This window comes from Capricornis sumatraensis, chromosome 20 (genome assembly GCF_032405125.1).
Source record: "Capricornis sumatraensis isolate serow.1 chromosome 20, serow.2, whole genome shotgun sequence".
NCBI classification, from domain to species: Eukaryota; Metazoa; Chordata; class Mammalia; order Artiodactyla; family Bovidae; genus Capricornis; species Capricornis sumatraensis.
This window is the reverse complement of record NC_091088.1, coordinates 64,151,366-64,223,454: the sequence shown is the minus strand read 5'-3', so window position 1 is coordinate 64,223,454 and position 72,089 is coordinate 64,151,366. Positions and strand designations below refer to the sequence as shown.

Sequence of the window (72,089 nt, the reverse complement as noted above, 5' to 3'; positions counted from 1 at the left end):
TTTCTTCTTGTTGAGTCAATGATTGCCACCAGGCCTCCATATCCTTAGGCACCTGGGAATATATTAATCAATGTATTTGGACTATAGAAAAGGAAATATAGTAGTTTTTAAGGTTAGCAATACTAGACTTTTTGAGTTAATGGATTTTCTCTTTTGTAATAGATCACTGTACTTTGTTATAAATCACTGTGTCCTTGTTATGCAAAAACGTAACTTTATCACTATCTTAAGACTAAATAGATCTTAACGGGAACATTGGTGAAAGGATTTTCATTTGTTGGGCTGATGTTTGCTGTTAAATCTCCATGTTCCCTACCCTTATAATGAATATAACTAGCATATAGGAGAAATAAGTATTAACCTTTAAGCATATAGGAGAAATAAGTATTAACCTTTAAGATTAATCCTGTTAACCTTGGGTTAAATAAATTCCTTTCTTGATTGTAACTCACTACACCCTCACCCTATAGGAATGTAACTTTATTTGGAGGGTAGTGCCTGGTTTAAGAAAAAACACCCTTGGAAGAAATAAGTTTTTTGGTTATCAGAAAGAAAGGATCATAAAATGTCAGCAGGTCTCACTCATGGCCAGAAGATGATGTACCTTTTTTACATTTAAAAGGTCAGGACTGCTGACTCCCGCGTGACTCTGAATTCATCCCTATGTGTAACAAAAGGTATATAAGCAAACCCAAAAATAAAGAAATCGGATCAGTTTCTGGAAAGACTGATTCCCCCGTGTCGCTTCTTTCTTGCTCTCGTTTTTCTGGCTGAATTCCCACCTGGAGCATGGGTGCCCTCCAAGTCTACTTATTTGCCCCGGTTTTCAAGCCCACGTGAGAAGGAGACCAAGGAGGGGCACCTTCCGATATTCAAGTGGCACCGGTGGCCCAACGTAGATGGTGCAAATTCCTTGTCTTGGAATTTTATTGGTATCCCACATAAACCAAGTTATTCAGCCCCTTTTTCTCTCCTAATATTTTCTGGCCGAATTCCCATCTGGTGCATGGGTACCCACCAAGCCTGTAATTTTGCCTGGGCTTCTAAGATCGGGGGGGGGGGGCCCTCAGTGCCTCCTCTCCTTTGGGAGAAGGGGAAGACGCCTGCGGCCTGCGTAGGTGGTGATTGGTATCCCATGTGAACCAAGTTATTCAGCCTCTTTTTCTCTGCTAATCTTCTAATCCCTTTCTGTCTGTAATTAAGTAAGTCATTTCCAAAGACGCCACGCCGTCCCCACCTTCGAATTCCCTGGATCCACTGGGGCTGGACCCCGGCATGGATATCATTGGTATCTCAATATGCCCGACCACATATAAATATCAAAATTAATGGTTCAAGACTTTCTGGTCTCCTCAACACTGGATCTGATATTACTATTATTTCCAAACACTTATGGCCCCAAACCTGGCCTATACAAAACATCTCTTGCCAAACTGCAGGAATTTCTCAAACCAAAGTACAAGAAATTTATCAAAATATTCAAATCTACCCATAAGAAGGACCAAAAGGCCAGCCTGCAACATTAAGACCTTATGTGATAGATGCACCCCTTAATCTAATAGGAAGGGACTTACTTATGCAATGGCAAACTCAGATATACATTCCACATTTTTCCTAGGGGCCACTGCTCATTTAACAAAGCAATTCTTAAAATAACTTGGAAGAATGACCAGCCTATTTGGACAGAGCAGTGGCCCCTTACAAAGGAAAAATTACAGGCTACTAAAGAACTTATAGACACACAATTAGAATTAAAATATATTGAGGAATCTTACTCTCCTTGGAACTCTCCTATTTTTGTAATAAAAAAGAAATCTGGCAAATGACATCTCTTAACAGACCTTAGAAAAGTTAATGCATCTATGAAACCCATGGGTGCACGACAACCAGAGATCCCATCCCCTACCACTGTTCCTCAAAACTGGCACATTATTATTATTTATTTACAAGATTGCTTTTCAAATATACCTTTACACCCTTTAGACTGAGAGAGATTCACTTTCTCTCTCCCTTTTCCTAATCACATCAGGCCTCATAAAAGATTTCAATAGACTGTGTTAACTCAAGATATACTTAACAGTCCTATTTGTCAAAATTTTGTAGCCAAGGCTTTACATCCAATGTGACAGCAATTCCCTCATGCATATATCATTAACTGTAACTACTGTAACTACAAAAAGGAGAAGTGGTATTTTTGACACTGAATGGCCATGATATTCATTCTTTAGACTCCAGAGAAAACTGATTAAAATAAAATCTTTTTTGAAATTGCAAAACTGGTTCTTCTTACATGTGCAGTTAGGAAAAGGTTAACTTGTTAAAATACTTTTTTGGAGCTCCAATTCTGCCCGGGAAACAAAAAGAGGCCTAAGAAAAAACCTAAAGTTAACTCTTATCATGTACTTTGGATACACAGCCCACTCTATCTGGGACTCCAGCCATAAAAAATTGGTGGAACACAGGGAAAAAAAAAAAAATATATATATATATATATATATATATATATATCAAAAAAAGATTTTAAATTTCAAGCAGAAAACTATATCTATCTAAAATTATCTATGTCTCAATGTATGTCTTTTTTTGATAATATAAAATTAATGAGCTTTATTTAAATTCAAGTTCACATGAACTGAAAAATATTCAATATTAAATATGTTTATTTAAATATAAATATAATTAAAATATAATTGGTTGCTAATCTAATTAAGACATGTCTCAAATCAACATTATATAATACTTTTATTGTGTCTAGATTTAAGGTAAACTAAATTTCTCAACAAAAAAGTAACTCTTTATATATATATAAATATATAAATGAGATGACAACCTTTAGATAAACTCTATTAAAAATAATTATATTTTTAAAATGTCTATCAAATAATCTCTTAGGGTTGGGGTAACTTAAATTCATAAAATTGTACTAAACTAAATAATAAAAGTTTATTAAATAGCTAGGTCATTTCCAAATAAAGTAAGATTTTAGAACATTAATTACTGAACACTAACTTCCTCTTACAAAACGTTTTTCTTACATAAAAACTAAAGAGATTTTAGACTATTAATAAGTACATATAAATGTATGTATAATAAATATAATATATAATAAATATATTCACCAATCTATAAAATGCTAATATACAAGACACTTCATAGTTGCTAAAGAAAAGATGTGTGCTTTTAACAAAAAGATATAAGAAATAGCTAATAAAATGATGAATACAAACATATAAAAAAGGTTTACGACAAATGAAAGAGAATTTTATGCCAAACGGATGTAACTCATGGCCCTGAACTTTCTTCCTCTTCCTTCTTACATGTCTTGATTGATACAAATTCTTCTTTTATATGGGCCACACTTCTCCAAGGTGAAACTACACAACATGTTACAACCCACCTGTTAGCTTACTTTGCAATAATGACAACACCTAAATCTATAAAAACAGACAATGGCCCTGCCTATATTTCTAAGCAGTTCAAACAATTTTTACATTCATTCTCTATTAAACAGATTACAGACATTCCTTATAATCCACAAACACAAGACATAGTTAAACAAACACATTACACACTGAAACTACAAATAAAAAATTAAATAAGGGGGAATACACAGGAACACTTTTATCTTCCTTACCCAGAGCAGACTTTACTAGATTCCAATGCAATATATTCTTTAAGCCTATAACTATTGTTAATATAGCTTTATTTGTTTTAAATTTTTTAAACTTACTGCAAGGAGATATCTTGACAAGGGCAGAAAAACATTTCCAGGAATTGAAGGACTCTTCTTCTCTGCCCATTTGGTACCAAGACAGGTTGAATAAACAATGGAAATCTGGGAAATTAATCTTACAGGGAAAGGGGTATGCTTGTATTTCCTGAGATGAATCCAACAAACTCACATGGCTTCCTCTTCAGATCTGACCCAACAGGGCCTCCGGCCTTCAAGATAGAGGCGAGACAACAAAAACCCCAGGAGGAAGAAATTCCAATACAGGCCATGGTGGCTCTAAAGATCTCCAGAAAGCACCGCCCTCAGCAGCATCAACCTTATGACCTCCCCTCTTGGGGACAAATAAAAACCCTTACAATAATCAAGCTGAAAATCTGGTTTCTCAACAGAGCATGCCTCGGAGTCCTGAAAATATTTTTGTTGCCCTGCTTGCTTTGCTTGCTTCCGCCTCCCCGCCCGCTAAAGCTGAACTAATCACACTTGCTGGGCTTACATACCCAATCCCCCTTTACTTCAGGTTGTAGAATAGACAGGGAAAGGACCAATCGTATTAACTAATGACTCCATATATATGCCTTCTCCCTGGAGCCTTAAAGGGCCCTCACACCCTGAAGAAGAAGGGAAACTAATTAATATCTCTCTAGGTTATGAAGCAGAAAAGGCAATGGCACCCCACTCCAGTACTCTTGCCTGGAAAATCCCATGGATGGAGGAGCCTGGAAAGCTGCAGCCCATGGGGTCGCTGAGGGTCGGACACGACTGAGTGACTTCACTTTCACTTTTCACTTTCATGCATTTCGTGTTCTTGCCTGGAGAATCCCAGGGACAGGGGAGCCTGGTGGGCTGCCGTCTATGGGGTTGCAGAGTCGGACACGACTGAAGTGACTTAGCAGCAGCACCAGCAGGTTATGAAGTCCTTCCTTTGTGTATGGGCCCAGCAAAATTATGCATAAACGTTAGCTGACAAACTTGGGCTTTTGCCCTGCGTAGCTTAGATTATTTACTGCCCTTTCTTTGTCCGTGAACCATGTTTATACTACTGAAACGTTAGGGAAAGAACAAAGAACGCTATGCAAAGGGTTTACTTAATAAGAACTTTAAATACACTCTGGTTCGTTGGGACAAATGTCAGGGCAAATCAGGAAAATTAATGTTTGTAGCTAATCATACAATTGTCGATTTGGGACCCCATGGTATGTGATTATCTAACTGCTCAGATGATATTAACAGTACTGTGTGTGATTATGCTACTCAAGTAGCATAGGAGGTTACTAACACTACAATGGAACATTACCATGACAAAGGACTTCTTGGGTGGTTGACGGTGGAATGGCACCCCCTCATCCTGAAATCGTCCTTAATAAACAGATTGGGCCTGAACAATGGGACATCTGGAAACTTGCTGCATCCACCCAAGAACTTGGGATTTGAACTGGACATTTCACAGGGACCAACTGTAGTCATAGAAACTATTTCTTTCATTATAATCAGTCATATTTCATACAAGCTTGTGTTCCCCTTCCTTCTGTTCTAGCTATAGGAAGTTCACAATTCAATAAGACTTTACGTTCTGTAACTTGTATAAATTGCAAATTATATACTTAAATCTTCTGTTTCCTTAAGAAATGAATCCCTTTTGATTCTACGATCTCGATGTAGTCTGTGGTTACCAATAAATCTCCAGCGTCCCTGGGAAGAAGGCCCCATGGCTGGACTTGCTTCCTGGTTACTTACTAAACTGCTCTGGCGATCTAAACGATTCATTGGATGGCTGATTCTTCGCATTTTGGGATTAATAGCTATTTGCACCACTGCTGCCGTCACTGGCATTGCTTTACAAACCGCAATTCAAACACATAATTTTATCCAAAATTGGACTAAAGATGGTCATATTATGTTGGCCACTTAGGATCAGATAGATGAAGATATTCAAGATGAAATACAGGAACTAAAAACTGCCATCAAATGGGTTGGAGACCAATTAATAGATGTACAAAAACAGGTGATGCTAAAATGTGATTGGAATTCTACTCAATTTTGTGTTACACCTGTTCAATTCAATAATAGTACCTGCAACTGGGAACAAATCAAATTTCATTTACAAAACATACATAATGCTTCTCTGAATGTACCATTATTACAAAAAGAAATCTTTGAAACCTTTTCTAAAAATCTGCCCTCTTCCACTAATTTGGAAACTTTAGCTGAACAACTAGCTGATCAATTATCTGGGCTAGACCCATGCAGATGGTTTCAAAGCATTACTTATAGCATCGGGTCTGGAACTGTAACTTTTGTGATTGCCCGGACAATTATATTTGTCCTTTACTGTTGCCTTCATGCAAAAATTGTTAAAACTAAACAAACTCAAGTGGTCAGAGCCCTTTTTACAATTATTATAAATAAATAAGAATTGTCAGGGAATGTCTAACAGGAGGATTCCTACATGCTGTTTCTCATAAATCCTTTGTTCCTTATCAGTTTCTGTTGTCAGAAACCAGTGGAATGGCACACCGCTCCCAGGACTGAGGTCATAGGATGAGACAGGCTTGAATCTCCTTCAGTAAACATTCTCCTTATGACAAAGCTGCTTAGTCTCGATCCTCTTTCTTGAGATATGGATTGTCTCCTGACCTTGTGACCATTATTAATTCCTTGTTCCCTTGGTAACAGTTGCTGTACGTTTGGTTTTCTGATCTTTATCATTATCGAAAGAAATTTCTTGTGCAACAGCCTATATATACACTCACAGAAAGATCATTAAAGCACCTTTGCTCCACCAGAGCTTCGGTCCCTGTGTCTTTCTTTCTTTCTCTCTCTCTGTTTCTCTTTTTTATCATCAACAGACCACCAGGTTCCGGTCCATTAAGTGACCCCAACAGATTCCAACACAATATATTCTTTAATCCTGTAACTACTGCTAATACAGCTTTATTTGTTTAAAATTTTTTTTAACTTACTGCAAGGGGATATTTTGACAAAAGCAGAGAAACATTTTGAGGCATTAAAGGATACCTCCCTTCCTCTGCCCATTTGATATAAAGACAGGTTGACTAAACAATGGAAATTGGAAAATTAATATTACAGGGAAAAGGGTATGGTTCTATTTCTCTAGATGGACCCAACGAAATCAGTTGTCTTCCTTTTTGGAAGATCCGCCCCAGGGGAACCACCAGCATTCAAGACAGAGAAGAAACGGTGAATGCCGGGAGCCAGCACGGGATATCCCACCCATGACAAGGTCATGTGGAGGAGACCTGACGAGCGAGGCTGATCAGGACTCGAGGGACCCCCCGGACCTGTGCCGGGAGCCAGTGTGAGGAATCCCGCCCATGACAAGGTCATGAGGAAGGAAGCTAACATACGCAAGGCGTGCTCAGACTTCAGGGGCCCCTCTGGAAATTCCTAAGCATGTACCCCAACAAAAATCTGCTGCTTTTTGTGCTCTGTTTTTCCACTCTTCTGATATTCTCTGGAAAAAGTCAATTCAGGGCTTTAGTCTTCTGCATTTGAAAGAGTGTTTCAATCCAAAAACCCCTCTGATGGCTTTCTAGCCTGCCTGCAGGACTCGTACAGCTGCACATGTGATTGTTTGAGGCCTCCTGACCGCAGAAGGCACAGGAAGCTTAAAACATCCTAGGAATGTAGGGGCTTCCGAAGAATCAAAATCTTTAGAATAGGACTGATTAAAGGTTTCATTTGTTGAGCCAATGCTTGCTGCCAAATTTTCATATCCTTTATTTTTAGATATAGTTGGTATATAGAAAAACAAGTAGTAGACCTGGTATTAGCAACATTAGATCTTTGAGTTAAGTACCCTCTTTGTTATAACCCACTGCGCCTTTGTTCTATAGAGATGTAACTTTAGCGCTTTAAGGAGATGTAGATGAAAGAAAAACACTTCAGGGGAAACAAAATTAACATTCATTAAGGAAGAGAGCCAAAAAGTGTTAACAAGCCTCTTAGCCAGAAGATAATGTAAATCACCTGAGACCTTTTGTATACAAAAAGATATACAGAAAGAGTCTGGGCTGCGAATGCTACATAATTTTGTATTACCCATTGATCTCTATGTATAATCAAAAGTATAAACGACCTTGAAGGACAATAGGAGAGCCAGTCGCTGGACTGGTTCCCCCCTCCCACCCCCTCCCCCCCCGTCTCTCTCCCTCTTTCCCTCCCTCTGCTCTTTAATTTCAGGCTGAATTTCCACCTGGGGCGTGGAGGCCCGCCAGGTCTACTTACTTGCCCTGGCTGTTAAGACCCGCGTGAAAGGGAGCCTAAGGCGAGGCACCCTTAGATATTCAAGCGAGCGCTGGTGGCCCAACACAGATGGTGCAAATTCCTTGTCTGGAATTTTATTGGCCTTCCGCGTAACCCAAGCTATTCAGCCCTCTTTCTCCACTTAATCTCCCTACTACACTATTTCTTCCTAATCTAATCTTATATTAATAAACAAGTATTTCTCACGCCAACGCCATCCACCCTTCGAATTCCTTGGATCCACCGGGGCTGGACCCCGGCAGACCTGCTTGAGCATCTACCCCAAAACCAGAAACTGTCTATTTTATGCCTTTCATCAACTCTTCTGACATTAACAGGGGACTATCCCCAACCACCTTTCTCTGGAGAAAGTCAACTTAGGGCTTTAGCTAATAAGTCTCCTGGCCATGATAGCAGTGTTTCAATTCAAACCCCTCTGATGGCTTTCTAGCTTGCCTGACAGGTTTATCCAGACTCTTGCAGCTACACATGTGATTGTTCACAGCCTCCCAATCGTGAGAGGCACGAGAAGCCTAAAACATTCTAAAAATATGGAGCCTTTCAAAGAGTTAAAAATTAGTAGAACAGTGCTGGTGTAGGATTTCATTGTTGAGCCAATGCTTGCTGCCAACTTCCCATATCCCTTATCCACTGTGCACCTGCAATAGTTAATGTAGTTGGAATGTAAGAAAAACAAGTAGTAGCCTTGGAATTAACCACATCAGACCTTTGAGCTAATTGGTTCTTTCTTTGTTGTAACTCATTGCACCTTTGCTCCGTGAGAAATGTAACTCTGTTTAGCACTTTTTGAGGCTGACATAGATTAGAAATATAAAGAAAAACCACTTCAAGGGAAAGTAAGTTTTCTGGTTGAGCAGCCTTTATCAAAAGAGGGTCATAAAATGCCCATAGGCCTCCAAGGCCAGAAGATAATGTACACAACATTGTTTATGGGAAAGGTATGCAGAAAAAATCCTGGTTTCAATAAGGGCAAAACTGCTGGAATGTTTGGGCTAACTCTGCATGACTTTGCATTTTTCATTTCCCTCCATGTACAAGTCACAGTATAAAAGTTCCTTTTGAAAATAAAGTTTTGGGCCTTGCTCACCAAAGCTTGGTCTCCCCGTGTCATTCTTTCTTTCTCTTTCCCTTTCTCCCTCTCTCTCCCTTTTTCAGGCTGATCCCTTGGAGCACAGGGGCTCTCTGAGTTCACTTTCCTGCCTGGGCTTCTAAGACCCAATCAAGAAGGCGCTCTGCGTCTTCACTCTGGCGAGAGGGTGCCTGCGGCCTCCGTGAACAGAGCAAGTCCCTTGTCTGGGGCTTTATTGGCTTTCTTTGTAAACCAAGGAATATCAGCCTTTATTCTTTCTTCTCTCTCTCCCCTCCCCCCTCGCCGACGCCGTTCATCCTGAGGATATCCCTGGATCCTGCTGGGGCTGGACCCCGGTAGGTGAAATCCCCAGGAGGAGGAGTTTCCAGTACAAGCCATGGCAACTTTAAAAATTTCTAAGAAATGCCACACTCAAGGTCCTCGACCTTATGATCTCCCCACTCGGAGACAGATAAAAACCCTTACTAATCAAGCTGAAAATCTAGTTTCTCAACAGGGAATGCCATAAATCCAGAAAATATTTTTTTTGCTATGCTTGCTTTTCCTTCCCCAGCTCAGGCTGACTTGATTAATCACACTTATTTGGCTTATATACCTAACCCCACTTTATTGCAGGTTGTAGAATGGACAGATATAGAACTGGTCGTATCCACTACTGACTCAGTACATATGCCTCCTCCTTGGAGCTTGGAGGGGCCCTCTCATCCTGAGGAAGAAGGAAGATTAACATTCCTCTAGGCTATAAAATCCTTCCTTTATGCACGCGCCCAGCAGAATTATGTATTAATGTTAGTCGACAAACGTGCGCTTTCATCCTGCCTCCAAAAAAGAACTTCCACACATCGTTTAGACTGTTTACTGCCCTGTCCCTTTATGAGAACCATGTCAATACTACCAGGACTCAAGGAAAAGGACAAAAGTTGGAATGCAAGGGGTCTATTTATAAGGACTTTAAATATACTCCTGTTTATTGAGGTAGATGTCAAGCTAAATCATGGAAATTAATGTCTGTGGCTAATTACACCATTGTTAATTGGGGACCCTATGGTATGTGGTTATCTAACTGCTCAGATGATATTAACAGTCCTATGTGTGATTATGTTACTCAAGTAACATGGAAGATTACCAACAGTTCAATGGAACACTTCCATGACAAAGGACTCCTTGCCTGGCTTGACGGCGGAATGGCACCTCTTCACCCTCAAATAAATGAATTGGGCCTGAACAATGGGACACCTGGAAATTTGCTCCAAATACTGAAAAACTTGGAAGTTGGACTGGATATTTCACAGGGACCATAGTAACTATCCTTTCCATTATAATCATTCATATTTTATACAAGTTTGTGTTCCCCTTCCTTTCGTTATAGCCATAGGAAACTTACAATTTAAAAACACTTTACATTCTGTGAGTTGTATATTTGCAAACTGTATACTTAATTCCTCTATTTTTCTAAAAGAAAGAATCCCTTTTTGATTCTTCGATCTTGACATAGTCTGTGGTTGCCAGATCTCCAATAACCCTGGAAAGAGGATCCCATGGCAAGACTTGCCTACCAGTTGCTCTCTAAATTACTCTGGTGATCTAAGCGATTCATCAGATGGTTGATTCTTGGCATTTTGGGGTTAATAGCCATTTGCACCACTGCCGCTGTCACAGACATTGGTTTACAAACTTCAAACACAAAACTTTATTCAAAATTGGACTAAAGACGCTCATACTATTATATGGGTCACTCAGGTTCAGATAGATGAAAAAGTTCAAAATTCAGGAATTAAAAACAGCCATCCAATGGGTTGGAGATGAATTAATAGATTCACAAAAACAAGTATTATTATATTGTGATTGGAATTGCACTCAATTTTTTATCACTTCTCTTCGGTTCAACCATAGTGCTTACAATTGGGAACAAATCAAATTTCATTTGCAAGATATGGATAATAATGCTTCCTTATATGTACAATTGTTGCAAAAGGAAATCCTTGAAACCTTCTCTAAGAGTCTATCCTCTTCCAACATTTGGAAACCTTAGCTGAACATCTAGCTGATCAATTATATGGGCTAGACCCTCAAAGATGGTTTCAAGGCATTACACATAGTATTGGATCTGGAACTATAATTATCCTGGTGATTATATTTGTAATATACTGATGCCTTTCAACTAAAATTGTTCAAACTAAACAAACTCAATTGGTCAGGGCCTTTTTCACAAAAGTATCTACAGTCATCTCCAATTATGAAAAAATAAAAAGGGGGAACTGTCATGGGACGTTCAACTTTAAGGGATCCAATATGTTAGTTTCTTCTTTTGTGTGCCATTTCTCAAGGACTCTCTATTCCTTACCAGTTCTTGGAAAACAGGAACCAGCAGAGGTGCAGGCAGTTCTCAGGACTGAGGTCATGAGAAAGGGCACCTGCTTGGATTTCTTTCAGTGACTCCCTTCCATGACTTTTTACTTAAAGGTAATCTATTCAGTTATGCCCCTCTTTCTCAGGATATGGAATGCTTTCTGGCCCTTTGAAGATTGCTATTTGCTTGGCTTTGTTTTTGCTCAATACTTTTTACTGCCTAAAGCTGCCTTGTATGAAGATATAATAAACATGTGTTTCTTCAAATAAAGCACCCGGTTTCACTCGAGACTTGGGTCCCCTGCATCCTTCTTCTCATCGATTCCAGTCCCCAGGTCCTGGTCTACAAAGACCGTGACAGCTCTGTCTTCAATTTCCACAAATGAGAGTAACTCTTCTTTAATCATACATACAACAGTTATTTCTATCCAATGGAGCACACGACCCTTTTCCTATGCATCATTCCTAGCACACCATCAGTCCCTGGTAACTGTCCCTCTCCTCCTAAGAAAAGCCCAGGCCTTTTAACATCTTGCCTACTCTGTTCAAGGCCAGTTGGTAGAACATTATGTTTTATAACAGGCTGGACTATGTACGGAAGGGCTTCCTGACCCTACTGACCATGAGTCATGTCCTAGTTTTACGTTATTTTCCGCCCTCCCTGTTGCTAATTCACACTCACTATTGCATTTTGTAATTCAGGCTGTGTGTTTTTCCAGGAAACACGGATGTGAATGAATCGTATCTAATGAAGTCGGCCCCTTCATCTCACTGATTCCTTCCCAGAGACCATCATGAAACACATGTAGCAAATGCATTTGATCAATGTATTACCAAAGTCAAGCTCTTAGAGCTCACCACACAACAGCCCAATAAACTGAGAGACTACTTGTTGGGCAAGGAATAGTGATTTATTCAGAAAGCGAGGAGACCAAAAAGATGGCAGACTACTATCCCTCATCTTTGCTGAGGTAGAATTCGGGTTTCTTTTACATGAAAAGAACTCTATAGCTTCTCTTCAAATATGGACGTACTGCAGTTGCTGAGTACCTGAATTAAGTCATCAGAGAATACATACAGTGAAAAAGGTAAAGGATTTGCCACAACCACTGAGTCTGGCTCCACTATGTTCCTATTTTGGGTAAGATCCTGGCCACACACATTACATTGCTGTGTGTTTTCTCCAGGATACTCTGATAGTAATGGCGAGATGTGAGCTGTGAGGATAGAGTTTTTTTTTTTTTTCTTTTTTACACTCGTGAAATTGGTGAGGAATCTTTCTAGAATGAATTCATGTTCTATAGACCTAATAACTACATATATATCTGGCTTCTATCCAGTATGAATTTTCTCATGAGGCCTAAGATGTTGCCACACTCATGATATTTGTATGGTTTCTCAGTAAGATGAATTCTCTGACCAACAGTAGGGCGTGAATTTTGAACTTTGAAGACTTCTACCATATACCACATTCACATACGTTTCTCTCATGTATGGATTTTCTCATGTTTAGTGAGTGCTGAGACCTGAGTAAAGGATTTTCCACACTTGAAACATTTGAAAGCTTTCTCTATGTGTATTCTGCGATAACTTGTAAGGTGTGACTTTCGACTGAAGAACTTGCCACACTCATCACATCTGAAAGGTCTCTCTCCAGTATGAATTCTCTAATGAAGTCAAAGATGTGTTTTTTGACCAAAGACTCTTCCACACTCAGCACATTTGTAAGGTTTCTCTCCAGTATGAACTGTCTGATGAGTTAAAAGGATTGACTTAACATGAAAGGCCTTGACACACTCATCACATTGGTAAGGTTTCTCTCCAGTATGAACCCTCTGATGACCAGCAAGGTGTGCATTTCGGCTGAAGACTTTGTCACATACAACACATTTAAATAATTTCTTTTCTGTATGAATTTTCTGATGTTTCCTGAGGTTTCAGCTGTCAGTAAAGGCTGCAGGCGACAGAATGAAACACCAACACTGCAGAGTGGTTTGAATCTTTTTACTTTACAACTGCTGCTTCTTGCAGCTGCTTTACATCTTTTGCACAACAATCTACAGGGCAAGTTGCCAAACACCATAATCCAGCGACTATACAGTGCACAGGCATGGGGCGAGATAACCTTTACCTTAACTTATTTACTGCAGCTAAGACTTTTTCGGGAACTTCCTTATCAACTTAGAATCCATTTTGTCCCTGGGTCTGTTCCTTTTGAGGAATCAGAAACATCCTTGTGTGTAAGAAATGTTCTTTTCCCAAGGGAACAGAGGATTCTTGACTGAACATCTCATTTGCAAGAATGTTTAGCCCTGGTTGAGAGTCTCATTTGCAAGCACTTCTCAACCTTCCTTATACTTTGTTCCCTACACTGGGCAGAACATCTTGTTTGCAAGAATGTTCAGCCCTGGTTGAGAGTCTCGTTTGCAAGCACTTCTCAACCTACCTTATACCTTGTTCCCTACATCTCCCCCTTTCTTTTCTTGAAGGTGCTGAATAAGAACTTGAATACTCAAAGCTGCTTCTTTCAATTGTTAGCAACAATTAACAAAGTATTCACAAAGGATGTTGTTAACAATGTAGATACATGCCCTAAAGGACTGAGGTTATCTAATCCTTCTTGAAGACTCTTCAGTATATCAGAACCAAGAATATCAGGCAGCGTCTTACTAAAAGTTGACAATATAGTTTGTTCCAATTCCATAATTTTAGCAGTTAAATTCTGGTGTCCCACTAAAGATCTTTTCACTTTTTCCCAACTCTCACTCATATTAAAGGGAACAGGGGTTACACATAGGTGGGATGAGTTCCAATCACATTTTAACACATTTTTTGTAGCTAACACAGTCACTTGATCTCCTAACCAGGAAACAGTGTGTTGTAAATTCAATACATCAGTAGCCAATTGAGAGTCCAAATCATGCTGTTGTTGCTACAATAAATGAGCATCTTTATGCCCCTCCCTGACAAAATCAGCAGTCTGTATGCCCTGATGCAAAGCAAGACCTGCTACAGTTGCTGTTGCTGTTACTGAAGCCACAGTGAGAACTGATGCGATGACGATGCCAAGCATTCTTCGGGATCGATGGAGAAGAGTTTGTACAGCATTCACAAGATGAGTGACAGCAAACGAGTCCGACCAAGGTCGAGTAAGATTAACAGGTAACCAGAGTTCAGTCCGTGCTTTCACAATAATCAAAGAGTAATTACTGGAATGGACCATCTTGTTTTCAACATTTTCCCACCAGGAATGGTTTATACGTTGAGTTAAGTTACAATCAGAACATGATATAACTCCTAAAATTTCATTCCAAATCCATTGTCCATACAGTAAAGAATAAGAAAATTTTACACATGCTATAGCAGAGTAAGATTTATTAATAGGCAAATGAACTTGAAACAGCCCTCTAGGATCATTAATATTCAAAGTAAAGTTTCCTGTCCAAATAGTAAGGTTAACTGACACTGCCCATGATTATACACTGGAATAGTAAAAGCAAATTTATTTCTATCTTTTATTTGCAAAGGAATAGTAAAAAAGCAATCCTTCAAATCTAAAACCATCAAAAACCAATTCTGTGGAATCAAAGCAGGAGAAGGGAGACCTAATTGCAAAGCTCCAATAGGTTCTATACATTTGTTAACTTCCCTTAAATCAGTCAACATTCTCCATTTACCAGATTTTTTCTTAATGACAAAAACAGGAGAATTCCAAGCAGACGTGGAAGGTTCCATATGGCCAGATTGAAGCTGTTCTTCTACTAATTGTTCTAAAGCCTCAAGCTTCACTTTTGGAAGTGGCCACTGCTCAACCCATTTAGGGACATCAGTTAACCATTTCAATGGGAGAGCTCAAGGAATCTGAGCAGTGGCTGCAAGTTTTCCGACGAGATGGTGAGTGTTGTTCCTAAAGAAAGTAAAAGATCTCTTCCCCAGATATTAATAGGTGTATTAACAATGTAAAAAGAAATAACTACTTTTTTTCCATTAGACAATTGGCATGACAAAGGTTGAGCGCTTCTCCACACATCTGCTATAGATCCTAAGCCTGTTAAAACAAGAGGACTTTTTTCTTTTTTCCAGTCATTAGGCCACTGCTGGAGAGAAATAACCGAAACATCTGCTCCTGTATCCACTAATCCTTCAAACTGTCTATCTTCAATAATCAGTGACATTAAAGGACGAGAGTCATTAATAAGCATTTCCCAAAATATACTTTGTCCTGTACTTCCAAAACCACTGACTCTCTCTCCCTACCTCAGCCTTGTCGACAGCTACTGGAAATAGGGATGCATAAGGTGGTGCAGAAGGGTTAACAGCCTTGGAAGTTTGTTTTCTATTTAATAAAACCTTCCAAAAGGCAGTGGTCATTGCCTCTATAGAATCTGAATCCTCCCCCAAACTCACATCTCTGTCTGTCTCTGTGAATGAATCTGTACTGTCATCCGGAGGTTTGGGCGGAGGCCAAGGTGAAGCCCCCTCCTCACATTTGCCTTCCTTCTCCTCACCTACAGGCACATACTCATACAGGGAATCATCCTTAAGAGAACATGAGACAGCCTCACCATCAGCAGCCATTAATTTTAAAGCTTGCATTATGGCGCTACATAGAGTCCACAGCCTTAAAGGAATCACATTTCCTTTTTGATGTTGCTTTCTCAAGTTCTTCTATAGCACTTTCCATTCCTTCAAATTCAGCTGTACTTTTGTTTGATATTGAAACCAATAGCAATGCTGCTCTATGAGGCAGAACAACTTATTCAAACGGCGAGTAGACGTTGTAATTCCTATAGAATGCAGGAGCCCCTTAACCAGCTCCATATATTGTGATTTTAAAGACGGGGAATTCCCCATGGTTTTTTCTTTTTCTTTTCTCTTTTTTCTGTTCTTTTTCTCTTATTTTCTTTTTCCCAAAAGTCCCCCTTTCAGCATCTCGCCCTGGGGTGCTTACCCTTTCGGTTCTTTTCTTTTTTTCTTTTTGCCGAAAGTCCCCCTTTCAGCGTTTTGCCCTGGGGTGCTTACCCTTTCGGTTTGGTTGTGCCCCACGCTGGGCGCCAGATGCTGGCGACGGAATGAAACACCAACACTGCAGAGTGGTTTGAATCTTTTTACTTTACAACTGCTGCTTCTTGCAGCTGCTTTACTTTGTATCTTTTGCACAACAATCTACAGGGCAAGTTGCCAAAAACCATAATTCAGCGACTACATAGTGCCCAGGCACAGGGTGAGATAACCTTTACCTTAACTTATTTACTGCAGCTAAGACTTTTTCGGGAACTTCCTTATCAACTTAGAATCCGTTTTGTCCCAGGGTCTGTTCCTTTTGAGGAATCAAAGAAACATCCTTGTGTGCAATAAATGTTCTTTCCCCACGGGAACAGAGGATTCTTGACTGAACATCTCGTTTGCAAGAATGTTCAGCCCTTGTTGAGAGTCTCCTCAACCTTCCTTATACCTTGTTCCCTACATCAGGCCTTGCCACACTCCTCACATTTGTAACGTTTCTCTCCAGTATGAACTGTCTGATGACTTGAAAGGATTGACTTTACACGAAAGCTGTTGCCACACTCATCACATTTGTCCTTGCTTCTCTCCAGTATGAACTGTCTGATGACTTAAAAGCATTGACTTTACATGAAAGGTCTTGCCACACTCATCGCATTTGTAAGGTTTCTCTCCAGTATGAACTGTCTGATGCCTAAAAATGGTTGACTTTAGACGAAAGGTCTTGCCACACTCATCACATTTGTAGGGTTTCTCACCAGTATGAACTGTCTGATGACTTATAAGGAAGGTTTTAAGACGAAAGGCCTTGCCACACTCATCACATTTGTAAGGTTTCTCTCCAGTATGAATTGTCTGATGCCTTAAAAGGACTGACTTTACACAAAAGGCTTTGCCACACTCATCACATTTGTAATGTTTCTCTCTAGTATGAACCCTCTGATGACCAGCAAGGTGTACATTTCGTCTAAAGATTGTGTCACATATATCACATTTAAATAATTTCTTTCTTGTATGCATTTTCTTATGGCTCCTAAGGTATGAGCTGTGAGTAAAGGCCTTGCCACACTCATCACATTTGTAAGGTTTCTCTGCAGTATGAACTGTCTGATGCCTAAAAATGGTTGACTTTAGACGAAAGGCCTCGCCACACTCATCACATTTGTAAGGTTTCTCACCAGTATGAACTGTCTGATGACTTATAAGGAAGGTTTTAACACGAAAGCCCTTGCCACACTCATCACATTTGTAAGGTTTCTCTCCAGTATGAAGTCTCTTATGACTTATTAACTGTGAAGAGTAACTATACTGCTTGCCACATTCATTACATTTGTAAGGTTTCTCTCCAGTATGAACCCTCTGATGAACAGCAAGGTCTGCATTTCGGCTGCAGACTTTGTCACATATATCACATTTAAATAATTTCATTCCTATATGAATTTTCTGATGTCTCCTGAGGGTTGATCTGTGAGAAAAGACTTTGCCACACTCATCACATTTGTAAGGTTTCTCTCCAGTATGAACCCTCTGATGACCAGCAAGGTTTTCATTTCGGCTGAAGACTTTGTCACATGTATCACATTTAAATTTCTGTCCTGCATGAATTTTCTGATGTCTCCTGAGGTTTGAGCTGTGAGTAAAGGCCTTGCCACACTTATCACATTTGTAAGGTTTGTCTCCAGTATGAACTGTCTGATGACTTAAAAGGACTGACTTTACACGAAAGGCCTTGCCACACTCATCACATTTGTAAGGTTTTTCCCTGTGTGCTTTGAGGTCTTGCAATACTACTGAAGGATTCATAAAATCATTCCCATATATATTAGAAACACTGGTTTGGACACAAGGAGGAATTCTTTGAAGTGCTGAAAATGAGAAACTGTTGTCGACAGACCTCTCAACGCTATTATATTCAGAAATTATCCTGCCAGTTTGAAGTATCTGCAGTTTCTCCTGAGACTTAAATCCAAGCCTGTTTCCAAAGGGCTTGATTCCTGCATCCTTTCCATCATATGAATCTCTTCCATCAGTCACACTTCCATTAAGGCTTACAGGTGTGCCTTTGTAATTTCTTTTGTCATCTCTCCCCTGACACTCAAAGTCACACATATTTTCCTGACTTTCCCAAAGATGAACATGTTTGATTTTACAGCTTTTAGGTCTTCCCAGCATCAATGTTTGGAATGTTTCTCGTTTATCACTGTTCACTTTGGGTTGGAAATCCTTGATCACATGTGTAGGAGAGATATCTACAAGATAAAAAGAACCACAGGTATCCTGCTCACAATAATTCAAAAATAAATCTTTCATGGTGAATATAGATTACACTAAAAGTAATACTTAACACCAAGTTATGAAACACCACAATGATGACCTTAAGTTTTTAGAAACACTAAAGGAATAGAATTCTTAACTTAAGAAAGCATGATAACATAAATTCACTGTTAAGGTAGCTTAGTTTTAAAAACCATATGCCAAACACACTCACATTGGACAATCTTATGCCAACTCTCAGAAACAGGAGTATTTTTCTACCAGGACCCCTAGGAACCTATCAATCAACAGTTGTCTCAAATTGAAAAGAAAAACATTACACTATCATTGTATTTTGTATACTTACTGTACATAAATAAATTCTAAACAATATATTACATATTGTGATAGTAAATAATCCAAAAGCAAGCTTACGCAAGTAACTATACATAATTGGTTGTTTACAATTGAAAACAAATGAGAAAATGAAGAATATGACTAAAACAATTTTTTGGAAACAACATAGTTTTCTAAATCTGCTATAGAACTACATACCCAAAAAGAAAAGGCATTTTACAATGTTAACAAGTAGTATGTGTCAGCTGTATTGCAGAATATATGCTAAAAGACCATCATCTGTAAATGACACATAAATTAAGATGTAAAATAGTCACCAGTTTTCTAACAGCCAATAATCAAAGCAATGCATACCTATATTGTTGTTTAGTCGCTCAGTCATGTCTGACTCTTTGCGACCCCATGGACTGTAGCCCACCGGACTCCTCTGTCCATGGGATTTCCCAGGCAAGAATAATGGAGTGGGTTGCCATTTCCTTCTCCATGGGATCTTCTTGACTCAGGGATCAAACCTGCATCTTCTGCATTAGCAGGTGAATTCTTTACCACTGAGCCACCAAGGAAGGCTTCTCTCTAGCCATGCACTATTCTTAATTACCTGGTTTAATGGCACCAAAATATAATAAATAAAAAGTGAGTGCTTTGGGTATTTATTGACTAGGGTCAGACACAATATTGCTGAAAAATGTTGCAAGTGAAAAGCATACAAGATATAATGTAGTTGAGGTCTGACAGACAACAAAATTCTGTAAAGCAATTATACTTCAATTATAAAATTAATAAAATTTTAAAAAGATATAATGTAGATAACATCATATCATAAAGAACATGAGAGAATATAGATATTACATTTTTTAAACAAAAGTAAATTTTGAGTATTTACTATAAAACATGCACTACTGTAAGCCAACCAACAGCACTAATTTGCTTTGAAAGGCTTGAGGTAAATTAACATGTTTTTCTCTAATCAGAGCAGGAGACACACCCAATTGGTGCACAAAGTGGTAATAGAAACAGGATATGAATCTGAACATACAGACTGAGAAAACTTATTTGTAAACATGACCACCCACTGAATAAATAGATTACAAAATATTAAAAAAAAATACAAGGAACTTGGAAAGAAAATATCAAGGAAGATACAATACAGAAGTAGTCTGTTTAACTATTATTCAACCATCCCATCTAGAAATGGGTTGTGAGTCATCATGGATGCACAGAGTGATTTAGGTCATGTCCTGAGAAACTTGTTCAATAAATGACCAGAGATTATCTTTACAGTGAGAGTATGTAAAAGGTGGAGGGATGTGGTAGGTAAGAACGATGTTTCCGTCCATATCAAAGTACTATGTGAGGAATGGTCAGGACGAAGAAAGGGTCTGCGTGGAGCATAGGGTACACAGGTTTATGTCAGATATCAGCTTGTGACTGCCATGTCTTTGTGAAAATAACTGAGAGCGCAAACTAACATACTGACCTTAAAAGAAAAGAACTGGTTCAGCAAGTTCATGGGCATTATACTATGGGCATGGGACAGAAACAAGAGAGATTTTAAAAGTGACTGTGATATATGGAGAAAGCAGGATAATACCTGTTATACTATTTACAACGCAATGTATCCAACTGTGAATTTTTTAAGTTACAATGGAATGCTTATATTCAAGAAAAGCATATACAATATTCCAGGATATTGTGTAAGAATCTTATTAGCAGAAATCAGAAGGAAAATCCAGGAAAAGGCTATCTAAACCTGGGTTCCTCTGCCAAGCATGATTAACCTCTCTATTGGACATTTACTTCGTTTCTTCTTCCACACATGTTCATCTCAAGATCGAGGAGCATCAAAGGAGGGACTGAAACTGACTCTGGAGGACCTTCCCAGTTACAAAAGCCTTTCTGAGGCATCCAACACCTTTTTGTAGAAAAAGGTTTTATTCTCCTAGACCTCCCCTGAGTCCAAAAGAGCAGATTCAAACAGTTACTAACACATTAAAGGACATAAAAGGATCATACCATGAGCAAGTGGGATTTATTGCAGGGATGCAAGATTTCTCAATATCCACAAGTTAATCACTATGATACACCACAGTAACAGCTGAAGACTAAAAACCATATGATCATCAATAGATGCAGAAAAGTTTCTCACAAAATTCAAGTGCCATTTATGATAAAAACCCTTCAGAAAGTCAGCACAGATGGTCCCTACCTCAGCATGATTAAGACTGTATATGTCCAACACACAGCTAACATCATACTCAACAAGGAAAAACTGAAAGCATTCCCCTTAACAACATGAATAAGACAAGAATGTTCACTATTGCCACTTTTACTGGACAAATTTTTCGAAGTCCTAGCCACAACAGTCAGAAAAGAAAAATAAATAAAAGGAATTCAAGTAAAAAAAAAAAAGAAGAAGAAGAAAGAAGTAAAACTGTCACTATGATGCTATACACAGAAAATCCCGAAGAAGCCACCAGATGACTACTAGACCTTATCAATGAACAGAGTAAACTTGCTGGATACAAAATATATAGAAAACTGCTGCATGTCTATACACTAATAATGATACATGAGAAAGTAAAATTAATGAAACAATCCCATTCACCATCTCAGAGAAAAGAATAAAATTCTAAGGAATAAACCTACCTAAAAAGTCAAAAGAACTGTATTCATGAAACTATAAGATGCTGATGACTGATAGCAAAGATGACACAAACAGATGGAAACATATACTGTGTTCTTGGATTGAAAGAAATAACAGTCAAAATGACCATACTATCCAAGGCAATCTACATATTCAATGCAACTCTTATCAAATTAACAACGACATATTTCATAAAACAAAGAAAAACTTAATTTGTACCAAAATACAAAAGACTCTGATATCTAAATCAATCTTGAGAAGGAAGAACAGAGCTGGAGGAATCATGTTCCCTGAGTTCAGACCATACTACAAACTTATAGTCATCAGAGTAAAAGTGAAGTCGCTCAGTCATGTCTGACTCTTTGCGACCCCATGGACTGTAGCCTACCCAGTTCCTCTGTCCATGGGATTTTCCAGGCAAGAATACTGAAGTGAGTTGCCATTTCCTTCTCCAGAGATCTTCTGGACTTAGGGATTGCACCTGGGTCTCCTGCATTGTAGGCAGACACTTTACCGTCTGAGCCACCAGGGAAGTGGTATGATGATGGCACAAAACAGAAACACAGATCAGTAGAACAGGACAGAAAACCCAGAAATAAACCAATTTACTTAGAGTCAATTATTCTATATAACAAGGAAGAAAGAATATAGAATGAAGAAGTCTCTTTAATAAGTGACGCTGGGATAAATGGATAGTTACATGAAAAAGAATGAAATTACAACATTCTCTAACACTACATACAAAAATAAACTCAAAATGTGTTAAACATCTAAATGCAAGACCAGATACTATGAAATTCATAGTGGAAAACAAATGCAAAACACTGACATAAATGTCAGCAAAATTTTTTTGAATCTATCTCTTGGAGTCATGGTAATAAAAGCAAAATCAAACAAATGAGACCTAATTAAATTTAAAACCTTTTTGCAAAGCGAAGGAAACCAAAAAAAAGAACAAAAATACAACTTTTGGACTACGAGACTATATAGGCAAATGATGCTCCCTATCAGGGATTTATTTCCAAAATATGCAAACAGTTCATACAGCTTAATATAAAACAAACAAACAAACAACCCAATCAAAAACTGGGCAGAAGATCAAAACAGGTATTTCTCCAAAGGAGACAAACAGATGACCAACAGTCACCTGAAAAGATGTTTGATGTCTCTACTTAGGAGAGAAATGCAAATCAAAACCACAAAATAGTATCACCTCACACTGGTCAGAATGACCACCACCAAAAAGTCTACAAACAATAAATGCTTGAGAGGGTGTGGAGAAAAGAGAACCCTCCTACACTGTTGGAAGGAACATAAATTGGTACTGCCACTTTGGAGGATAGCATGGAGGTTCCATAAAGAACTAACTATAGAGCTATCACATGAATCAGCAATTCCAACCCTGGGCATATATCCAGAAAGGATGAAAACGAATTCAAAATGACACATGCACCCCAATGTTTTAGTAGCACTATTTACATGAGGCAAAACATGGCAGCAACCTAAATGTTCACTGACAGACAAAGGGATAAAGAATATGTGGTACCTACATGGGAAATATTGTGAAGTGAAAGTAGCTCAGCCACGTCCAACTCTTTAAGATCCCATGGCCTGCAGCCTGCAAACTGCCCTGTTTATGAAATTCTCCAGGCAAGAACACTGGAGTGGGTTGCCACCTCCACAGCATAAAACACAATGAAGTAATGCCTTTTGCAGCAATATAGACAGACTTAGGGAGTATTCTAAGTGAAATCAGACAGAGAAAGACAAATATCATGGGATATTATATGTTGAACTGAAACAAATGACACAAATGAACTTATTCACAAAATAAACTCACCAGCATAAGAAACAAACTTACGGTTACCAAAGGGGATAGTGCAGGATGGTGGCTGGGGCAGGAAACGGAGAGATAAATTAGGAGTCCGAAGATATACAAACTAATATATATTCTGCAAGCCAGGCTTCGGCAATACGTGAACCGTGAACTTCCTGATGTTCAAGCTGGTTTTAGAAAAGGCATAGGAACCAGAGATCAAATTGCCAACATCCGCTGGATCATCAAGAAAGCAAGAGCGTTCCAGAAAAACATCTATTTCTGCTTTATTGACTATGCCAAAGCCTTCGACTGTGTGGATCACATGAAACTGTGGAAAATTCTGAAAGAGATGGGAATACCAGACCACCTGACCTGCCTCTTAAGAAATCTGTATGCAGGTCAGGAAGCAACAGGTAGAACTGGACATGGAACAACAGACTGGTTCCAAATAGGAAAACGAGTACGTCAAGGCTGTATATTGTCACCACGCTTATTTAACTTATGTGCAGAGTACATCGTGAGAAACGCTGGACTGGAAGAGGCACAAGCTGGAATCAAGATTGCCGGGAGAAATATCAATAACCTCAGATATGCAGATGACACCACCCTTATGGCAGAAAGTGAAGAGGAGCTAAAAAGCCTCTTGATGAAAGTGAAAGAGGAGAGCGAAAATGTTGGCTTAAAGCTCAACATTCAGCAAACGAAGATCATGGCATCCGGTCCCATCACTTTATGGGAAATAGATGGGGAAACAGTGGAAAACAGTGTCAGACTTTGTTTTTTGGGGCTCCAAAATCACTGCGGATGGTGACTGCAGCCATGAAATTGAAAGACACTTACTCCTTGGAAGAAAAGTTATGACCAACCTAGATACCATATTCAAAAGCAGAGACATAACTTTGCCGACTGAGGTCCGTCTAATCAAGGCTATGGTTTTTCCTGTGGTCATGTATGGATGTGAGAATTGGACTGTGAAGAAGGCTGAGTGTCGAAGACTTGATGCTTTTGAACTGTGGTGTTGGAGAAGACTCTTGAGAGTCCATTGGACTGCAAGGAGATCCAACCAGTCCATTCTGAAGGAGATCAAACCTTGGATTTCTTTGGAAGGAATGATGCTAAAGCTGAAACTCCAGTTTTGGCCATGTCATGAGAAGAGCTGACTCACTGGAAAAGACGCTGATGCTGGGAGGGATTGGGGGCGGGAGGAGAAGGGGACGACAGAGGATGAGATGGCTGGATGGCATCACGGACTCAATGGATGTGGGTTTGGGTGAATTCCAGAGGATGGTGCTGAACAGGGAGGCCTGGTGTGCTGCAATTCATGGGGTCGCAGAGTCGGACATGACTGAGTGACTGAACTGAACTGAATATATATATAAAATAGATAAACAACAAGAACCTACGATATAGCTCAGGGAACTATATTAAGTATCTTGTGAATTGCTGTATACCTGAAACACAACATTGTAAGTTAACTATACCTAACAAGGGGAGAAGGAAATGGCAACCCACTCCATCATTCTTGCTTGGAGAATCCCAGGGACAGAGGAGACTGGTGGGCTGCTGTGTATGGTGTTGCACATGCATTGGAGAAGAAAATGGAAACCCACTCCAGAGTTCTTTCCTGGAGAATCCCAGGGACAGAGGAGCCTGGTGGGCTGCCGTCTGTGGGGTTGCACAAAGTCGGACATGACTGACGCGATTTAGCAGCAGCATACCTAAAAAGAATGGTTAAAACAAAAACAAAAACACCTCTTCCGGAGATATTCAAACAATGTTTCACAAGGGTATAAAAACGACTAAATGCTGGAAGCAGTCTATGAAATAAGACATGTTGACAAAACTGAATACCCACCAGCAAAAGAATTTACTTGAAACATTATCTTACACTATAGACAAAAACAAACTCAAAATGGTTCAAAGACCTAAACCTAAGTCCCAAATGTATAAAACTCCTAGAAGTAAACACGCAGGAAATGTTTCTGGAAATTGGACCCACAAATGATTTACCAGATGTACAGGCCACAAAATAATACCAGATATTAATAACTTGAACTATATCAAAATTATAAACTACAGCCATGAAATTAAAAGACGCTTACTCCTTGGAAGGAAAGTTGTGACCAACCTAGATAGCATATTCAAAAGCAGGGGCATTAACATTACTTCCCCAACAAACGTCCATCGAGTCAAGGCTATGGTTTTTCCAGTGCTCAGGTATGGATGTCAGAGTTGGACTGTGAAGAAAGCTGAGTGCCAAAGAATTGATGCCTTTGAACTGTGGTGTTGGAGAAGACTCTTGAGAGTCCCTTGGACTGCAAGGAGATCAAACTAGTCATCCTAAACAAGATCAGTCCTGGGTGTTCATTGGAAGGACTGATGCTGAAGCTGAAACTCCAATACTTTGGCCACCTCAGGGGAAGATTTGACTCATTGGAAAAGACCCTGATGTGGGGAGGGATTGGGGGCAGGAACAGAAAGGGATGACAGAGGCTGAGATGGCTAGATGGCATCACCAACTCGATGCACGAGTTTGAGTAAACTCTAGGGGTTGGTGATGAACAGGGAAGCCTGGTGTGCTGCGATTCATGGGGTAACAAAGAGTCAGACATGACTGAGCAACTGAACTGAACTGAACTATGCATTAAAGTACAGTGAGTTTGAAAAGACAATCAACAGTAAAAGAGAAAATATGTGGAAATCATACATCTGATAGTAAATGAGTATAAAGAATATATAAAGAATTTTAAGAGGGACTGAGATCACCAGTTCTGCCGTAGGGATCATTCCCCAATCAACCATCCAACGGGTTGCAAATACAAAACAGAAACAGTAAGAGTAACACAGAACTTTGAACTCAATGATAAAATAAAAAAATACTGACAATGCACAGAACAACAGTGCAACCAATAGCCCCATAGATATGAGACTGTGAACTTGGACAAAGTTGTCCTGGGATAAATTCCCATACCATTTACAGAGGCTAAAATATATGCTCCTTGATACACATCAACAACACTGTCATGGTGCCCTTGACAGAGTCTCCAAAGCCAGAAAATAACCTGGAAAGATGTATCAGGCTCTCGTGATACTTTCTCTCTCATAATCCTAGAACATACTGACCACTCTACTGGATAGCTTCAAGTGGTGAGTTTGTGCAGAGCAAGAAAATAACATTAGGACTAGTGTCTGCTAGTAAATCCACTCCACAGAGACTCAGCAGAGGCTGCCAATTAAACATAGGTGGATTATCACAGCAAGGAAACCAGATAAACTTTCAGACCCTCAGGGATATATTTCAAAGAAATTTAGATGGTAAAATGATACAAAGTAAGGAGAATGTAACATCGGGAACAGCTGACATTCCCAGACTGGGTAGAGCAGCACAAAAGTAAAAATAATACAACATGAAGGTCAGACATTACAGCATCTTGAGATGGGACCATGCGCTCGACCTACAGACGGCAAGCTAAGAGCCTGCGAGATTCACATATGCTCCCCTCGTAGAATCTAGGATCAAAAAGACAATCTCTCTAGCTACTCTCCTTACATTTTCCTAAGTAACAACCACAGCGGAGCCACTCCACCAGCTTGTCCCACTCCTAAACAGAAAAAAAACAGCCCTTTTGAGATACTCATTCTTCTTTATATGTTGTATTTTTGGCTATTTTTACATCACTCCCCACTATCCAGAGCTTTTTCTCAGGCTCCAATGTGAAGATAATATTCAGATCAGAAACAGAAATTCTGAGACTCATCTGGTGATCCAGTGGTTAAGACTCTCACTTCCAATGCAGGGGGTGCAGGTTTGATTCTTAGGGAACTAAGATCCCACCTGCAGAATGGTGGAGCCAAAAAAAAAAGCAATTAAAAACAAATAAAAAGAAATAGATACTCAGGGTTATCAGAAGAAACAAATCTAAAGAGCTGTGGATTTTTTTAAACACTGAGCCAAAAGTCAAAAGGCAGAAAATAGGAAATCGGGTTTTTTGGTGTTTTTTTTTTTAACATTTGCCAGTGAGCTTTGTACATAATTAAGCTCTGGGACAACCTCAGATATGACATGAAACAGACACAGCATCTGAAGAGGGTCAGTTTAACCTTGTGAAGCTGTGTCATGCCCCAGTCACCAGAACTCTCAGATGAAAGACATCAAGGCCTCCCAAGGGGCACACAGGGAAAATGCAGATACCCAAGGGCAGCTCTGGAAGGAAGTCATCCTCACCCACAGACAGCAGGTTCCTGTAGGTCTCCAGCATCACGTCCCTGTATAAGGCCCTCTGAGCAGGGTCCAGGAATTCCCACTCCTCTTGAGTGAATTTGATGGCCACATCCTCAGAGGTCAGTCGTTCCTGAAATGAAACCACATGTCACCAAAAGGGCCATGAAAAGTTCTCATTTTCATGCAAAAGAGAAGGGGTACGGATTGACTTGGTTGAAGTATGTGTACTAACAGATCCATGAAGGGGTATCTGGAGAAATTATGCATCTCTTAATTTTAATTTCTTATGCTTTCTCATATGGCCTTATGAGATCCTCCAATTAATACAGATTTTTCATCACTGTTCAAAATCCATGAAATATATAAAAATAAAGCTCAACACTGTTTTGGCTATACAGAAGTGTCAGATATTATGTTCTACCCAGTGAGTGCAATTCATTATCTAGATGAGGTACAGCATGAGTGGTGTCTTCAGAGATGACAAAGTCCATGGCACTTTTAATGGGAAGGTCAAAAGTTTCAGTTATGACGTTGATAACAGCAGCAAGGACCAAAAGTGCCTGAGGCTTCCTGTTGCTCTAAATTACTGTAGTATTACTCTAAACATTAAATAAGTACTTTACAGGCAAGAACCCGTCATCAATATAATAGCTCATTAAAGAACCATCTGTTCCCACCTTACAGAAGAAAAACTGTGTCACAGACACTCTGAGAAACTTGACTCATATCAAGAAGGTAAGAAATATTACACGAAGCACCTGAACTCAGAGGCTTGGGCTCAGCAACTGAAGCTTAAGCATCTAACAGTTAAGTAATACAGAGAACATTGGAAGTCCTTTGACAGAGGGCTCCTAAAGAAAACTTGAAAGAAGTCCAAGGTGAGCCTCCTCCCTGCCCCTCTGTCTTCTCTGCAGGGGAAGCAGCTCTCGGGCCTCAGGCCTTCATCCCCTGAAAATGGATGGCCTTCATCCCCTGAAAATGGATGCCTGCGCCAAATTCGTCTCCACCTCCTCCCTGATCGGAAGAACCTCCTCCCTCTGTTGAGTGATCACTGTCCACAGTGGTGGTGAAGGACTGGAGACACTGACTGATGAGAGCCACAGCAGCTTGGCAGCCCCAGGTCCCCAGACCATCTCACTTATTCCTAGCCACAGCTTCCAAACCAGTGCCACTTCAAAGGACTCTGACACAGCAGCCAAGTTCCCTGGGGCTGGAACTGCCACAGCAGGGGTGGCTGGCTCCGGGGCTGGAAGTGGGACTGTGTTCGGGTGCTTCATCACTGTTATGCCAGGAACCCTGCTCTGATACAGTAGCTCTTCTACGCCATGGGCTTGGCCCTCTCAAAGGCTATGGGCTGTTTTGCCTGATGGTGGTCTAGCTCATCTTCTTCACGATGTGAAGGAGCTGTTTCCACCTCCCATAGCTCTTTCTCCTGCGTCTGCCCTGTATGTTCCCTTTCGTGGAACTCCCCAGGAAGCCTGGGGAAAGTGGTGGGCTCAGTGTTTGACAGAAGGAAAACAAATAAACATTGTATTAATGTGGAAAAAAAAAAAGTCCAAGGTGAACAATGTGGAATGGCATGAAAGGTCATTATAGAAGTGGATACAGAAACACAAGTGTTAGTAACTACTACTTAAAACACTAACAGGATTGCTTAGAAAATTCCAAGGCCACAGATTATACTGATAACATAATTTCAACTGAAAAAAAAAAAAGGTGATATGTAGTTTTTAAATCATGATGTCTTCTATCTAAACCACAGATTTGCACATGCATGCATGCTTATCTATAAAAAATTAACTGACATGAGAGGATTTGTCTCTTGACATATTTTTTTGGACAATTTTATGTCTTCCTTTTATTCACATGTATTTCAGCATATTTCAGATGATAAAAATATATCCTTTGTACTCAGCTGAGTTTGTCAACAGGATTCTATATTAGGCTACCAAAATAAAACTATTAAAAACATTAAAAAAAAAACAAAACACTTGAACTCAATTCATAAGAAAATTACCATATACAAAAGTACAAATACAATTTTATCAATTTAAATTTACATAGCAAGGCATTAACAGAAGCCAAAGACTTTCTTTGCTTTTTTTTCCATTAATAAAATAGCGATTTGATATTAGAAGAGTCCTAGACTATGCCAAAAAAAAAAATGTCACAATAGTAAAATAAAAAAACTTCTTGGAGAATTAAAAATCATGGCAAAAAAGAATATGGAAAAAAATAAAGTTATTAAGCAAGACTATCTCAAGAAACATCATGATGGGAAGGAAACATTCAATACATTCCTTCTGAAATTACAGTGGCATGAAAGGAGCTGTCCAGGGTGCCTGTCTTTCGCCACCATATGATGCGTATGGGCAGGGGCCACCAGAAGAAGTAAAAGGAGGAAAACTACAGGGCAAGAGACGCAGAGTTTGTCAGAGAGTTGAAACAGGTAGTACTCACAAACCTAAGGACATGGAAAGGTGAAAAGTGAAAGGATGGAAAAAGACAGTCCATCCTAAAGAGAGCAGGGGAGACTGTTATATCAGACAAAATAAACTGAAGAAAAAAAAAGTGCAATGAGATAAATATTGTGTAATGATAAAACGGTCAATTTACCAAAAAGCTGTAACAAGTAAAAATATATATACAGCTAACATTAGATATCTCATAAAAATGAAGCAAACATTAAAGGAAAGGAAGACAGAAATCGCGGCACAGGAGTAGTACAAGATTTCAACGCCCAAGTTGAACAGGCATGCACAGATCACACAGCCCAACAAAAGCATGAAACACATGCATCTCAAGGACACATAAAACATGCTCTATGAGAGACCACATGTTAGGCCCAAAGTAACCATTTTAAGAGACTGATACCATAAAAGTATGTTCCCTAACAATGTAATAAACACAAGAAAAAAAGAAAATTCCCCAAATGTGGACATTAAACAACTCACTCTTACACCGCAAAGGGGTCTAAGAAAAAAATTACATAGAAATTCATGGGAAATTTTTAAATATATGGATGAAAATGAAAAGACAACATTACAAAATTTATAACACACAGAGAAGACTGTACTAAAAGGAAACTCTGAACTGTTAAATGCTTACAGTAAAAAAGGGAAAAGATCTTAAACGGAAATCTATTTTTAGACCTCTAGGAAGCAGAAAACGGAAAACAAACTAAACTCAAGTTTAGCAGAAGGAAACAGGTAAATAAGAAAGATTAAACCAGAGATAACATAGAAAGCAGAAAAATATAAAAATCAACAAACCAAGAGTTGATGTTTTGAAAAAACTGTATAAGAAAACCCCAACCTAGACTAAGGAAAAGAGAAAAAAAGATTCAAATAACTAAAAACAGATATGAAACAGGAGTGATTACAACTGAGGTTAAAGGAAGTTTCTAAAGATAAGGAACTACTATGACCAATAAATAGATCTTCATGACCAAGATAATCACGATGGTGTGATCACTCACCTAGAGCCAGACATCCTGGAATGTGAAGTCAACTGGGCCTTAGAAAGCATCATTATGAACAAAGCTAGTGGAGGTGACGGAATACGAGTTGAGCTGTTTCAAATCCTGAAAGATGATACTGTGAATGTGCTGCACTCAATATGCCAGCAAATTTGGAAAACTCAGCAGTGGCCTCAGGACTGGAAAAGGTCAGTTTTCATTCCAATCCCAAAGAAAGGCAATGCCAAAGAATGCTCAAACCACCGCACAATTGCACTCATCTCACATGCTAGTAAAGTAATGCTCAAAATTCTCCAAGCCAGCCTTCAGCAATACATGAACCGTGAACTTCCTGATGTTCAAGCTGGTTTTAGAAAAGGCAGAGGAACCAGAGATCAAATTGCCAACATCCGCTGGATTATGGAAAAAGCAAGAGAGTTCCAGGAAAACATCTATTTCTGCTTTATTGACTATGCAAAGCCTTTGACTGTGTGGATCACAATAAACTGTGGAAAATTCTGAAAGAGATGGGAATACCAGACCACCTGACCTGCCTCTTGAGAAACCTATATACAGGTCAGGAAGCAACAGTTAGAACTGGACATGAAACAACAGACTGGTTCCAAATAGGAAAAGGAGTACGTCAAGGCTGTATATTGTCACCCTGCTTATTTAATTTATACGCACAGTATATCATGAGAAATGCTGGGCTGGAACAAGCACAAGCTGGAATCAAGACTGCCAGGAGAAATATCAAGAACCTCAGATATGCAGATGACACCACCCTTCTGGCAGAAAGTGAAGAGGAACTAAAAAGCCTCATGATAAAAGTGAAAAAGGAGAGTGAAAAAGTTGGCTTAAAGCTCAACATTCAGAAAACTAAGATCATGGCACCTGGTCCCATCACTTCATGGGAAATGGACGGGGAAACAGTGGAAACAGTGTCAGACTTTATTTTTGGGGGCTCCAAAATCACTGCAGATGGTGACAGCAACCATGAAATTAAAAGACGCTTACTGCTTGGAAGAAAGTTATGACCAACCTAGATAGCATAGTCAAAAGCAGAGACATTACTTTGCCAACAAAGGTCCGTCTAGTCAAGGCTATGGTTTTTCCAGTGGTCAGTCATGTATGGATGTGAGAGTTGGACTGTGAAGAAAGCTGAGTGCCAAGGAATTGATGCTTTTGAACTGTGGTGTTGGAGAAGACTCTTGAGAGTCCCAAGGAGATTCAACCAGTCCATCCTAAAGGAGATCAGTCCTGGGTGTTCACTGGAAGGACTGATGCTAAAGCTGAATCTCCAATACTTTGCCCACCTTGTGTGAAGAGTTGACTCATTGGAAAAGACCCTGATGCTGGGAAGGACTGAGGGCAGGAGGAGAAGGGGATGACAGAGGATGAGATGGCTGGATGGCATCACCGACTTGATGGACATGAGTTTGACTGAACTCCAGGAGTTGGTGATGGACAGGGAGGCCTGGCGTGCTGTGATTCATGGGGTCGCAAAGAGTCAGACACTACTTAGAGACTGAACTGAACTGACTGACTGATGACCAATAATGCCTATAAATGACAGAATATAGGCGATACTGTCGAATTCTCAGAAACATGCAAACTATTTTACTTATTAAGAAATAAAAAAATTGAGAAGTGTTGAAAGTGAAAGTGTTAGCCGGTTAGTTGTGTCTGAATCTTTGTGACCTCATGGACTGTAGCCCACAAGGCTCCTCTGACCATGGGATTTCTCCAGACAAAAAGACTGGACTAGACAGCCATTCCTTTCTCCAGGGAATCCTCTGACCCAGGGACAGAACCTGGGTCTCCCTCACTGCAGGCAGATTCTCTATGATTTGAGTCACTAGGGAAGCCCATTATAACTAGAGAGATTTAAAAAGTAGTCAGAAACCTCTAAGAAAAATAGAGGACCAAATTCTACCAAACATTTACAAAAGAATTACCACTAATCCTGCTAATTCTATGGAGCAAGCATGATTCTAATAGTTTGCTGATTTCTCAAAGACACAAGAAAGGAAAACTGGAAACCAATACTGCTGATGAATACTGATGCAAAATTAAAATACTTGCAAACCAACTTCAACACATAGAGAACAGATGGAGGGGGGAGGGAAGGAAGGAGAGGGCGAGATGTATGGAGAGAGTAACATGGAAACTTACATTACCATATTTAAAGTAGAGAAGAGAGCCAATGCGAATTTGCTGACTGACTCAGGGAACTCAAAGAGGGGCTCCTAACAACCTACAGGGGTGGGATAGGGAGGAAGATGGGAGGGAGGGGACATACGTATACCTATGGCTGATTCATGTTGGTATTTGGCAGAAAACAAAAACTTCTGTAAAGCAATAATCCTTCAATTAAAATAATTTAGATAAACAAAATAAAAAGATCTGACATCATGACCAAGTGGATTTTATTCACATAAGGCAAGGAGAAGTCAACATTTAAAGGGAAAAAACCCAGGATCATCTAGATGCAGAAAAAAATATTTTTCTTCCTTCCGACATGACAAAGTTTCATAGGTAAAAATCATAAAGACTACAAAAGAAACATGCTCTATCAAAAGAGATTCTTTAATAACCCCACAAAGGATCAATCACCCAATTAACTCATTATCAAAACTGCCATGGCAATCTTTGTAGAAGCAGGATAAAACATGGTGAAAGTCACATAACTATTCAAAGAGCAAATAGCAAAACTCTTGAAGAAAGAAGATGGAGGTCTTTCTATTTCAAAACTTATTACAAGGTAATCAAGGTGATGTGGTACTGGTATAAAAAGAGACAAACCAACTGAACAGAACACACTACTCAGAAATAATTCTTTATGTATATGTAAGGTATATTCACAAGGATGTCAAGATACACAAAAGAGCAAGGAGAGTCTCAATAACCATGATACTGAGAAAATAGATATCTACCAGCAAAAGAGTGAAGCTGGAATCTTGCTTGCATTAAAGGTTAAAACATCTCTGTGTCAAAGGATTCAATCCACAGAGTGAAAGGACAACCTCTGAAGAATGGAGGTGATGAAAATTTCCACCTGCCAGAGACTTAGATCCATTTCATAGTTTAAATCTGATGATCAACTTAAAAACCCTGTATCACTGATGTCTATTTCTGAACTTCCCATTCTATTAACAATAAGGATTTAAAGAGACTGACCCACATCTTTAGTTTGAACTGCCTTAAAAAAGTCAGAACAAACTGTCCCTAATTGATCTGATTCGCAGATATTACCAGCTATTGTGCATATTGATACCTGACTTCCACGTGCAGTTTCCTTACCCTGGTTGACAGAGAGCAGACAGCACATCCAGATGGGCCCTAAGCAATCCCTGCTGCCCAACAGCACTGAGACCCCGTCTTCAACCCGTGGGTGAGAAGCCCTGCCTGGGACGGTGCCCAGGGGAGCCTCCTCACAAGGGCCAGGTCACCAGGTCATGGGGAGACGGGATCTAAGTGGAGATGACAAGCCCTGAGGGAAGGCCCCAGGTGAGTGTACGTGTACAGGAGCCAGACAGGATACTCCAGAGTCAGACACGATTAGCAAGTCCAGAGAAGGGCATTTCAGGAAGGACAGACTAAATATGACCTTACCTGACAAAGAGCCATGCCTCACTCCTTTTCTTTCCTCTTCCTCAACTTCACGGCTTCCTCAGGCAATACAAGTCTTCAGAGGTCTATCATGAAAGTTGAAAACATGCTGTTTAATGCTTAGAGTCAATACATCCCTTTCCTGAGCCCCAACCACCCACATGGGAAGCCCTCACCGTGTGGAACAGACAGTCCCCTGTGGCCACTGTCTCAGGAGGGACTCAGGACAGTCAATTCCAGCACAGAGACCAACCTGGGACTTTCCCACACTTTCCCTCAGATCACACTCCCCTCCTGGTGAGGCCTCATGCACACAGCAGCAGGGGCCACCTCTGCTGACCCCACGATCCCCTTCAGGTCACACAGCAGGCCCTTGTCCAGCCCCAGTCGGAGCAGAGCACCCCCTCCTCAGCCCAGATCTCTGCCCTCAGGACTGGGAGGACTCAGAGTCCTGATGCTCAGTAAGGGATCCAGACTGGAATCAACTGGGACACCTTAAACATTCTCGTGCTGTGGACCAACAGAAACTACCTGAAGGGGAATCTCTGGTCAGAGGGTACAAAACATGGGTATGCAAAACACCTCAGCAATGAAATGTGAAGCCTGGACTGAGCACCATTCAGAGCAGCAAAGCTCCTCCCAACTCTCTTTCTTTCCCAGCCTTCCTAAGGTGTAACTAACAAAAATGGTATAAACGTACTGTGTACAAAGTGATCATGTGATAGATTCATATACTGAATAATTGTTATAGTCGAGTAAGTTACACTTCCACCTATGAGTACACTTTTTTATTTCTCTCTGGGTTAATTTAAGTATATAGAAACACTACAGGCAGCATGCAGTACCTCAGATCCCCAGAACTTACTTATTTTACAAAGGAAAATCTCTACTCTTTGATCAACAGTGCCTCATTTCCCCTCCACTCAGGTCCTGGTAACAGCCTTATTACTCGATGGCTCTATGAGTTTGACAAGTCTAGTTTCCACATAGTGTCTGTCCTCCTTTATGAGGCTTATTTAACTTGGCATAATGTTCTCTAGGTTCATTCATTTTGGCATAAATGCAGGATTCTTGATTTATGTATTTATAGATAGAGAAAAAATAGTTCATGAATATACAGAATATAATAAATATTGCATACCACACTTTTGTTACCTATTCTTTTGTCAACAGACATCTGGCCTGTGTCTATGCCTTGGCTACTCCAAATCCAGTCACACTCATGGGACTGTGGACATATCCCTGAAGAACTGATCGCTTTTTCTTTGGATATCTGTCAGAAATGAGTTTGACAGACTGTAGGCTTGTTCTATGTTCATTTGTTAAGGAACTTCCATTTTGTTTTCCAACATAGCAGCACCACTTACATTACCACCAACAGTGCACTTAAGATTCCGTGTTTTCTGTACTATGCCTATGTGTTTGCTTATTTTGGGAGGGAGAGGGGTGGATAACAGAGAACCCAGCACTGGCCAGGCAGCAAGAGAGTTGCAGCTGCACCTTCTAGCAGATCACTGTGCATTGCTGCCCTCTGATTCTCTGAGCCATCTTCCCCTACGTCACAGGACTTTATGACTCTTCTCAGGTTGGGCCCAGAGATCCCTACCAAGCAGGACCACCTTATTAACAAGCATTCTGCGATCTTAACCTTAGTACTCCTAATTTCCCAGCAGGCCTCAAACAAACTTACAAACTTTCATGGTGTCCAACAGTGTTCACAGAGCCCATAATGAGCCTTGAACCCTCTTACACAAACACAAAGCATTCCAAGCCCTGATAGCTCATGCATGAGGCAAAATACAAAAGAGGACAGACAAGGATCCACAGACACAAGACACTATATTTTCATTTACAGAGAGTGATCCAGGTCAAAGATTGAAATCTCCAAAGACTATGAAAAAGAGGGATAACTCCAATGATGCACATGGCCCAGTGAGATCTCACCATCTTCCAAGGAAACACTCTAGAGTCTCTTGGTATCTTCCGAAATGCACATGAAACTTTCTTCACTGGCAACTCCAAGTACACAATGATACCAAAGTTAATGCAAAAAATGACCTGAGATTTTCCCTGTTACTCTATGGTGTCTGCCTGCTATAAGAGCCAACAAAAGCCAGGGTGTGGAGTGGATGCTGGGGGCACCTGCTAGAACCAGCCCCTCAAGCCCAAGGCTCCCATCCTCCTGCACCCACAGGTGCCTGTGGGCTCAGCCCAGGCCACAATTCTAACAGTGGAAAAGACTTCTCTTGGCTGAATAACACGTGCTTCGTTGCTCGTCACGTGGGGTCACCAGTTGTCAAATCAAACCTGTGCAGGCAAGTGTCAGCCGCAGCACTGCTGTCCCGGGGAACACGATGAGCTAAAGCGTTGGAACCTCGAACCATTCCATGCGGGCTCTCCAACAAACCTGCTTCCAGGCTCTCCAGCCTGAACTGAGACATTCTCTTCCAACAGATCCACACATCCCTTGTCCCTGCAACTACACTTGGGATGGGCGCACACTCCATTCACTGGGCTCACCTTGATGTCCCCCAAGTACTGCCACAAGCCTCCTGCAGACCCCACCAGGCTCCCTCCGCTTTCCCAATTTGTCTACCTCTCCTCCCTGATGACTAGACTAAGCAAGACTAAAGCGCACAGGGGTTTCTTGGCAAAGGGGATCACAAGAGGAGTGCCCACGAGCTACCGCCCAAAGGACACTGCACATGCAGGATGAAAATCAAGAGACTGGCCCTCCTGCGAAAGTCTGCCACCACATGGGGACATGGAGTCCACGAACAAAGGCATTTGAGATGAGGAAGTCTCAAAGCAAGGGTCTCCAGGTCTCACTATCTCCTGTTTTCTCCACAGACACCTCCTTGGAAGATATTCCAGCTCTTGTAGGGGCACAGGGGGCAGCGTCTCCTTCCTGCCCCATTAGGTTTGGGATTTCTGCTCATCCTCAGCGCACTGAAATCACAATCACTGACACTGAGCACATGAACTCGTAGATGGCAAAGCTGCTGTCCACGATGGTGACCGGTCCGTGGATGGACAGAGCTTAGATCTAGGGGCTGCAGTGGACTAAACCCAGCAGACTAAACATGGGGACATCTCAGCCCACTGCTTGAGGACACCAGTTCTGTAGGGCTCTTCAGGACTTCCTATATTTCTTGGCTTTTCTTTTGAATAATTAAGAAGTCACATGGGGTAAAGATCAATTACAGCTGAAATGTCCAAAACATGAGAAACATCTTCATCACCTGCCCTGTTCTCTTGGTCTTCCCTGAGGATTATTTCAGCCCAACCCATAGTCCTGTCATCTAAAGACATTTCCAGTAACAGGTACTGCAGCCACGCTGGGAAGAAGAGGAACACTATGAGCCCTAAAAAAGGGAAACCAGGAAGGACTCAAAATAACCCATGAAGAAGGGCATTAATTTCTGCTGATGGCAACTGATACAGAGGCAATAAACCTGGGTAACATGAGACTGTTAGGAGGGCATAGGGAGACCTCTCTGAGCCTAGACTTGAAGGGTGACAAAGGGCCTCAGCCAGGGTGACTTGAAGGTGAGAAAAGAAACTAAGATGTCAGACAGAAATGGCTTTGGTATTTGGAAACAGAGAAAAGGTAAATGAGACCAGGACAGGCTGAACCATGAGCAAAGGGTCAACTCCCAGGATGAGGCTGGAGACACTGACAGGGCCCTGAGCTTGACAGAGGGCTGTGGAGCCACAGCGAAGAGTCAAGCTTTTGTCCCAGGAAAAATTGAAAGCCAGAGCAGGTCTAAACGTCAGGATGTAAAAGAAATCTCCCTTCAGATTTAGCCTTATTCATAGAAGTCATCTAATTCTGAGCCTGTGATCCTGCCTCCATCCTACAGTTTTCCTTTTCATTTTTCATTGAGGGAGGACTGGGATCTATTTAAAATTCTCATTACCACCAGACACTCCCTCCAAACCAGAACTGCCACACACAGACACACAGCCAATCTGGCTAATTATTTCAGGGGTCAGTGATGCTCACGCTCAGAGTTTCTGGTCTAGTCTCTCATCTCCATGTTACAAGTGGGTTCCCTCAGGCCCAGAGGGAAGCCGTTTATGAGAAGGTCTGAGCTGAGTGAAGAGAACCGGGTGTAACTGAAAAATGAAATGAGAGGCTGAAGGGCAAGGGGGCCAAGTTTGTCCTTATTGCCCATCCCATTTAAGATTAGGAACATCTGCCATGTATCTGAGCAAAAGAAACTTTTCTTTCAAGATTGGGTCAAACTGATACCAAGCAGGTAATTCTTTATTATAAGATTGCAATAAAATATTTTAAAAATACAGAATTGCAAATATATATCCACTGGTACAAAAAACATTGTAAGGGGTCAGCTTAGAAATAGGATCTGACCAATCATTTTCATCATGAACAGAGAGGCTCTGTTGGAAGGTTCCAGGTTAGTCCAGCTCATCCTTCCTCATTTGCACAGAAAAATCAAAAAGGGACCTGAGGAAAACATCTTCATATAACCTCACAGCTCACTTTTTTCACTGATCATAGCAATGGAGAAAACAGACCATTAGACTAACCAGTTAAACTAGGTGTGTTTTTTTTTCCCATTTTTTTTGAAAGGAAAGAATGAAGCATTTTATTTTGTTGCTTTTATCGTGTTAAATGTTCTTTTATTTTTCCCATTTCTCAAAGAAATGCCTTTAATTTCACAAGATCTAATGTCATACCTCTGTTATTCTCTGGTAAAGAGCTGAGACCAGAAATATCCATTTGTGTGTGCACACATAAACACATACACACAATTCCTGTCTTTGGTAAAACCACAGCTGTAAATATGTCTGTTTTATTACACGATGTCCCATACATAAAACCCTCCAAGATGTATTTCTCTTTGAATTCAGAGAAAGAGAAGTGATCTTTGCTTATTAACTTTTATTTTTTCAGTTTCCTCATTTTTAATTTTTAATTATTTTAATTGAAGGATAATACTTTATAATATTATGATGGCTTTTGCCATACTCAACATGAATTGGACATGTGTCTTCCCCATACTGAACCCCCTTCCACCTTCCTCCTCACCAGATCTCTCTGGGTTGTTCCAGAGCTCTGGCTTTGGGTACCCTGCTTCATGTATCGAACTTGCGCTGATCATTCTATTTTACATATGGTAATATGCATGTTTTAATGCTATTCTCTCAAATCATCCCACCCTCGCCTTCTCCTACTGAGTTCGAAAGTCTGTTCTTTACATCTGTGTCTCCCTTTGTTGCCCTGCATGTAGGATCACTGGTACCATCTTTGTAAATTCCATATATACGCATTAATATACAGTATTTGTCTTTCTCTTTCTGACTTATTTCACTCTGTATAATAGGCTCTAGGTTCATCTACTTCATTAGAACTGATCAACGAGGTGACACAAAAGTGCTAAGTATGGCACAAAATAGTCTAAGATGATTTACTACTTACCAAAGAAAATTTCAAATATACGAGATGAAGAGAAGAAAGCACTCAGGCAAGGAATGAATCTGAATAAAATTTGAAAACAAAATTGTGAATTATTTTTAATCTAAAAATCTGGTGTCAAAGTTTAAAAAAACAATGAGAATAATCATATTTAGAAAAGGATGATAAGAGTAGAATACTGTAAACTAAAAATGCTTATTTCTGAAGTTAAAAATTACAGAAACGGAATGAATTAAGACCTATTCCAAGCCACAAAAAGCACCATACATAAAGAAAGGAGAAAGTGTGAATCCATTATATTAAAAAAAGTGTTCCTTTAAAAATGCTACCCAACAGTGATACAGTGCATGAGAATCTGCCTGAAAACACAGGGGACATGGGTTCTATCCCTGGTTCAGGAAGATCCCACAAGTACAAGCAACTAAGCCTGTGCACAACTACTGAGTCTGTGCTTTAGAACCTGGGAGCCACAACTCCTGAGCCGACGGCACAGAACCAAAGACAGCCCAGCCAAAAAAAGTCATTACAAAAAAAAAAAAAAAAGCTACCACAGAGTGACAGAGTCAGTCATTTCTTGCCCCAGGTCTCTTCTTCCCTTACCTCTGTCTCATGATAAGACAAGGGAAGGGGGTCACTCACAACTCAGTGCCACTGCCACTGAGTTGCCACTGCCCCAGGCTCAACAGGGTTTGCAAATAAAAGTCATCTTCTGCCACAAGTAATAAAAAAAGACACAAGGCTTATAGACAGGAGTTTGAAATTCTCATCCTCCTCTGTATAACGAAAAAAATCATCTGTAACCAAACAACTGGCCACACCTGGATCGAGCTTACCCCTCTGTTCACCTAGCTCCCTATTTCATCTGGGTCTCCGTGTCTCTTTTTCTCCCCCTCTGCTCTCCTGCTGCTCCTGTCCTATTTCCTCCCTCACACGTGTCCTGTCCCAGGCTGCTGCAGTTCGTTCCCCCTCGAAATGCTCTCTCCAGCCTTCCTGAGTCTTTCAAAAATTCATACCTAAGTCTGCCTCTTTCCTCCCCCATTTACGCTCCCTCTCTGCGCTCCAGATTACTCCCCTTCTCTCGCTGTAACTCTCCCTTCCTCCCCACTCTCTGGCAGACCATGTGGCTATGCTTCCTTCCAGCCTTTTCTTCCTCTGCTCCTGACCTCTTTCTCTGCCAGCACCATGATAAAACCGGCCACCTCAAATTGAGACTTGAACCCATGTGGCGGGACTCGAACCGGGTGAAAACACAACTCGGCACTCTAACCCAAGAGATCTGGACTCAAACCCGGCCAAAACCCAGTTAGGTTTTCCACCTCTGACGTCCCTCATTGCCCTTCGCCTCCCCGCTCCCATCACTCAGACACGGCAGTTCTCCCTATGCTGTCCAATCCCTGGAGATCTGACTTTCTAATTTATTTTACTCACTTGGCTATTTTCAAGGCTTAACCTCTTTGACTTGACTATCCCTTTGCAAATCCCTCAGCCATTCTGTGTTCCCATTGGTTCTCCCTGATGCTTTTCTCCTCAGTTTCAGTTATTTCTCTCCGTCCTTCTGACTCTGCTTCTCCTGATCCTCCTGCCTCCTGAATTTACTGAGTGGGCGACAGAACGAGACGCCCCCGGACCGGAAGAGCACCTTTTCCGACCGAGTTGAATTGGGCATGCAACAGCACTGGCTGTCACATGGCTGGCCCAGGTCACCTACCCTATGGGTGGTGAGGGGACCGGCTGACAGGAAAGAGGGCTGCTGCGGGGCAGAAGGAGCGGCCTCAGGAGACGCGAGGACAGAGGGGCTGGGAGGGAGGGGGCTCAGGAGCGGGGACGACCGGCTCTGCCTCCGGCGGTCGAGAAGGTGACGCGGCGGGGCGCTACTCCAACTAGCGAGAGGGCTTTACTTGGCGAGGCCAGAGGTAAAAAAGGGTTTTAAGCAGGAAAATGTCGCCAGAGACGGTGTCTACGCGCACCGAGGACCGAAACCGCCTCAGCAACACTTAAAACCCAAACGAAAACTGGGCCGCAACGGCAGCGGCAGCGTTTATTCGGGGCCGAGCACCGGGTGCCAGGGTTTTCAGGTCGCTGGCAATTCTCACACCATGAGGACGAGTGAGCGAGGGCGGAGGTGGGGACTAGAGGGGTGGCGAGCTCGGCAAACTTACTCTAGAAGGACGCTTAGGCGCCGCTCGGGGACCTCGGCTCCGCGCTCTCCAACTTCCGGCTCTGTGGGAAAGGGCTCTTGCTTCTAGAGCCGCGGCTTCCGACCAGGGGCGGGGCGAGCACCCGCTGTGCGCAGAGTTCCTGGGAGGGGCGGGGCGCGGAAAGGGCGGGGACTGTCACCTTGACAGCATTAAGTTACCTTCTGTAACACTGCTCTGGTAAAAGCTTCAAGTTCTGTCGGAAGCCAAGATACTTCCTCTTAAGCCTGAAAGGGTTTATTCTCAATAAAAAGCTGTTTCTCACAGCATGGTGCGCTCAGATCCTGCTAGAGAGGTTGAAGCAATTCAGGGATCTGGGTACTTGGGCAGTTTTAAGAAACAAGAATGGAACGAGTCTATATTCCAAACACAAAACTCTCCCTAAGTAGAAATAGGCTATTCCCTACTGACACACTACAAAACAGCAAACTCAGCATAGTGCTCAGTTCAACAAACTCAGGGTCAGTACCTGGCTGTCTGAGATGGAGAACTTAAGGGATGTGATCATTTGGGTCACTTACCACAGCCTTAAAAAGAGCAAGACACTTTAAATAATTATAAACTGTGTTATTGTTTCTTCTATTCAACGTGTTTTAATTATTTCCCTTTCTAAAATTATTTCCCTTTCTAAACCTTATATGCAGAGTACATCATGAGAAACGCTGGGCTGGAACAAGCACAAGCTGGAATCAAGATTGCAGGGAGAAATATCAATAACCTCAGATATGCAGATGACACCACTCTTCTGGCAGAAAGTGAAGAGGAGCTAAAAAGCCTCTTGATGAAAGTGAAAGAGGAGAGTGAAAACGTTGGCTTAAAGTTCAACATTCAGAAAACGAAGATCATGGCATCTGGTCCCATCGCTTTATGGGAACTAGATGGGGAAACGGTGGAAACAGTGTCAGACTTTATTTTGGGGGGCTCCAAAATCACTGCAGATGGTGACTGCAGCCATGAAATTAAAAGACGCTTACTCCTTGGAAGGAAAGTTATGACCAACCTAGATAGCGTATTGAAAACCAGAGACATTACTTTGCCAGCAAAGGTCCGTCTAGTCAAGGCTATGGTTTTTCCTGTGGTCATGTATGGATGTGAGAGTTGGACTGTGAAGAAAGCTGAGCGCCGAAGAACTGATGCTTTTGAACTGTGGTGTTGGAGAAGACTCTTGAGAGTCCCTTGGACCGCAAGATCAAACCAGTCAATCCTAAGGGAGATCAATCCTGAATATTCACTGAAGGGTTGATGTTGAAGCTGAAGCTCCAATACTTTGGTCACGTGATGTGAAGAGCCGACTCATTAGAAGAGATCCTGATGCTGGGAAAGATTGAAAGCGGGAGAAGAAGGGGACGACAGAGAATGAGATGGCTGAATGGCATCATCAACTCAATGGACATGAGTTTCAGCAAGCTCTGGGAGATGATGAAGGACAGGGAAGGGCGGCATGCTGCTGTCCACAGGGTTGCAAAGAGTCGGACATAACTGTCCAAATGAACAACAACAATGTTCTCTCAAATGTGGGTAACAAAGTCTGAAAAATACAGTCTTCTGAATATTTGGGATTTATGGATGAGCACTACACCCCATGAAATCATGGAATCTAACAACATTTTCAGAACATTCAAAAATGGCAGATTACACGTTATTTTCCAAAACACATGTCAAACTATTTCAATCTTAGCAATATCTTCTTAGATGCCCTTCTAGTAGCCAACTCCCACGATTAGGTTTGTTTCAGAGCAGGCTGTTTGATTTGAAATCTCATAGCATTCTTTTCCTTATTCAGTTCAGTCACTCAGACGTGTGCAACTCATTGCCACCCCATGAATCCTAGCATGCCAGGCCTCCCTGTCCATCACCAACTCCCGGAGTTCACTCAAACTCACATCCGTCGAGTCGGTGATGCCATCCAGCCATCTCATCCTCTGTCGTCCCCTTCTCCTCCTGCCCCCAATCCCTCCCAGCATCAGAGTCTTTTCCAATGAGTCAACTCTTTGCATGAGGTGGGCAAAGTATTGGAGTTTCAGCTTTAGCATCAGTCCTTCCAATGAACACCCAGGACTGATCTCCTTTAGAATGGGCTAGCTGGATCTCCTTGCAGTCCAAGGGACTCTCAAGAGTCATCTCCAACACTGTTCAAAAGCATCAATTCTTCGGCGCTCGGCTTTCTTCACAGTCCAACTCTCACATCCATACATGACTACTGGAAAAACCATAATCTTAACTACATGGACCTTTGCTGGCAAAGTAATGTTTCTGCCTTTTAATATGCCATCTAGGTTGGTCATAATGTTCCTTCCAAGGAGTAAGCATCTTTTAATTTTATAGCTGCAGTCACCATCTGCAGTGATTTTGGAGCCCCCCAAAATAAAGTCTGACACTGTTTTCACTGTTTCCCCATCTAGTTCCCATGAAGCGATGGGACCAGATGCCATGATCTTCATTTGCTGAATGTTGAGCTTTAAGCCAACGTTTTCACTCTCCTCTTTCACTTTCATCAAGAGGCTTTTTAGCTCCTCTTCACTTTCTGCCAGAAGGGTGGTGTCATCTGCATATCTGAGGTTACTGATATTTCTCCCGGCAATCTTGATTCCAGCTTGTGCTTGTTCCAGCCCAGCATTTCTCATGATATACTGTGCGTATAAATTAAATAAGCAGGGTGACAATACACAGCCTTGACGTACTCCTTTTCCTATTTGGAACAAGTCTGTAGTTTCATGTCCAGTTCTAACTGTTGCTTCCTGACCTGTTATAGGTTTCTCAAGAGGCAGGGTCAGGTGGTCTGGTATTCCCATCTCTTTCAGAATTTTCCACAGTTTCTTGTGACCCACACAGTCAAAGGCTTTCGCATAGTCAATAAAGTAGAAATAGATGTTTTTCTGGAACTCTCTTGCTTTTTCCATAATCCAGCAGATGTTGGCAATTTGATCTCTGGTTCCTCTGCCTTTTCCAAAACCAGTTTGAACATCAGGAAGTTCACGGTTCACATATTGCTGAAGCCTGGCTTGGAGAATTTTGAGTATTACTTTACTAGCATGTGAGATGAGTGCAATTGTGTAGTAGTTTTAGCATTCTTTGGCATTGCCTTTCTTTGGGATTGGAATGAAAACTGACCTTTTCCAGTCCTGAAGCCACTGCTGAGTTTTCCAAGTTTGCTGGCATAGCATGATTAGAAGCTCCCATCACTATGACTTGGCACCTGGGATCCATATCCAGTCCATCCCAAAACTCATAAACTGAGCTTTCATCATGGCTAGGCTTCATGGTCAGAAACTGAACATTCTCATGATCAGATGGCTCAAGTCCTGATACCTGAACTCAACGTAAAGCTTTTCCCATACTCACTGGATTTGGGAGGTGTTCCTCCAGTAGTTCCCCCAACTTGTGATCTTTGGGTAAAAGCCTTGCCACACACTTTACATCTGTGTGCTTTCTCTTCAAGATGAACATTCTGCCATCTAGTGATAAATGAACAAGAACATGAAGCTTTGCCATATTCACTGCAATTTAAATCATGATATATTTGGTAAGTTTAAGGCACAAGACGGCAAAGGCAATCGCACCCCACTCCAGTACTCTTACCTGGAAAATCCCATGGATGGAGGAGTCTGATGGGCTGCAGTCCATGGGGTCGCTAATAGTCGGACACGACTGAGCGACTTCACTTTCACTTTTCTCTTTCATGCATTGGAGAAGGAGATGGCAACCCACTCCAGTTTTCTTGCCTGGAGAATCCCAGGGACGGGGGAACCTGGTGGGCTGCCATCCTTGGGGTCGCACAGAGTCGGACACGACTGAAGCAACTTAGCAGTAGCAGTACCAGCAGGCAGAAGCTAAAAGCTATTCAAAATCCAGTACATTAGTACTGTTTGGTGCAGTACAAACGACTTGATTACTGGTGCAAGGGGGACCAATGAGAAAAGATTGCTCACATTCCTGGCACTGGTGATGAACTTTTTGAAAATGACTAGATTTTCAACGGCCTGACCACATTCAAGATCATCTGCACTCGGTCCAGTGTGAATATTCTCATGAAGCATAACATATGAACCATTGCCAAAAGCACTGCAACCTCAATTATATTTTCAAGGGCTCTCACCTCTGTACATCATTTGATGGCGAGTTAGGCTTGAAAGTACACTGAAGAATTTACCACACTCATTACATTAATGTTTCTTTCTAATATGGATCATAAGGTATCCATGCAGACTAAGTACTCTGAGACACTCACTACATTTGTAATGTCCCACTCTTCTATGAATTATCTGATCGTGAGGCTTCCACTCACAAAAGTTTTGCCACACTCATGACATTTGTATAGTTTCTTTTGAACTCTGACAGTTAAAGATCAGCATATATCACACTTGGATGATATCTCCCATTTGTGGATTTTCTGATGTTTAGTGAGGTTTGAGACCTGAGTAAAGGATTTTTCCCACTCAAAACATCTGAAAAGTCTCTCTACAAAATGTACTCTCCGATGACTTGTAAGGTGTGATTTTCAACTGAAACACCTGCCACATGTTACATTTGTAAGGTTTCTCTCCCGTAGGTATTCTCCAATGAAGCTGAAGATGTGCTTTTTGACTAAAGGCTTTTCCACACTCATTACATTTGTAAAGTTTCTCTCCAGTATGAATTCTTTGATGCTTTGCAAGGGTTGCCTTTTCACTAAAGTCCTTTCCACATTGATTACATTTGTAGGGTTTCTCTCCCATGGGGATTTGAAAGGTTGTTGCTGACCGACAAGACGCCAGGATTCTTGGCCTCTGGAGGAAAAGAATTCAATCTGGGGCGAGACACGAGGCTTGATCACTCAGAGCTTTTGTGTAATAAAGTTTTATTAAAGTATAAAGGAGATAGAGAAACCTTCTGACATAGGCATCAGAAGGGGGCAGAAAGAGTACCCCCCTGCTAGTCTTCAGCTGGATGTTATATAATCACTACCAGTCTGTTAATGAAAGAAAGGAATGTCTTAAAACTCAGAATGGCACCAGGCCCCTCATCCATAAGATGCATTTCGGGATAATCTTGGCACCAGACAATTCATCCTGGGACATAAAGTGATTGACTTGAATCTTGTAGAAGGGCAGATTACCATACAAATAGTTTCATTTACATAGATTAGGGGAACAATATCTGAGTATAACATACTGGTTTGTCAAGTAGGTTCTGAGCCATTAGGCAGAACTGACTTGAAAACGGAGTTTGGGGTAAATGCATAGTACATTGACATAGCTTAAGACAAACATTTCCATTAAAAAAAATGGATTGGTTAACTCAAGGTTTGAGAATAGTTAACTTCAGAAGAAACCAGGTGTCAATGTGGCAACACAGTATTTTAAGAGATACCTCCTTTTAAATTTATATACAGAAGGAAAAAAATATCGCGTTTGTTTCCTCCTGCCGCTTAAGAGAGATTAAAAACGTCTGACACTTGCAGCCTATTTCCTCTGTTTGCAGACCCAATTTGTTTCCTACTGCAGCTTAAAAGAGATAAAAATGTCTTACACTTGCAGCCTGCTGCTGCTGCTAAGTCGCTTCAGTAGTGTCCGACTCTGTGCGACCCCATAGACGGCAGCCCACCAGGCTGCCACCCCCCCCCGCCGCCCCGTCCCTGGGATTCTCCAGGCAAGAACACTGGAGCGGGTTGCCATTGCCCTCTCCAATGCATGAAAGTGAAAAGTGAAAGTGAAGTCGCTCAGTCATGTCTGACTCAGCGACCCCATGGACTGCAGCCTACCAGGCTCCGCCGTCCCTGGGATTCTCCAGGCATTTGCAGCCTAGTTCCTCCATTTGGAGACCCCTGGCCTTCCTGCCTGTTACCCTCTCAGATTCTCTAAAGAATTAAAAGGTATGAACTGTAACTAAAAAGCTTACCACAAAAATTACAGTTATAACCTTCTCCCACTTTTCTTCGCTCTACTCCACTATGAACTCTCTGATGATCTGAGGTTTGGTTTTCGACTAAAGACACTGCCACATACCTCACATTTATATAATATACATCCTATATGAATTACCTGGTGTCTAGAGAGATTTGCTTCAGTATGCTTACCTGGAAAATCCCATGTATGGAGGAGCCTGGTGGGCTGCAAGTCCATGGGGTCGCTAACAGTGGCACATGACTGAGCTACTTCACATTCACTTTTCACTTTCAGGCACTGGAGAAGGACATGGCAACCCACTCCAGTGTTCTTGCCTAGAGAATCCCAGGGACAGGAGAGCCTGGTGGGCTGCTGTCTGTGGGGTCGCACACAGTTGGACACGACTGAAGTGAATTAGCAGCAGTAGCAGCAGCAGAGAGATGTGAGGAGTGATTAAAGCTTCTGCCACACTCATTCCATTTGAAAGGGTTCTGTCCAGTATGAATTCTTTATTTGCAAGGGTTGTTTTATGACTGAAGACCTTGCCACACTCATCACATTTGTAAAGTTTCTCTCCCTTATGAATTCTTTGATGAACTGCAAGGTGTGAATTTGTACTGAAGACCTTGACACGTATGTCACACTTATGTAATATCTCATCTGAATAAATTTATGATTCCTGAGAGCTGAGACATGACTAAAGGTTTTCCTACACTCAATACACTTGGAAGCTCTTTCCTGGTATGCTGTTGGATCTTGTGTCAGTAACAAAGGATGCAAATAATCATTCCCAAATATATCAGAAACGTTAGTTTGGACACCAGGAGATATTCCTTGAGATGGTGAAGGTGACCAACTACTGCTGACTACCTCGTAACTTTATTACATTCAGAAACTATCCCGTCAGTTTGAAAGATCTGCAGTTTATCCTGCACGTTTAATCCAAGCCTCTTTACAAAAGGCTTGATTCCCACATCCTTCCTACACTGCTGACCTCTGCCATCAGTGAGATTTCCATCATGAGTTATACACGTTCCTTTGCTATTTCTTCCACCACTTCTCCAATGACACTCAAAGTCATACATGTCTTCCTGAAGTTCTCTGAGGTAAAAATGTTTGATTTCATGACTTTTAGGTCTTCCCAAGATTGCTGTTTGGAATACTTCTCCTGTATCACTGTCTGTTTTGGGTTGTAATTGGTCGACCACATGTATCAGATAGATAGATCTACAAGACATAAAGAATCTATTCACTAAAATTCATCAATAAGTGTCTCAGTGTCTATTACACCAAAAGCAATACATCTATCACAGTTATAAAACTTTTCCCAACTATGTAATATTTTTCATTTTCAAAAATTTTTGAATCTTTCCAAATATGATCTTAAAATTCTTAGAAACACTAGAGCAATAAGCTTGTTTCCTAAAAAAAAAAAAAAAAAGAGTTGTAAAAGATAATTAAAATTGATTTTAGAGAAGAATACTTGCAAACAGCCTATGACAAAAACACTTGCACTAGTAAAACATGTCAGCTCACACAAAAACACAATTTTTCCACCATGACATCAAAGCATGTACCAGTTAACAGTAAACATATTACAGTCTCATAATTGAGGAGAAAAATGTATTCTACTATAGATATATTCTGCATACTTACTGTACACAAATAAATGCTAATGAACACACAATATATTGTAATGCTAAAGAATCCAAAATGAGTTTATCTAATAATATGTTGCTATTTAGAACTTTAATATATATACCATAGAGAAAAAAATTCAATAGTACTGTTTTTATGAAACAAAATATCTTTCTAAATATGTCCTACAAGATGACACACCCATAATAGGCATTCTGCAACATTAACAAGTTAAAAAAAATATATAGAAATAATGAAAGACTTCAAAGCAATTACAAGATACAATATCAACATGCAAACCCAATTGGGTTTCTAAACATTAAAAACGAAAAATCAAAGTAATTCAATTGACAAGAAAATTAAAAAAAGAATACTTCATCATAACATAAGAAGGGAAGAATTTTTATACTGCAAACTAATGACTTCTGAAAAATATTAGAGAAGACACAAATAAACGTAACACCCTATGCTTCAGAGATATTGTGAGGCTGATATTGTCAAGATGTCAATAATAGTCAAAGTTAACAAAAGATTCAAAACAATACCTAGTGAAATCCAAACTCTGCTTAAGAAACAGATGAATCTATCCTACAGTTCCTATGGAATCAGAGAAGACAATGAACAGCAAAAACAAACTAGAAAGCAAAGTCAGAAGTCTCACATTTCTTTATTTCAAAACTGATTCCCAAACTACACTAATCAAAGCAGTATGGTACCGATATAAGGACAGACACCTGAGGAACACAACAGATTCAGAAAAATACTTTAGTGTGTAAGGTCACATATTGTTACACAATTGTTTCCAGACCAAGTAAAGGGGGAAGGGCAATCTATGGAACAAAGGTGTTGTGAAAACTGGATATTCACATATAGAATTTAGCTGGAGCATTATTATACACTATACACAAAACTTAACTCAAAATGCTTCAAAGACCTAAACCTCAGTCCCTAGTGTATAAAGCTCCTATAAGTAAATGAACAAAAAATGATTCTTGACAGTGGACTCACCAATGACTTATCAGATACAACAACAAAAGCTCATGCCAACAAAATAAAAAGATAAACAGAACACATCCTAATTATCAAGTATTGTGCACTAATCTATTCTCAGCAGAGTGAAAAAACAATGTACACTATAATACAAAATATTTGCCAAGCATATATTCAATAATAGCTTAACATCAAGAATACATAAAGAACTCTAAAAAGTACTGGTCCCCAATTCCACCATAGGGGTGGGGGCACTTTCTCAACCAACCATCCCACTGTAATGCAAATAAAACACAAAGAGTAACATAAAATAGAAACAATGATAAAAATAAAAGATTCATTTATAATACATAAAAATTTTTAAAAAAGAAAGTAGCAATGCCTTGAAAAAAAACAAATGATGGTTCATCACTGAACTTATCACTCCACTACCTAAGCTCTGTCATTAAGTTGCTACAAAATTAAGTGTGGAGGCAGAATGATCAATAGCATCCAGGTGACCAGCATGCAGCAACAGCAACAGTTTAGTCAACAGCCTCACAAATATGAGGATGTGAACCTGGACAGTACCATTGTTAGGAGAAGTTCCTACACCTCTTGGTGAGGCTCAAAGAGTATGGTGATAGTACACGTGAACACCACTATCACGGTGCCCTTCACGCAGGCTTCTCTGACATCACTCAAAGCCAGGAAAAGATGTACAGGTCAAGGTCTTCAGATACTTTCTCATATCACAGAACACGATGACCACTATACTAAGTAGCTTCAAGTGGTAATTCTGTATGCAGCAGGAAAATATTACAACCAATAAGGGAAAGGATTCTCCTTTAAAAATTTTCTCTTACCCAGTAAACCCACACCACAGAGAGTCCATGAGGAGCTGCCCCATAAACACAGGCGGATTACCACCACAAAGAAACTGGACATGACTTCAGACCTTAGAACCACATACTTGAAAGTCAAATTTAAAAGGAAAAATTATGCAAACTAAGGAGAAAGCAAAGTCAGGAAGAGTCTACACTCCCAGACCAGATAGACCAGGACAAGAGCGGAAAACTACAAGATGTGGGGGTCTCATATCCTAAGACCTTGAGACGGGACTATTTGGTCCACCCAGAGATGCCAAGCTAAGAGCCCGAAAGATTCACACATTTTCCCTTTGTTCGACTGCTGTCCTTATAGTTTTCCTAAGTAACAGGCACAAAGGATCCATTCCACAGGCTATTCCACACACCCTGACATGTATGGCAGCCAAAGGAGAACAGCAGAAATGGCTGAGGGATCTCAAGACGCAGACAGGGACTGAGACAGTTCCATACAGGTTCTGAGGTGCCAGATAAAATTAAAGAGCAGCCAGTATTTTCTCATTTTCCGATTATATCTTCCAAATAAGACAACTGTGATGAAAGCAGCACCAGATCAGGGGTTAGATGCTTGGGGCATCAGCTCTGATCTATACGGATTAAGAATTGCATAGCCAATAGATCCAAGCCCACAAAGAGAAGAGGGGTCAAGACAGCCCAGTAAGGCAGCCCACGTCATGCTCCTCAAACTCAAGAACAACCAGCTCACAGCAGGGAGGTGGCGAGTATTGTGGATAAAAACCTTGCCTTTGTGTCTGATGGAGCTGCAGCACCACTGGAGGGTGAAAGAATACATATGTTGAAGGACAGACTGATAACTCGGGGAAATGTTAACTTTCCTCTGAGAATTTAATAAACAAACTTCTCTTTTGTCAAAGATCTGAGAGAGTCAATTCCTAGATAGGTTGATAAGTCCAGGGTAACCGAGGAGGAGAAAGGGGTCTGGGGCTCTCAAGGAGGATAGATAGGGGTCTGGAATTCTCAAGGAGAAGAAAAGGACAAATGTTTTCTTCCTTAAGCCCAGAGCTGATGATTACACAACAAAACAACTAAGTTTAAACTCTGTACTAAGATTCAGTTCAGTTTAGTTCAGTCACTCAGTCGTGTCCGACTCTGCGACCCCATGAATCGCAGCACGCCAGGCCTCCCTGTTCATCACCATCTCCCGGAGTTCACTCAGACTCACAGCCATCGAGTCCGTGATGCCGTCCAGCCATCTCATCCTCGGTCGTCCCCTTCTCCTCCTGCCCCCAATTCCTCCCAGCAACAGAGTCTTTTACAATGAGTCAACTCTTCGCATGAAATGGTCAAAATACTGGAGCTTCAGCTTCAGCATCATTCCTTCCAAAGAAACCCCAGGGTTGATCTCCTTCAGAATGGACTGGTTGGATCTCCTTGCAGTCCAAGGGACTCTCAAGAGTCGACTCCAACACCATAGTTCAAAAGCATCAATTCTTCAGCACTCAGCCTTCTTCACAGTCCAACTCTCACATCCATACATGACCACAGGAAAAACCATAGCCTTGACTAGATCGGACCTTAGTCGGCAAAGTAATGTCTCTGCTTTTGAATATGCTATCTAGGTTGAGAATGCTCAGAGCTCTAGCCTCTCTGCTTCTCAGTATACATGTTTTCTGCTTTACTAACTCTACAGGGTGCTTGTGTGAATGAATGACATGCCCTGTGCGAAGCAAGTGATGAGCCCTGCTCTGTGGTTTTGGGGTGCCTCATAATGACTGAAGGCAGCCCCCCAAAGGGGAGTCTTGCCAGCGGGTTATACCAACCTGCCAATGCCAAGAGACATCGAACGTCCCTGTGAGGGGAATGGCCAGAAATGGGTGAAGTGTGGACTGAGCTTTCCTTTCTTGGTCACCTTTTCCTGATCCCTTTGACCATTTCCTAATTGCGTGGGAAATTAGAACTCCTAACCTAATCTGTCAGATTATAAACTTTCAAGGGACTTGTGATCCATGCTATTCAGTTCAGTTCAGTTGCTCAGTCGTGTCTGACTCTTTGCAACTCCATGGACTGCAGCATGCCAGGCATCCCTGTTCATCACCAACTCCCAGAGTTTACCCAAACTCATCTCCACTGAATCAGTGATGCCATCCAACCATTTCATCCTTGTAGTCCCCTTCTCCTCCTGCCCTCAATCTTTCCCAGCATTAGGGTCTTTTCAAATGAGTCAGCTCTTTGCATTAGGTTGCCAAAATACTGGAGTTTCAGCTTCAGCATCAGTCCTTCCAATGAATATTCAGGACTGATTTCCCTTAGGATGGACTGGTTGGATCTCCTTGCAGTCCATGGGACTCTCAAGAGTCCTCTCCAACAACACAGTTCAAAACAATCAATTCTTTGGCACTCAGCTTTCTTTATAGTCCAACTCTCACATCCATATATGAATACTAGAGAAACCATACCTTTGACTAGATGGAACTTTGTTGGGAAAGTAATGTCATTGCTTTTTCATATGCTGTCTAGGTTGATCATAACTTTCCTTCCAAGGAGTAAGCATCTTTTAATTTCATGGCTGCAGTCACCATCTGCAGTGATTTTGCAGCCCAAGAACATAAAATCAGCCACTGTTTCCACTGTTTCACCATCTATTTGCCATGAAGTAATGGGACCAGATGCCATGATCTTAGTTTTCTGAAAGTTGTTAAGCCAACTTTTTCACTCTGCCCTTTCACTTTCATCAAGAGGAAGAGGCTCTTTAGTTCTTCTTCATTTTCTGCCATAAGGGTGGTATCATCTGCATATCTGAAGTCATTGATATTTCTTCCAGAAATCTTGATTCCAGCTTGTGCTTCATCCAGCCCAGCGTTTCTCATGATGTTTTCTGCATATAAGTTAAATAAGCAGGGTGACAATATACAGTCTTGACGTACTCCTTTTCCTATTTGGAAGGTCTGTTGTTCCATGTCCAGATCTAACTGTTGCTTCTTGACCTGCATATACGTTTCTCAAGAGGCAGGCCAGGTGGTCTGGTATTCCCATCTCTTTTAGAATCTTCCATAGTTTTTTGTGATCCACACAAAGGCTTTGGCATAGCCAATAAAGCAGATATAGATCCATGCTGTTACTATGGACTTTTACTTAGACCCCAAGTGTGGAAGCATCTAGCCTTGCTAGGAGCCAAAATTTACAAGAGCACGTTTGGGATTGAGGCGGAGCCCTAACTCCAGGAACGTCCCTCAAGTCCCTCAAGCTAGCGGTCACTCTCTTGCCTGCCTGCCTCAGGGGCCAGTCATCTGAAAATGAGTCTTTGTTACAGTTGTGTCTCCAAACTTTATGGATGGATGTACTTCTAGCAAGCATGAAGTTTCGAAGAACATATGTTCAGGATCTCAGATTAAAAGTACAGTGGTCTTCTTCCTTTGGTGGTGCTAGCTGTTAGCAGACCAGAAAAAGCTCTCCAGTGGCTTCTGTCTCAACTCTCCTTATATATTCCTTTTGTGGAATCTGTGGAAATGAACAGGAAGAATTGGCCCTAGTAGCTTAAGGACAAAAATCACTTTCTCCTTGCTGGCCAACCCTTTTGCTATTACATATCCTGGTGTGGTGACACTCAGAAGAGACACCTTGGGTTTTTTGTTCATCCCTTGGTAACTCAACGCTTCTATTGTGGTCAGCACTGTACTCAGGAATGTGCAAAGGCACACATAAGATGGATGCTTCCTCTAGTATTCCTAGCTTGGGAAACATTCTGGGAAAGCTACTCTGCTCCATCGCAGGGGGCATCAGAGGAAAAGGACAAATCAAACAATGCCTTGGTGGTAAGAAACTAGAAATCAATTTGGGATGCCATCAGGTCTACCCCTAGTGCATCTCCACCCCACCTAGGTGATATAACCAGGAGGGATGAGCAAGGCACCTGTGTCAGTAAGGGACAGACTAAGTCCAACCACAGAAGGAAAGCTTTGGTGGAAAGTCTGTCTACACCCCCATCTAGAAGAGGGAAGGACATTTCTGGTGGAAAAAAGCCACAGCTGTGGATGTAGCTTTCTTCTCTCTTATACATGGGAGCTAGCAGTTCCAAGAACCACTCCTTCAAATTTTCTGTAGAAAACAAGAGAAATGAGTAGAAGTGTAACAGGAGGCAAAGCAGCAGGGCACAACTATGTCAAAGGATGACATAGCCCAAGGACACAACATAAACCGATTAGAATCAAATGGGACCAAGATGGCAGACAAGACTAGACCTTAATCCTCCATCAGAAAGTGAAGTGACACACCCAGAGGTGCCATGACAGTTCCAACCACTGTTAAAAGACCACAGTGAAAGTGAAGTCACTCAGTCGTGTCCAATTCTTTGAGACCCCATGGACTAGTAGGCTACCAGGCTCCTCCCTCCATGGGATTCTCCAGGCAAGAGTACTGGAGTGGGTTTGCCGTTTCCTTCTCCAGGGGATCTTCCCAACCCAGGGATCGTACCCGGGTCTCCTGCATTCCAGGCAGACGCTTTAACCTCTGAGCCACCAGGGAAGCGTGGCCCAAATCCTGACAATCTCCACTCCTGCCCAAAAACAGTTGGAATAATCCTCCCAATCATTAGCATAAGAAATTACCCAGTCTATAATAACCATATCAAATTTCACTGGCTATATTTGCCCTCTGCAATGGCCCACACTCTGTCTGTGGAGTGTGCTTCTTTCTGTATCAGAATAAATCCATTTCTTACCTTTCACTCTGTCTCTCACTGAATTCTTTCTGTGATAAGACATCAAGAACCTGAGCTTCATCAGGTCCTGAAAACAGTACTGTGGGTTTTGGCTGGGATCAAGTCCCCACCACGTGGGTTCAAGTCCCAAGCAGGGTTTTGGCTGGGTTCGAGGCTTAGCCACATGGGTTCAAGTCCCAATCAGGGTTTTGTCTGGGCTTGGGTCCAGTCCCAGCCTTGTGGATTCAAGTCCCAAACTGGGTTTTGGCTGGGTTCGAGTCACAGGCTGTGGTAAAAGGTATCAGCTGGTGACGCAGATGGGGCGGTGATAAGGTGAGAAAAGTTTTAGAGTCAGGTCTTGGTCCTAAAGAGGTCCCTGGGACATTGAGTCAGGTATGCTGAGGAAAATACTTGCTGTTGTCTGCTTATTTGTGACTGGCACATGTAAGGCTCGGAGAACCGCGCTCTGAAAGGAACACTCAGGGACAGCCTCTAGTGGACTGACAAAGTTTATTATCCAGCTGCGCAGTTTTATGGTCTCAGGGAACAGAGCATAAAGCAGACTTGCACGTAGCCTTTCTCGATAAACATCAAAGCATTCAAGCATAAAATACAGTTCCCACTTCCCGAGACATAACATAGCTTTGGCGAAACTCTAAAGGGTGTCTTATCAAGAAACAACAGCCCTTGCTCCAAGAAATAGGTGGTCAAAATGAAGCCTTTGAACGCTTCAAGGCCGGGCGTATGACCCTTCGTCATCCGTTCCCAGCCTCAGGCACTCAATGAACGCTCATAACCCTTTGTTATGCTCATTCCAGCTTCCAACTTTCCTCAAGAGTGAAGCAAATACATTTTCAGTATTTGCTCAAAGCCTTCCAGCTCCTCCACAGGCACGTCAATCCTGTATTCTTACACATTTCCAACAGCAGGTCCAAGACATAATTATACTGTTTGACTCTGAGGTTTTTCTGTTCTTGCTCATTTCTGCTCTGTTTCTTCTGTTCACCTCAGAAGATTGCTTTTATCCCCTCTCTAAGCTTTACAAGTGTTGACCCTTTATTCCCAACTTATAGCTAAATTACCTCCAGCTCATCATCAACACCACTGGGGAAGTCTTTGTGCCGATTTTTTGTGACAACTTTTGGTCACTAACAACTGGTTGGGAGACTCCCTTGGAAAGGATAGCATATAAAATCATAAGTGCAAATCTTGATCAAATAGTGTGGTAGATTCTGATTTAAGGGTAAAATTTTGAATAGAACAGGAGTTAAGAGACATCATCTCCAGTTTGAGTTTGAAATGGGTCAGGCTGCATCAACCCCAACAAATACCCAGGCTCGAGTCCCAGCCATGTGGGCTCAAGTTCTGACCTGAGGTAAACAGTTCCGGAAGTGCCATAACTTGTGTCCTAAGGCTGCATATTTGGGTGTGAAACCTTCAGCTCCCTCCTGTCCTCTTACTTTGCCCCTGTATCTGGGACTCCTAACTGAACAGGCTGAGAGTCAAGGCACTCTTCCAAGAGGGGTTGCCTCAGTCTCAGCAGAATTTCAAACAGTTCCAACTGTGGTCAAGACTATTTAGAGGATCCAAGAAGTACATAGGAGGCTTTACAGGACCTACTTTACCTTACAAGATGAATGGCTTGAATGTGAGATAAGGGGAAAGAGGGAACACAAAATAGCCCTCCTCCCTACTAGGAGCCAAGCAGTTCCTGTAACAGAGCCACTTTGCTCGATGTATTCTTGAAGGACTGAAGCAAGCACATATTAAGACTTTAAACTATGCTAAGTTGGCTGACATAGAAAAGGGGGAAAAGAAGCTCCTGGTAAATTCCTAGATAGACTACAGGAAGCTCTCTGCAAGTTTACTGACATTGATCCTGAAAGTGCAGAGGGAGGAATCATCTTAAAAGATAGATTTCTCACTTATTCAGCTCCAGATATCCACTGTAAGCTACTAAAACAGGTGTTCAGACCAAATCAGTCTTTAGAAAAACTGTTGTAGCTGGCTCAGACAGTATATTATGGTAGAGAACTTGATGAGGAAAATAGGAGGCAAAAAAGAACCAGGCAAAAGAATGAAGCCCCAACAATGGCTGTGAGACCTGCTCTGAAACAGCCTGAGGAAAATGCCCAGAGGGAACCAGGTGAAAAGGGATAAGCTTGTTATTAATGTAGGAAGGAGAGGCCTCTCAAGTGGGATTGCCCTCAAACAACTAAGCCACCCCTAACTCCCTGTCCAGTCTACAAAGGACTACATTGGAGAAGACACTGCCCTATGAGGCATAGGTCCCAGGGGTCAGACTCTCAGGACAATCGAGACTGAAGGTGCCCAGGGGTCCCCAAACAAGCTCCCATCCTAACTACACCTGAGGAACCCCAGGTATTAATAACTGTGGGAAGCCAATCAGTTGATTTTCTTTTGGACACTGGGGCAACTTTCTCTGTGCTCACTGAAGCCCATGGTCTGCTTTCCTCTCAATCCACTACCATAACAGGACTGCCTGGACAAGCCAAATGCCATTATTTCAGTCATCCTTTAAGCTGCAACTGGGACTCTACTATTTTCTCACAAGTTTCTAATTGTGCCAGAGTCTCCCTCACCCCTTTCAGGGAGGGATATACTGAATAAGGTTGAAGTCTCTGTTTTCAGGACTATGGAACTCACTCTTTTTAACTGAACAAAATGTAAATCCTAGAGTGTGGGCTGATGAAAAAATTGTGGGTCAAGCACAAAATACTGTTCCTATCGTTATCAAGCTCAATGATGGATGATATCTTATTGTACTGACTGCTCATGCTGTAAGTGGGATCTTAACTCCAAAGTTCAGAGTGACAATGGCTCCATCTTTAAAGCTGCTGTAACTCAAGGGGTGTCAAAAGCTCTAGGAATATGGTATCACTTACACTGTTCCTAGAGACCCCATCTTCAGGAAAGGTTGAAAAGGCTAATGACATTATTAAGGGACATCTGCATACGCTAACTCAGAAAACACAATACAGTTGGTTTAAAGGTTAATCCATGGCTTTCATGCCCATAAGAAAAAGGGAATGTCTCCACAGAAGACCATTTTTGTGTACAGATATTCTCATAGATCCTGAAGCCTTAGAATGAACTATGTGACTCAGCTTTCAGCTATTCAACCTCCTCATCAACTGAAGGCTTCACATGGTGGGTTTCTTTGCTTCAAGGAAAGGACTTTTTTCAACTCTGCAAATCTGATGACATCTAGCAACCATAAGATGGACTGGAATAACACATCATACCTTAACTATGGACATAACGTGACTTTTCATTTTGATTATATTTTAACTTGATTTAATGACTATTTTGCTGCATATAAGAAGGCAAATGGGTCTAGATCTGATGGTTTTCAACCTGATGTTTATCAAATATGGGATGGGGTCATATGGCTAACTCTTGAAAAAGGATGCCTACTATTTAATGCCCCCATATGCCAGGAACAGACAGAGCCATCCCCAGAAGTTAGCCAACAACTTAATTATAATGGCTGGAAACAATTGGGAGTTTTGCCTCTAAAAAATATACAATGTAATCATTTCTGTGTTTGTCAATCCCAGTTCAGGTTCTTCTTTTGCCTGGTCAGGTACTGACAGGGACTGGATCCCTCAGTCATGCTGGCTTGCTCCAAGCAGGACCTACTGGATATTATCCATGGGTGGCTCTCACTTATGGGTGTGGCTTCCCCCTGGCTGGATAGGGAGATACCTTCTAAGTCTAGCCTTTACTCATGGCTTCATATTTTCAGAGCTTTCAGAGAAGCCTGCTAATCTTCCACACCTTAAAACTTGCTGGGCAAGGTCTGTATTTTGGTGGTATGATTATTTGGCTACAATATTCATTCCCTCTCTGCGAACTATAGACATTATACTACGAGTTGATACTCTGATTAACTTTACTCAAGAGCCTTTACAAGATTCTCATAAAGCTATTTCAGCCCTTAATGCTGAACAAATACAAATTAGAAAGGTGGTTTTACAAAAACAGATTGGCCTTAGATATTCTAAGTGCTGCACAAGGAGGAACTTGTGCCATTATTCAAACCCTATGTTGTACACATATACCAGAGATGAGCACTAATGTTACTCACTTTACTAAACACATGAACAAAATGATTCAGGCTACAGATACTCCTGAAGCCTCAGTCACCTCAGTCACTGTGGGAAACATCAACTAGCTTCCCATGGGGAAAAACTATCTTAATAGTATTAATCCTAATTGTTCTGTTTTTACTGTTTGTTCCCTGCATCTGAAACTATATAGCTGGATTTGTTTCTAGCCCTCTGAAAGCTTTTAAGTTACAAATGGTTGTTTAGGCTCCTACAAGTGCCACAGCCTCCTCCAACTATTACTTGGGGCCCCTGGATCAGAGACCCTCAATATGAGAATTAAGACAATAAGTTCCCTCAACAATTTAGGCACAATGCCCCTCAAGAGCAGGAAGTAGTTATGTTATGAAAACAACACCCCTTTCCCTTGGCAACATAATGCTCCTGAAAGAAAAGAGGGGGATGAGAGAGTCAATTCCTAGGTATGTTGATAAGAAATCCAGGGTCCCCGAGGAGGAAACAGGAGTCTGGGGCTCTTGATGAGATAGGGGTCTGGAGTTCTCAAGGAGGAGAAAAGGACAAACTTTTTTTTTCTACATTCCTTAGTGTTAGTCACATAAAAGCGTTTTTCTTTAAGCTCAGAGCTGGTCACACAACAAAGCAACTGAGCTTAAACTGTGTACTAAGGATTATATAACAATGTATCCTGCTTGAGGACATGTTTCTCCTTCTTGAGAACTTTCTGACTAATCCTGTCATCTTAAAATGTAAATTCTGGGCAAAGGTCTGGTAAGACCTTTACAACCTTGAGACATTCTTTTGACTTACTGTAATAACCAACTGAAAAAAAGTATATAGCTCCCTTGCTAAGACTAACGACGGGGGGCATTCACCGTCTCCCTTCTGATGTCTGTGTCAGAAGCTTTCTCTGTCCCATGTCATACTTTAATAAAACTGTGCTACACAAAAGCTCTTGAGTGATCAAGCCTGGTCCCTGGTCCCAAAGCTGTATCTTCTTCAGAGATCATGAATCTGACATTGTTCACCATAAGCTATCACCTCTATGTACCATAAGAAGAGGTTTCCAACCACTATTAATGTTGTGCTTTTCTCTCTGCCCTGAGATCTCATCTCTGTTCACACTTTTGATACATTCTCGTCCATTTGGGGGTTTTGCTTTGGTTTGTTTGCTGTTTTCACACCACTCATCACAGTACTAGGATCTTTCTCTTGCACCAATATGGAGATGATGTTTAGATCAGAAATAGAAAATCGTGCTTATCAGAACAAAGAAATGTAAAGTGCTATGGTTTTTCCAGAATCACAGCTCTTTGTTCAGCTGAGTAGTGACAACAGTACAGGTGGGTCTGGAAAAATATTCCACAAATTTTTCCACTGCTTTGCCTCCTTCTAAATACATGGGGAAGAATGTAATATATGCATCTAACACCCTTCCAAGAAATACCGAGTCAAAAGTAAAGGACAGAAAACAGAAAATTGGGTATCTTTTAAAATTTGGCATTCAGTTTTATACATAATTAAGCTCTGATGCTGGGAGGCATTGGGGGTAAAAGGAGAAGGGGACGACAGAGGATGAGATGGCTGGATGGCATCACAAACTCGATGGATGTGAGTTTGAGTGAACTCTGGGAGTTGGTGATGGACAGGGAGGCCTGGCATGCTACAATTCATGGGGTTGCAAAGAGTCGGAGCGACTGAACTGAACTTAAGCTCTGGGAAAACCTCTGATATAACATGAAATGGGCAGATCATTGGAAGAAAGGGTCATTTTAAATTTGTGATGCCACATCATGTCTGTGTCAACAGGGCTCTAAGATCATGCGATGAAAACAGGCCTCCTAAGAGACACATAGGGAAAAATGCAAAATACTCAAGAGGAGATCTTAACGTCCAAAAAGCAGCTATCCTCACCCCAGGAGAACAGGTTCTTCTAGGTCTCCAGCATCATGTCCCTGTACAACGCCCTCTAAACAGGGTCCCGGTATTCCCACTTCTCCTGAGAGAATTTGATCACCACATCCTTGAAGGTTAACCATCCCTGAAATGAGAATATATTTCACCAATGGATCCTGAGACAACTTCTTATCTTCATAAAAACTGAAAAGATGATGAGAGGGTAAGGATTGATTCAGATATGTTCTGAAAGAGTTGTGTTAAGGTATTTGGAGGGCATCCCTGGTGGCTCAGAAGGTAAAGAATCTACCTGCAGTAGAAGAGACCTGGGTTCACTCCCTGGGTCAGAAAGATCTCCTGAAGAAGGGAATGGCTACCCATTCCAATATTCTTGCCTGGATTAGAGGAACTGGTGGGCTACAGTTCATGAGCTAACAAAGAGTTGAACACAATTAACCAGAGAGACTAACATACATTGTGTCCCTTAAATTCTTATGTATTTTCATAAAAGATTTTTATATCTTCCAGTAAATTTGTATTTTTCACTTTTTGTGAAGAATCCATGAAAAATAGTTAATAACAAAGAGTTGTCTATGCAGAAGTGTCAGATACTATGCTCTCCACATTGAGAGATATTCAATACCTAAATGAGTTACACTCTAATGAGTGGTGGCTTCAGAGATGACAAAGTCCAGCAATGGCTTTAAAGAAAAATCAAAATCATCAATCATGATAATGGCAGAAATAGCAATGACTGAAAGTGTTTGAATACTTTAAGTCAAGAAGCTAAGCAATGACACTTTTGGCTCAAAGAAATCAAGAAAAGTTTTGAACATCTCCATGAAACTCAAAGTACAACATTCCAAAATTTATAACATGCAGTGAAAAATATTAAAAAGCAGAGACATTACTTTGGCAACAACGATCCATCTAGTCAAGGCTATGGTTTTCCAGTGGTCATGTATGGATGTGAGAGTTGGACTATAAAGAAAGCTGAGCACCGAAGAATTGATGCTTTAGAACTGTGGTGTTGGAGAAGACTCTTGAGTGTCCCTTGGACTGCAAGAAGATCCAACCAGTCCGTCCTAAAGGAGATCAGTCCTGGGTGTTCATTGGAAGGACTGATGTTGAAGCTGAAACTCCAATACTTTGGCCACCTCATGCGAAGAGCTGACTCAATGAAAAGACCCTGATGCTGGGAAAGATTGAGGGCAGGAGGAGAAGGGGACGACAGAGGATGAGATGGCTGGATGGCATCACCAACTCGATGGACATGGGTCTGGGTAGACTCCGGGAGTTGGTGATGGACAGGGAGGACTGGCATGCTGTGATTCATGGGGTCGCAAAGAGTTGGATACAACTGAGCAACTGAACTGAACTGAGTGAAGGACATAATAAAAGAGAAGTCTACATGGCTAAGAAACTTCTCAGGTGGTTCAGTGGTAAACAACATGCTTGCCAATGCAGGACACCCAGGAAATTCAGGTTTGATCCCTGGGTTGGGAAGATCCCCTGGAGAAGGAAATGATGACTCATTTAAGTATTCTTTCTTGGGAAATCCTATGAACAGAAGAGCCAGATGGGCTACAGTCCATGGGATGCAAAGAAACTGACAAGATAGAGCATGCACACACACACATGGCTAAATGGTTACCACAAAAAGGAAAAAGAAGTCCAATCAGGAAACTATTTTTACATCTCAAGGAAGGAGAAAGAGAACAAACTAAATCCAGCTTTGGCAGAACAAAAGAGTTAAATAAGAAAGATTTAGATCCTGCAAACCCACTCCTGGGCATTTATCTGAAGAAAACCATAATTCAAAAAGAAAATGCACCCCAATGTTCACTGCAGCACTATTTACAATAGGCAAGGCATGGAAACAATCTAAATGCCCAGCAACAGAGGAATGGATAAAGAAGATGTACATATATACAAGAATATCAGTTGTGTCTGACTCTTTGTGATCCCACGGACTATACAGAATACTGGAATGGGTAGCCTTTCCCTTCTCCAGGGGATCTTCCCAACCCAAGGATCAAACCCAGGTCTCCTGCATTGCAGGCAGGTTCTTTACCAACTGAGCTATCAGGGAAGCCCGAATGAAATATTAACTTCTGCATTAAAAAAAAAGAAAAAAAGAAAGAATTGCATTTGCAGCTACATGAATGGAATCAGAGATTATGATACTAAGTGAATAAGCCAGACAAAGACAAATTATCACTTATATGTGAAATTTAAAAAAAGATCTAATTGAACTTACATACGAAACAGAAACAGACCCAGAAACGTAGAAAACAAACACAGAAGTGACCAAAGCGGAAGGTAGGAGGGATAAATCAGGATTTGGGATTAATACAGACACACTCCTAGGTATAAAACCGATACCCAACAAGGAGCTACTGCACAGTACAGGGAGCTATACTTCATAGTTTGTAACAGCCTATAAGGGAAAAGGATGTGTCAAAGAATATAGATAAATAAAACGGAATCACTTTGCTGTATACCCAAAATTAACTGAACATTGTAAATCAACAACTTCAATAAAAAATTTCTAAGTAATAATACCTACAAATTACATATCATAAAATAAACAGGCAAATTTGTAGAAACATACTATCTAATCCTTAATCATAAAGCCAATAAAAATGTGAATCAAATTATAACTAGAAATATTCAAGCAGTAATTAAAATCCTCAAACTAAGAAAAACCTAGGGTCAGATGCCATCTGTGAAATTATACTAAACCTTTACAAAAGAAGTACCTCTAATCCTGCCAAAAATATTACAAAGAGTTGAAGATGCAGCACTGACAAACTCACTGAATGGAGCCAACATGATTCTGAAATCGACCCCAAAAAGATAAAAGAACAAAAAAGTAAAATCCAATACTCCCTGATGAATATTGATGCAAAAACCTTAAAAAAAACACCAGCAAACCAATTTCAACACTACATTAAAAAGTGAATTTTATTCATATAAAGTAAAGAGGACTCAACAAACAAAAATCAATTTATACATCACATTAACAGAATGAAGGGAAAAAACAACAGATGACCACCTCAACTGATACAGAAAAAAAGCATATTACAAAATTCAACAACCTTTAAATATATACACACAAACTAGAAAAAATTAAGTTATTTCAAAGTAAAATATACCCTGTATGAAAAGAGCACACCTAACATTGTTCTCAATGCTGAAAGACTGAAAACTTTTCCTCTGAGATCGGGAAGGAGGCAAGGACGCACAGTCTGCATCACTGTTCAACGAAGGACTGAAACCCCTAACCAGAGCAATTAGACAAGAAAAAGAAATCAAAGCTTTCCAAAGTGAAAACTTAGAAAGTTACCTTCTTTCTTAGAGGACAAGGTCTTTTATGTATAAACTGTAAAGACTCCACACAGACACAAAAAAACTCCTGCCACATCAAATAACAATTTTAGCAAACTGGCAGGATACAAAAGTCAACATGCAAATCAGCTGCATTCCTATACACAATGAACAATGTCAAAAGAAAATCAATAACAATTTTATTTACTACTATATTAAAAATGGATGAAATATTTAGGAATAATTCACCAAGGATAACTGAAAACTACTTAACCACTTCTAAAAGAAATCTAAAATAAACAAATAAATCTAGTAGTCATGGACTGGAAATCTCAGCACTCTTTAAATTTCCAAGTTACCCAAAGTGTTCCATGGATTTAATGAATTCATTATGAAAATTACAATAGAAGTGTTTGCAGAAATAGAAAAAAACTTGCCAGAAGTCACAGAGAATCTCAAGGGACCACACACTGCAAAAATACTCTTCAGTAAGTAGAAAGATGTTGAGGTCCTTTAATGGACCAGAACCTGGTGGTCCAGAGTCAACCGATAAGAAAATAAAGGAGAGAGAAAGGCTGATATTCCTTGGTTTACCCAGAAAGCCAATAAAGCCCCTGCAGAGGGCTTGCTCTGTTCACAGAGGCCTCAGGTGCCCTCTCAATGGGCTGAAGGCACAGCGCACCTTCTCGAGAGGGTCTTAGAACCCCGGGCAGGAAAGTGAATGCAGAGAGCCTCTGTGCTCCAAAGAAATAGCTTGAGAGAGAGAGCGAGTGAGACATGGGGACCAAAGCTCTGATGGAGCAAAGGTGTTTTATTCAACATTGTGTAGGTGTTTATACTGTCTTACAAGATAGCTATTTTCAGCAGAGATAAAATCAAAACTTACAAGGAAACATGAGTTCATCCATATGAAAGAGAGAGGGTTGTAAATAATTACTTTTACCATATGGTTCATAAAAAGGAAGAGGGTACTTACTTATCCCCATATAGAAAAACTAATGAAGGAAATGCCTGGGTTCCTCAACCCCCAGGGGAGGCTTTCCTCTCCTCTTAATTCCTGATTCAGGAATTAATAAGGAACAGAGAATTCCTGATAGATCCAAAAGGGCACACAGGAAGCCTCCTGTTAACAGGAAGAAAAAAGATGAAGGCCACCCTTTTTAAAATTTCAAGCCATATCACAATATAATCCAGATGGTGTAGTACTGGCATAAACACGGATTTTACACCAAGGGAACAGAAGAGAATGTTCACAAATAACCATTTGCATATATCTAAAATCTATTGACAAGGATGCTAAGAAAACCCAGTGGAAAAAAGACAGTTGCCATAACAAATGGTGAATCTATGGGTTAAACAATGAAGAGGAAACCTCACCTGCATCAAAAGTAAAAACATCTCTGTGCCAAACCATAAAAAGAACACAGTGAAAAGACAAAATCTGGAGAATGAAGGCAATGAAAGTGAATTTCCAGCTCTCAGATTTAGATTCATGCCACAGTTTCAAACAGATGATGGAATAGCACACTGTCACTGATACCTGATTCTGAACTTTCCATCCCATTTCCAATCAAGATTTTGAAGTCAGTGACTCACTCACTTAGCTTCAATTACCTTAGAACAAATTTCCCTTTTTAGGTCTACTTCCAGATTTTACCAGGTACTGTGGATGTTAATACCTGACTTCCACGCACAGCTTCTTAATCCTGATTGACAGAGAGCAGACTGCACATCCAGAAGGACTGGAGGCAATCCCTCCTGCCCAACAGCACTGAGACCCCTTCTCAAACCTGTGGGTGTGAAGCCCTGCCCAGGATGGTGCCCTCCACACAAGGTCCAGGACACTAGGTCATGGGAAGACGGGATCTAAGTGGAGATGACAGGCCCTGAGGGAAGTTCCCCGGTGAGTGTGCACGTACAGGTGTCACGAAGGATACTTCAGAGTCAGAGATGATTAGTAAGTCCAAAGAAGGGATTTCAGGAAGGACCGACTGAGAATCAACTGAGAATATGATTTTACCTGAGAAAGAGCCATTCCTCTTTTCTTGCCTTTTTTCCTCCTCTTCCCAGCTTCTTCCTCAGACAATACAAGTTTTTAGAAGTTGATCTGGCAAGTGGAAAACAGGCTGCTTAAGGATTAGAATCAACATTCCCCCTTCGTTTGCCACAACCAGAAAAACAGGAAGACCTCCCTATGTGGAACAGTCCTTTGCTGTCCACTGCCTCAGGTGGGATGCTGTTTCTGCCCTCCTATTTCTTCCCTCACACCTCTCTTGCCCCCCTCAGCAACTTGTTCTCCTCTTGCTGCTCTTCTCCCCACCCCCACCCTTCTAATTGTCCTAAACATCTATACATCTGTCTCTTTCTTTCTCCAACTCTGCTCCCTCTCTGCCTTCTAGTCACACCCCTTCTCTCCCTGTTACACTCCCACTCTGGGGCACTCCAGGTGTCTAGGCTTACTTCCTTCTCTTCTCTTCTAGTCAACACCTATCCCTGTTTCTCTCCCAGGATCACCCCTGTCAGCTCTCCTACCGCAGACGCAGGGCCCCTGTCTCCAACTCCTGGAGATCCCACGCCTTTGTCCATTTCTCTTTCACCCACCCGCTACTTTAAGGGAGGGCTAAATCTATTTCATTTTACCATCCCTTTGCAAGTGCCTCAGCCATCCTGGTCCACTCCGTCGGTCCTCTCATTGTTTTCCACTTCTGACTTTGCCTTTCACTCTCAGTCACTGCTTCTTCTGATCCCCCTCGCCCACGTATCTACAGAAATGAGTAAATGAAACGCCCGCCTATCAAAAGAGCACATTTTCCAACGAGACGGACTCGTGACGGAAAAACACTGGGTGTCACACGTCCAGCCCAGGGGTGAGAAAAAGGGACTGACCAGGAAAGGAGGCCTGCGGGGCAGAACGATCGGCCTGAGGAGACGCGAGGGCAGAGAGGGTGGGAGCGACGGGGTCTCGGGGGCCGGCCGGTCTCTCCAGAATCCCAGGACCGGGGAGAGGACGCGGCTTCTCCGGGAGTCGGGCTGTCGACGCGACCTCCAGGGGCCGACAGGGTGAGGCAGAACCAGCGGAACCCTGAAGATGGGAGTGGCGAGGGCGGGTTGGACGGCTAAGCGCGCAGCACCCCTTTACGCTAAGAGAAAAAAACTCAAGGGCCGCCCAGCGACCTTCTCTCTCGGCCTTCCGCTTCCGCAGGAAACTGCGCACGCGCGGATCACGAGGCGGAGCTTCCGGGTCGGGGGTTAGGCGGATCGCTGCAGGCAAGGGGCGGGGCGAGGAGCGTCCAAGTGTGCAGAGCGAGAGCAAGGCGGGGCAAGGGGCAGGGAGGTGCTTAACAGTCCTATGAAAGTGAAGTAACTCAGTCGTGTCCGACTCTTTGCGACCACACGGACTGTGGCCTATCAGGCTCCTCCCTCCATGCGATTCTCCAGGCAAGAATACTGGAGTGGGTTGCCACTTCCTTCTCCAGGGGATCTTCCCGACCCAGGGATCGAACCCTGCTCTCCCGCATTGCAGTCAGATGCTTTAACCTCTGAACCACCAGGGAAGCTCCATAACAATCCTGTGAGACCCCATAAATTACAGCCTGTTTTTTTTTTTAATCTGTTGCCTTAAATAGATAGCATATGCTTCTATAATTACAACATGGAAATGTCTATGAACAAAATAAACTTTTTGTCATATGTTGAGGAAAGAACGGTGGTAGTGGTGAAAGTCGCTCAGTCGTGTCCCACTCTGCGACCCCATGGTCTATACAGTCCATGGAATTCTCCAGGCCGGAATACTGGAGTGGGTAGTCTTTCCCTTCTGTGTCAGATCTTCCCAAGCCAGGGATCTAACCCAGGTCTCCGGCATTGCAGGCAGATTCTTTACCAGCTGAGCTACAAGGGAAGCCCCTGTTAGTAAGATTCATCCAGTGTTTTAGCAACAACATCTAAGCAGCCAGGGTTTCGTCAGTGTTTGGAGACAGACTTAAAAATCTGCAATCTGTGCATACCTTTGATTTCTTCTTTTAGTGCCTGTTGGCTGCTGGACAGTTCTCTTCTCCTTAAATTCTTCCCATTTAATTTGAATTTTATACATTCCCCCACAGCCTGCTGGAAATTTTGAGGATTTGGGTCACTTTGCGCTCCCCCTCAGGATGCGAGGAAAACATGCACTGGGCGCAGTGGAGAGGAGGAAGCTGGCGGGTTCCGCGGACCAGAGACACTGCTGCAGCGGGGCTCCACGCCTCCATGCCGGCAGAGGTGGCGGCCTTCCCAGGTCGCTGTGTCACCCAGTTGCACTTTTAAGGCAAAAGCTTATAACTTTGTAGACCAGTTATGTTGGAAACTAGGATGTTTCCTCCTAACAAGTAGAAAAGTTTCAACAAAGATTTTATTTTCATTTAAAAAATTTTTTGAAATGACGAAAGTATGACAACACATTTACATGGGCTTGGAAAATAGTTACAGACAGTCCTACTATATGTTACAATTTTTTAAGTAGACAAATTAAGATTTTTATTTGGAATTTCAATATTAAACTCTCAAAAATTAATAGAATGGACAGGAAAGTAGGATATACTAGACCTGAAAAGAATTGTGAACCAATTATACAATTTTCACACAACAGCAGGATACAAATTTTATTCAAGTTCCCATAGACTATTACCCAGGAGACACTGGAACATGATGTAAAACAAGGTGCAAAAGTTTCGCGGCCTAAATAGAGCAGTGAAATCATACAGGGCCTGTTCTCTTATTACTGTGAAACTATGTGAGAAATCAATACCAAAATGTATTTGAAAATAACCCACATAGTTTCAAGTGCAATAAATAAATAAATACATGTTTTTGTCAGCAGGTTCTTGCCTGTCCTGCTCCTGGCAATTCAGGGATTGGGAACCTGGGTCTCCGAAGAGTTCCTGTAGGGCGGTAATTGGATGCAGAACCTTTCCTCCCAGTAGAATAATTTAAGCATCTTAAGAAAACAAGAGATTTTTCTGGATTCTCTCTGTACTGCAAACTAAAATAAGAAATAAAAAACTATCCCTGGGGAAAACGTGCCATTTTACAGTGACATCCTGTATAACAACTTTTCCTGCTTGTTCCTCATTCAGCTGGAAGGCCAGACTCCACACGGCTCAGTCCCAGGGACACAACGTCAATACCTACAGTCTGAGAATGGAGGACTAAGGTATGTGATAACTTCCGTCAGTCCCTTTTTTTTTCATTTTAGAAATTGACAAAGTTTACTAACCACTGCTTTAAAAAGAGCAATTATCGTTGATCTGTTGCTAAGCTGAATCTGACTCTTTGCAACTCCATGAACTGCAGCACACCAGGCTTCCCTGTCCTTCACTATCTCCCAGGGTTTTCTCAAACTTGTGTTCATTGAGTGGATAATGCCATCCAACCATCGCATCCTCTGTCGCCCTCTTCTCCTGCCTGCAATCTTTCCCAGCCATCAGGGTCTTTTCCATTGAGTCTGCTCTTTGCATCATGTGGCCAAAAAGAGCAATACATCTTTAAAAATTGATGAAAACCGCATTGTTCCTTCAGGACACATTCTAAGCTTCTACTGCTCTCCACACAACAGGCCAATAATTGAGAGACAAGTTGCTGGGGCAGGAATAACGACTTTATTCAGAAAGTCAGCAAACCGAAAATACGGTGGACTTGTACCCCCAAAACCATCATATCCGAGTTAGAACTCAGTCCCCTTTTTTATACTTCCTGACCTGCATGCAGCTTTCTCAAAAGGAAGGTCACGTAGTCTGGTATTCCCATCTCTTTCAGAATTTTCCACAGTTTATTGTGACGCACACAGTCAAAGGCTTTGGCATAGTTAATAAAGCAGAAATTGATGTTCTTCTGGAACTCTCTTGCTTTTTTGATGATCCAGCAGATGTTGGCAATTTAACCTCTGGTTCCTCTGCCTTTTCTAAAACCAGCTTGAACATCTGGAAATTCACGGTTCACGTATTGCTGAAGCCTGGCTTGGAGAATTTTGAGAATTACTTTACTAGTATGTGAGATGAGTGCAATTGTGTGGTAGTTTGAGCATTCTTTGGCAGTGCCTTTCTTTGGGATTGGAATGAAAACTGAGCTTTTCCAGTCCTGTGGCCACTGTTGAGTTTTCCAAATTTGCTGGCATATTGAGTGCAGCACTTTCACAGCATCATCTTTCAGGATTTGAAATAGCTCAACTGTCCATGACATCCACTAGCTTTGTTCGTAGTGATGCTAAGTCCCACGTGACTTCACATTCCAGGATGTCTGGCTCTAGGTGAGTGATCACATCATCGTG

General features: G+C 41.4%; 1 protein-coding gene across 1 annotated transcript; it reads right to left on the bottom strand.

The window, feature by feature from the left end:
* Window positions 1-13,132: 13,132 nt before the first annotated feature.
* LOC138096904 (zinc finger protein 480-like) lies at window positions 13,133-29,032 on the bottom strand. Its single transcript, XM_068993146.1, has 7 exons — window positions 28,742-29,032; window positions 27,726-27,885; window positions 18,175-18,709; window positions 17,915-18,090; window positions 17,503-17,830; window positions 17,086-17,418; window positions 13,133-13,319 (listed from the first exon to the last, which is right to left on the bottom strand). Exons 1-7 carry the CDS (start codon window positions 29,030-29,032, stop codon window positions 13,133-13,135), a joined length of 2,010 nt encoding a protein of 669 aa, XP_068849247.1.
* Between the last annotated feature and the right edge of the window lie 43,057 nt (window positions 29,033-72,089).

Coding starts and splice junctions, on each gene's coding strand:
- LOC138096904 (XM_068993146.1), bottom strand. CDS start 29,032: ATGAAGCACCCGAACACAGTCCCACTTCCAGCCCCGGAGCCAGCCACC. Junction 18,710..27,725: donor CCTTCCAGAGCTGCCCTTGG/GTATCTGCATTT, acceptor TTTATCTTGTAG/ATATCTCTCCTACACATGTG. Junction 13,320..17,085: donor GGCAAGACCTTTCATGTAAA/GTCAATGCTTTT, acceptor CAAAGTCTTCAG/CCGAAATGCACACCTTGCTG.